The sequence below is a fragment of the Chlorocebus sabaeus genome, chromosome 15 (assembly GCF_047675955.1).
Source record: "Chlorocebus sabaeus isolate Y175 chromosome 15, mChlSab1.0.hap1, whole genome shotgun sequence".
In the NCBI taxonomy this organism is placed as follows: domain Eukaryota; kingdom Metazoa; phylum Chordata; class Mammalia; order Primates; family Cercopithecidae; genus Chlorocebus; species Chlorocebus sabaeus.
Window position 1 is genome coordinate 87969522 of NC_132918.1, and position 72089 is coordinate 88041610.

Genomic DNA, 72089 nt, shown 5'->3' on the forward strand with positions numbered 1-72089 from the left:
TCGTGTCCTACATTCTATCATTTCTCACCTAACCAGGGACATCTCTTTAGTATTTCTCTCCCCTCCCCCATACCATCAGTTTTTCCCTCTTTACTGGATCATTCACATAAGCATACCGAGATGCTTCAACACTCTCATCTTAAAAATGAAAAAACATTTCCTCACCTCTACCTACTATCCCATTTCTCTGTTTACTTTTATAGCAAAATTTTCTGAAGAGCTTTCTGTACTAGCTGTTTCTGATTTCTCTCTCCTCAAGTTCTCCTTTGTACTCACTGTGCTTGACTTTCGTTCCCACCATCTCACTGAAAACAAAACAAAATAAAACAAACCCCAACGACTTTGAAAGGGATCAGTGACCTCTATCTTTCCAGTCGCTCAGGTCAAAATTCATCATTGGTTCTCCTCTTTCTCTTATTTCTCACATCCAATCGGTTGCACTACTCCAGTCAGTTCCACCTTCAAATAAATCCAAATTTTCACTATCACTTTGTTTTAAACCACCGTCATCTCTTGGTTAAATGGTCATAATAGTCTCTCAACAGATCTCCCTACTTGCACCCTTACATACTTGCAACCTGCTCTCAAGATGATACACATGTGTGAAATGTTCTTTTTCTTAAAGTCTTTGAATGACTTCCTATTTCACTTGGAGTAAAAGCCAAAGTCCTCACGGTGGTTTATACAGCCCAAAACCCTATATGACCTGGCTCCTCTCCTCCCTCTCAGACATCATCTCCTGACATTCTTCCTTTCATTCTCTGTTAGGTGCATTTCAACTTCTTTGCTATTTCTTGAACACAGAAGCACTTTCCAGCCTCAAGGTCTTTGCACTTCCTGTTTTGCTTCTTGGAATGCTTTTACCTCATAGCCTCATGGCTAATTCCCTCACTTCTTTTAGATTTCAACTAAAACATCCTCTTCTCAATGAGGCCTTCTTTGTCTTCTCTACATAGAGTGGTGCATGAGTGCACATATACCCACTCCCCACCCTCACTCATAACCCTGCTTTATTTTTTCCATAGCACTTACTGTTTGGGTGAGGGAGAAGGGACAAGATGGAGGAAGTTGAACGAGAAGACACAGTCCCTGTTGTTTCCGGGTTCTTCATCACCGACTTACCCGGGCGCGGGAAAATGCAGCCCGCACGGGGAAAATGCAGGTCAGCTGCGCATGCGCAAGATGGCGTCAATCCGGAGAAATCCAAACTCACCCGGACACACCTATGGAGACGCCCCTATCCCGCCCACTGCCCTTCCCATTCCAGTGCCAATACATAAAAGGCCGCTGCCGGCAGAGACCGGCGGGACGTCCCTGGCTGGCCCCTTTTCCTGCGGACCAGTGAGCCTCGCCGGAGAGTGCGTGCATATTTGCAAATAAAAAGGCTGCCACTTCCTTCGCTTGTTTTGGCCTTTATTGATATTTAGTCTTTGCATTATTAATAATAGTAATAAAGAAACAAAACACCATTATCAGACACAAAACATATTTGCTTATCTTTTTTCTATCTTCTGCGTTTATTGTGTTCACTGCTGTATTTCTATTATCTAAAACAGGGCCTTAAATGCAGTAGCATTAAATAAGTATTTGATGAATAAATCAGGCTGATGTATTACATTAATTCATATCTGTGTAATGGAATCGATGTTTCCTCTGAGCATTTCCAAGCTTTTCTTGAACTACCCTCTGCCTCCTGTAGTTGCTCTGGGAGGTACTGTGGAAGCAGCCATGCACTGTGTGATTCTGACCCTCTAGCTACAGTTGCTGGACCAGGGATAAAGACTCTGAGACAATTGCTTCTTCCTTGAGATTTTGGTACTGGGACTAAAAGAGCTGAGCCATCTGTTGAAATTCTAACACATCTTCCCACAGCTGTTGCGACGGTTCCACAGTTGTCTTCCTTTCAGCCAGGAGGACCAGATGCAGAGGTATCTATCAAAAAGGGAGAATAAAACAATGATCAGAAAAAAAGCAGAAATAATAGATGGTGAGAGAAGCTCCACAGTGCTCTAGTCCCCATTACCCGTTGTTCCTCAGATGCAAACAGATCCCTGCACCTCCTGCTGTATTAAGGAGAACACTAGTGCAATGTCTGCCATTACAGCAGGTGGTTAATACATACTAATTGAGTCAGAATCTGGAGGGGAGCGGATCTAATGTGTTTAATACCAAAACCTTCACAATAAATCAAAACAAGCTAAATTGCAAAAACAAATATGTTTTATGAACATTTGGCATCTTACTTCATTTGACAAAGAAGGGATTCTGTTCTTTGTTTTAGAAGGCATGATGTAGTGGGATAATTGGCCCAAAGGCAGGAAACTTAAGTTCTGGTCCAGCCGACAAGCTGGTTATCATCCCTTTTTAAATTCTATTTCCCATCTGTAAAATGAAAGGGCTAGATTAGGTGGGCTGCAGTCTATTTTCCTGTCCAGATTTTAGAACCTAGAGTCCTTTATGATATAGGGCAACACATGAAAGCATGTTCTTTTCCTACTGATGTTAGTCAGATGTTTAAAACATTTATCTTATCTTGTGGCTGCGGCATAACTGAAACCCTTCATCTGTGGAAGAATTTTTCACTATATAAGTTTTAGTGGAAGATAGAACTTGTCTTCTCTATAGATGCTGAAAACCTCAAATATTCACTCTCCTATTTCTCTGGTGCCTGGAACTAGGTTGACAGGAGCTAGGCCCATCAGACCCAGCTGCCAAGACTGAATTGGAAGCTTGTGACTCAAAAAGCAGGGGCAGCCAAGAGCCCATTCCAGAGGCAGGTGTTGGCAGCAGCTGCTACAGCACACAGTGCTGCCAGTTGTGATCTCCTGTGTCTGTCAAGGCTGAAGGGGACAGGATACCAGCATGGCATCCTGTGTTCCTGGAGGGAATGTGGGGTCTTCCAGGCACCAGATTGAGAACATGATGACTGTGATCCTGGCTGGCCCTAGGCCCCACTTTCTCTCCTGCCTCTCCAGTGTTCTTGTGATTCTATGAGCTGCCTACAATCCCTTCAGTAAGCTCCCTTTTTAAACTTAAATCTGTTGCAGGTTTCCCCCATTCCCCTTCTGCAAATAAGCACCTTGATTGAAAAACTAGATTAAAGGAGGGCAAGAGAGTCCTAAAACCAGTTCCTCACAAAAGTCAAGATGGAGATTAAGCAATCTGGTCAAAGATTCCCTAACACTGACCTTGTCACTTTCACAGGAAGGATGTAGGAGTGTCACAGGAATAACAGAACCAGAGAGCTCCTGAGAGATCATTTAATCTATTTCTCATTTTTTTTTCGTAGAGGCACATTTGGTTAGAAAGGAGAAATAATGTGTAGAGCGTCAAACGGTCAGGTCCAGAGGTGGAGCTAGCATTCATGTCCCCCTGATGCCATTTTCAGAATTTGTCTGTCCAAAACTGCTCCCAGTTGGTTTGCACACTTTTTGGTTTACATTTTATTTTTCAGTTTGCGTCTCTTTTTTTGTACTTAGTGAATCCAGGCTTCTTACCTCTTACCCCAACTTCAGTATTCTTATCCCTGTGAGTGAATCCAGGCTTCTTACCTCTTACCCCAACTTCAGTATTCTTATCCCTGTGAGTGGCATTGGCCCAGGTGAGGCATTTCACCTTCAGATTTTAAGAGAAAGCCAGATTTCTCTGGCAAGAGTCAAAGATTCAAGGAGGGTTAGTAAAGTCCCATATTCACAGCAACACCGAGGATTTTTCCTTCCCCAGGGTTCTGCTAGCTTTGTCTCAGTACTATATATAGGGTATATATATACCCTATATATAGTATATATACCTTTTTTTTTTTTTTTTTTTTTTGAGATGGAGTCTCACTCTGTCATCCAGGCTGGAGTGCAGTGGTGCAAGATCTTGGCTCACTGCAACCTCTGCCTCCCAGGTTCAAAATTCTCCTGCTTTAGCCTCCAGAGTAGCTGGGACTATAGACACCTGCCACCACGCCCAGTTAATTTTTGTATTTTTAGTAGAGATGGGGTTTCACCATGTTGGCCAGGCTGGTCTCGAACTCCTGACCTCAGGATCCACCTGCGTTGGCCTCCCACAGTGCTGGGATTACAGGCGTGAGCTACCACACCCGGCCTCGGTACTATAAGTTTTTAGATGGCAGAAAAGATCTGCAAACTGGAAAAACACAAAGCTGTCAGAAAATGCAAAATCATCAGAGTTCTTTAAACGTGCCTGAAGTTATGCTTGTGGGCTTCTCCCTCAGAAATGCCAACCCTGACTACTCATTGACTCCTGGGAAAGAATATCCTTAACAAAAGACAGCAGGTGAGTGATTGCCTGTGAAGCCGAGGGGAAAGACATCAATGTGAGATCTAGGCATGTTCAGGCAGGCAAGGTATGGTTTCCTGCAGCTATTGAGGATCTACCCTTAATCCAGGAGCTCTTTGTGATGCTTCTAGCCCCTTCAAGCTACAAATGTAACCATCAACCTTTTAAAAGAGCCAGCTTTTGACTTCCTTTAATTTCTTTATTGTGTTTCTGTTTTCTTTTCTATTGATTTCTGCTCTAATCTTTGTTTTCTTTATTCTGCTTTCTTTGGGTTTTATTTGCTTTTGTTTTTCTAGTTTCTTAAGATGGAAGCTGAGGTCACTAATTTGAGACTCTTCTTTTTTTTCTGTCATTTATGTTCACTGCTATAAATTTTCCTCTTACTATTGCTTTACCTGCATCTCACCCATTTTGATAGTTGAGTTTTCCTTTTCTTAGTTCAAATCATTTTCTAACTTCTAGTATGATTTCTTCTTGACTCAGGGGCTATTTGGAAATGAGTTATTTATTTTCAAATATTTGAAGATTTTCCAGTTTTCTGTTATTAATTTCTAATTTAATTGCAAGGCAGGCAGAAAACACACTTTCCATGACTTGAGTCCTTTAAAATTTATTGACCCTCTCTTTATGACCAAGACTATGGTCTGTTTTGGTAAATGTTCCTTTTGTACTTGAGAAGAATGTATATTCTGCTGTTGTTGGGTGTAGTATCCTAAAAATGTAAATTAAGTCTAGGTAGTCAATGTTTTTTTAAAGTCTTCCATATCCTTGCTGATTTTCTGTTTACTTGTTCCAGTAATTTTTGAGAGACGGTTGTTGAAATCTTAATCTATAAGTGCAGAGAAAGGATAAATGCATGAGGTAAATGATACCCCATGTTCCATGATGTGATTATTATGCATCGTATGCATGTATCAGAACATCTCATGTACCCCATGAATATAGACACCTACTATATACCTACAAAAATAAAACATGAAAAATTATTTTTAAAAATTATAAGTGTGGCTTTGTCGATTTCCTTTTGTGGTTCTATCAGGCTTTCATCTCTACTCTTAAGTGCATCAGCATTTAGGATTGTTAATCCTGCTTGATGAATCACTGTGAAATGATCCTCTTTATCTTTGGTAATATTCTGTTCTTTCTCTAAAATTTTCCTGGACTGCTATTAATCAAGATATTTTAGCTTTTGTTTTTTAAATTTAATGTTAGCATGATATATCTTTTTCACATTTTGACTTTTAACCCATTTATGTTTTTATATTTAACTGATTTCTTTTAAGCAGCATATGGTTGAGACTTGCTGTTTAATACAATCCGAACATGTCTGTCTTTTAATTGGAGTATTTAGATTATTTACATTAAATGTGATTGTTGGTATGATTGGGTTTAAATGTACTATTTTGCTATTTCATTTCTATTTGTCCCATCTGTCCTTTGTTCCATCCCCATTTTTTTCCTGCCTTTTTTGGATTATATTATTTTTTAAAAGAATTTATTTTATTTTATTTTTTGTTGGCAAATTAGCTGTTACTCTTTTTTGTTTTATTTTAAGGGCTGCTTTAGGGCTGTTGTATTAACCTTAACTATTCCAATTTTTCTTCACATGATATCCCATGTCACATCAAGTATTTAAACCTAACAAGAGTATGCCTACATTTCTCCCCTCTTGGCCTTTGTGCTGTTATTGCACATTTAACTTCTACATATGTTATTTATCCCACAGTACATTGTTAGTATTTTTGTTTTAAAAAAGTCAATTATCTTTACAGAGACTTAAACAATGACAAAAATGTTTTTATATTTTCTTCTGTTGTTGCCATTTTCCCCGTTCAGGACCCTTCCTGCTCACTACCTCCTTCAAAGCAGTCTTAGGAGTACTATTTATTTATGTATTTACTGTTTTTTGAGACGGAGTCTTGCTCTGTCACCCAAGCTGGAGTGCAGTGGCATGATCTCGGCTCACTGCAATCTTTGCCTCCCCAGTTCAAGCGATCCTCATGCCTCAGCCTCCAGAGTAGCTGGGATTACAGGGGCACACCACCACACCTGGCTGAATTTTTGTATTTTTAGTAGAGATGGGGTTTCACCATGTTGGTCAGGCTGGTCTTGAACTCCTGACCTCAGGTGTCCACCCACCTCAACCTCCGAAAGTGCTGGGATTACAGGCGTGAGCCACCACACCGGCAGGAGTACAATTTAAAAACAAGGGTTACAAATTTCTCTTCTTGCTGTAGCCAGAGTTGGTTTATCTTGCTTTGCTGTCAATGAAACTGGGGATCAGCTGGCTATTAAAAGCACATTGAAGATTGTTTATTAGTCAATATTGTAGGAGCAATAAAAGAACATCATTTTTCCTGAAAATCACCAAGCTCCTCACAATTTTCTGAACATTTTGCATCTCCTCTCTTCGCTGAAATAGATGATGTTTCTAAAATACAATGCACCTGGAATAACTTTCATATATCCTTCAGCACTGGGTGTTGGAACTTCCAAGAGGAGGTAATGAGACAATTTGAACACTTGTCGCCCCCTCAGTTCTTGGCATTGCCATTATACCCTGAGAGTGCCAAGGTCTTGGCATCTTCCAGACTTACTTGTTTGAGCTGCAGGTGCTATGGACAGACAGCCCAGCAGATGACCATTATGAGCTTGGCACCTACAGACCAGCTTTTGGAGACGAGAGAAGGTGCAGTCATTCCCTACTCTCACCATAGGCCTTGATGCAAAATGCGAAGCTGGCACAAAAAGCTCATCTAAGTGGGCCAGGTGCCTGGTAACATCCTTTTCACATTAGCCAGCTGTTTTTTCTTGGCTGACATCACCAGGAAAGCTTGTCCTGATCCCATCAGACACATGGTGGTGTGCAGACACGGTGAAGCTCTGGCATAAGTAACTCACCTAAGTTAGCAGAGGAGCACAGGAACAGGTCAGGGTGCCCTTTCCCCCTGCTGCCTGCACAGTGAAAGCTGGATGTCTCCCAGAGGGGGCTGCCAGGCTTCTGGTTGACAATTCTAATCCCATAGTTTCCGAAAAGAGCACATATAACCATATAGACACTAAGGAGTGTAATAAGGAGTATAGTTTAGGCTAGAGCTCAGGAAAAAGCTACACTAAACCCAACTAACATTTACTGATTGGCACAAAGACATTGTGCCAAGGACTAAGTGTAGTTCAAAGAAGTGTGATCCATGTCCTGGTCTTTCATGTATTCAAGCTGGCTGGAGAGATAGGACATAACGGTCAAGAGATAACTGATAATAATAAAAGGAATGACTTAATGAAGCAGCACGTGCATTGGCAAATGAGGACAGGAGATGGTGGGTTTTAGAAGGTGGACATTTGCTGGTTTTTCAAAGGAATCAGACCTTCAGAGTGATCAGTTAGTACAGAAATAGTGAACCAATTTGAAGGAGATAATACTATGTACTTAAGACCAGAACCCAAGTGTTTGGGGCAGAGAGAGGCCAAGGAGGAAGCTTAGCATCACTATATTGGTTTTGGTAACTGAGATGTTATTGGACTACTACTGCAGAGGTGAAAAACATGGGTTGTGAAGCTCTATAATTTACTGGCTGTTATAACCTTGAGCAAGTTATTTCACTCTCTAAATCTCAAAGTTTCTTCATCTGCAAAATGGGAAAAAGTAATATTACTAGGTTCCTTCAAAGGGTTGTTATAAGGGTTAAATAAATGAATACCTAGTAACTAAGCACAAAACAGTGTCTGACGCAGAATAAATATTTGATAAATATTAGCTAATAGTGGTGGTTGTATCAGTGGCAGTAAAGTTTATTGGGACCATACCTTAAAATAAAATCTGTGCGCTGCAAGATCTTAATAGTATCCTCTTTCCGCATGAGGCACCTGAGGCTGAAAGATTATACAACTAGTTAGTGGCAGGGCCTGTGAGTAGACTCAGCTGTTCTGACTTCCCGTCTCATGCCCTTCCCACCACACTGCGTCATAGCCTAGACTTGAAAAGCCTGGAATGGGTAAGTGAGACCAAGTCGGGGCAGAATGGGGGCAAATTTGACTTTGTTTTCACCTTAATTTGTTATTATCCTTTTGATTCTGGGTAAACTGTGATATTTTGTTCTGGGTTCTTTATGCAGTTGCCTGCCAGCTCCGATAACTGGCTGGAAGGCAGCAGCAGAATCTGGTATTTGACAGTGAAACTGCCTAGTACATCTCACAAGGGCCTGGCAGTCAGCCCACAGTTGGCCTGGGCAGGCACTCCCGGGCCAGGTTTCAGGTCGGCATAAAGTGATTCATTTTTGTTGCGCATTTGAAGGAAGCAGGAGAATCACAGGGCTTTAATGAGCATATTTAATTGGAGCTTTTTCTCAGGAGAAGAGAATATGTTCTCTCGATGTCTGTCATATGAAGAGGAAAGACAAGAATCCTAATGACCTGAGCACAGCAGGGCTCTATTTGAAACACTGAAGACTTAGCTGTGGGGAAGCTCCAGGATGTCAGGAAGAGACACTTCCAGTAGAGAGGCTGCCTGAGAAAGAGGAACTCTCTCTACAGGAAACTGGGGAGGGAAGCATGGTTAGGTGTTTTTCACTGGAGTGAGGATGTATTGGCTTGGGTTTGAGGTTTTCCAAATAACCAAAAGCAATGCAAACTCCTATTTCTTATTAGTTGTATATTGTAGCTTTCTTGGCCTAGTTCAGTAGGCCTGGATAAAAAGAAATAGTAGATCTAATACAATTCAAATCCACAAATGTGCATTAGGTGTTTATTACACAGAAGGCAAGGAAAATGTTTGAAAATACTGTATAAAGATGAAGGTGACATGGTCCTTGCCTTCTGGAAACTCCCAGTCTACTTGGGGAGATATGTAGTGAAATGTAATACATATCTTTTGGGGCTGCTGCTCTGTTCACAGTGATTCCTTTTTCTTTAGGGACAGCCCCTGATGCTCAGATAAAGGAGGACTCTAGTGGAGCTGTGCTGTGTGGGTAACCTTCCAATTCTCACAATAGCAAATTGGACACTGGACATTAGCTGAGCTGATCTATTCTCTCTCTCATTTAAAACCAAAAACAAAAGAGACAGAGACTGGGTGTCATTGATAATGGCAGTACAGAGAAGATTCATGACTCCTAAACGGTTCTTTTCTTTAGAAAGTCCTTCACAATTTCACTTCTTTACCGCTAGAAGACGTGTCGCAGTCTTTCCCAATAATTGTTCTTTGCATAAATTAGTTTGAGTTGGCTTTCTGTCACCTACATCCAAATAAGCCTGATTCATATAAATGATATGATTTTAAAAAGTGATCAGTTGAAAATCTGTGGAAATAGCCAGAGAGAGGGAGGTGAAGGAGAAGGAATACTCAGTATCTCTAAATGCCTCTAACAAATATAATGGGAAGCTATATATCTAATTACCCTTACAGAACAGAGCTCAGAATGCCAAGGATGTCACATACTGATGAGTCTCTTGGTATTTACTAACAGTATGGTAGAGCAAAGGGAATTCTAACTTGGGAGTCAGAAGTAGTTTTCTGGTGCTAGTTTTTTTTTAAAAAAATTTATTATTATATTTTTTGAGACGGAGTTTCACTCTGTCACCAGGCTGGAGTGCAGTGACATTATCTCAGCTTACTGCAACCTCTGCCTCCTGGGTTCAAGCGATTATCCTGCCTCAGCCTCCCAAGTAGCTGGGATTACAGGCATGTACCACCATGCCCAGCTAATTTTTATATTTTTAATAGAGATGGGGTTTCACCATGTTGGCCAGGATGGTCTCGATCGCTTGACCTCTTGATCCACCCACCTCCACCTCCCAAAGTGCTGGGATTACAGGTGTGAGCCACTATGCCCGGCCTTCTGGTGCTAGTTCTACTATTAAAAACCTGGGTGACTTTGGACATGTTGTTCCTTCTTAGTTTCAATATATGTAAAATATACGGATGAACTTAACAATCTTCGAGGCCTCTTCCAAGTCTATGATTATTGGCTGATAAAAATAATAGATTGTGATATCCATCTTCATAAGCAATAGCAAAAGTAGATCCAATAATCCAAATGATGTAGAAAAGATAAAGGAAGGTGTGATGCTTAAAACTGAGTGTCAACTTGATTGAATTGAAGGATGCGAAATACTATTCCTGGGTGTGTCAGTGAGAGTGCTGCCAAAGGACATGAACATTTGAGTCAGTGGACTGGGGGAGGCAGACCCACCCTCAATCTGGGTGGGAACCATCTAATCAGCTGCCAGCATGGCTAGGATAAAAGCAGGCAGAGGAACGTGGAAGGACTAGACTTGCTGAGTCTTCCTAGTCTTCATCTTTCTCCCATGCTGGGTCCTTCCTGCCCTTGAACATTGAACTCCAGGTTCTTCAGCTTTTAGACTGGTGGACTTACAGCAGTGGTTTGCCAGGGCTCTCAGGTCTTCAGCCACAGACTGAAGGCTGCACTGTTGGCTTCCCTACTTTTGAGATTTTGGGATTTGGACGGGTTTCCTTGCTCCTCATCTTGCAGATGGCCTGTTGTGGGACTTCACTTTGTGATTGTGTGAGTCAGTACTCCTTAATAAACTTCCTTTTATATATACATCTCTCCTATTAGTCCTGTCCCTCTAGAGAATCCTGATTAATACAGAAGGATAAAAATACATTTATGCAAAGAGGATTTAACAGTCGATAGATTCATTTGCCATAGATATTTTCTAAATAAAGCTTAATCAGAGAATGTGAATGTCTATGAAACATAGTTTGATGTTACACTTGGTACGTCCTCATTAATGGAAAGTTTAGTTCATTTCAACTCAATAAATATTTATGAAGCCTACACCAAGTACTGTGTTATGCACAAGAGATTGAGAGATGGACTAAGAAAGAGTTTCTGCCATCAGGCAGAGGTTTTCTATTGCTAACTCTTTCAACAAGTTATTTCATCCTTCTCCTTCCCGTGTACGTGCTTGATAATTTTTCAATTGAAGAGAGCATTGCCAGAAATAATTATTGATGGTAATATTAATAATAGCTAAATATTTTCAGTGCTCAATGTGAGTCACTGTACTAAGTATTTGACTTGCATTATCTCATTTAATAGGTAATACATGTAAGTTTGGAGCTATTACTATACATTTTATGAATAAGGAAATTAAGGCCCAAGGAATACTTTGCCCAAAGTTACACTTTACTTTAGGCATGCCTGCTTTCAACATCCATGGTCTTAATATTCTATAGAGAATTGTTTCAGTATAATACCTGTGTTATAATTAATGTTTATCAAGTACTGTGTGTGAGGAGCTGGGCTAAAAGTTTATAAATCAAGGTAACCTAGTTAGGAAGACATTTTGGACTCATGATTCTTTGGAACTTTCTAACCATTGAAGCTGGCCGAACATGGAAACGATGGACTCAAGAATCAGGAGTTTCTTGCCACTTAGATATGTTCCTCTAAGCTGGATGATACTTAGAAAAGTTTTAAGACTATGTGAATCCTTCTACTGGAGAAAGACAGTCAACATAGGAAACTCCTTAGATCTCTTGCATCCCTGGCTCCTATGAAAATGCTGAAGTTGGTTCTTTAAGTTGTGTCCTGGCAGGGGGAAAAATAACTCTTAGACCTATCAGAAAACCTGTCAAGGAGCATAGAGTATTACCAGGGTTAGCCATGCAATCATAGGACTTTTATCTTGCACAGACTGTAGATCAATAAAATTAATGCAATGAATTTGAGCCCAGCTTCTCATGGAGAGAAGGGGTGCAATTTCTCACGTGTGAACTGCACAATGGATAGGCCTCCTGCAGCTCAAGTCAATGAATGATTTTTCTACTTTGCAATGCAAATCTTGTGATATGGCTTTCCCTGAGTGTCAGATAAAACCCAGTGCTTTGGTATATTTCCCCAGTCAAGGCAAAAAGCATAGCTTAAACCAGAAACGGTTCCTGGGCTACTGAATTTTCACCATTGGATTAGTTGTTCTACCAGGAATAGTAAGTATTGCTCCCACTTAGTTCATTGTCAGCCTCTGGCTTTGTTACTGTATAGCACGTGAGCGTGCAACGAGTTATTTTCTCATCTTAAAAAACATATGAACAGGACTTCTGATATGAGCATTTATTGGATTGTGTAATCTTAAATGGACTCAAGCTTTGAATGCATGAATGAACATGGGATTATATAGGAACCGTGTGAATGATCAAATGAAATGTAACCAGGGCCAAAAACTTAATATTTAGTATTTCTATTATATAAACTGTGATTTAGCACATCAAAGGGATTACCAGGTCTAACCACTTTATGTATAAATGGGAAAAACTGAGGAACAAGTGGAGAAAGTGACTTACTTTTCCAAGGTCATGTGGACATCTCACTCCATGGAACTGGAGTGAGAGACCATGGAGTTCACATTCACCCCAGGGCTCTTGTCTCCACCCTCATGCTCACTCATCCAGTTCCATTCCACTGCAGTGGAGTCTGAGCTGTGGACCTGGTTAGTGATGTGCCTATAGGAGCACTGATGATACAGGAAGTGGCAAATGTCTCAGCCCCAGCCTCAGAGCTGGACTAACTGCGTGATTAATTGAGGATCATTTCTCTGAAACTTCAGAGGCTCCACTCTTCTTCTTCTCCCTCCTCCTTCTCCTCCTCTTCTTCCTCCTCCCTCCTCCCCCTCTCCTCTTCTTCTTCTTCTTCTTCTTCTTCTTCTTCTTCTTCTTCTTCTTCTTCTTCTTCTTCTTCTTCCTCCTTCCTCCTCCTCCTCCTCCTCCTCTTCCTCTTCCTCCTCCTCCTCTTCTTCTTCTTCTTCTCCTCCTCCTCCTCCTCCTCTCTCTCCTCCTCCTCCTCCTCCTCTTCCTCCTCCTCCTCCTCTTCTTCTTCTTCTTCTTCTTCTTCTTCTTCTTCTTCTTCTTCTTCTTCTTCTTCTTCTTCTTCCTCTTCCTCTTCTTCTTCTCCTTCTCCTCCTCCCTCCTCCTCCTCCTCCTTCTCCTCCTTCTTCTTCTTCTTTCTTTTTTTTTTTTGAGATGGAGTCTTGCTCTTGTTGTCCAGCCTGGAGCGCAATGGCACGATCTTGGCTCACTTTAACCTCCACCTCCCTGTGTTCAAGCGATTCTCCTGCGTCAGCCTCCCAAGTAGCTAGGATTACAGGCGCCCACCACCACACCCCGGATAATTTTGTATTTTTAGTAGAGACAGGGTTTCTCCATGTTTGGTCAGCATGCTGCTTCTTAAGCCAATGAATGTAGGATAAGTCAGGGCCTGAAGCAATGAATAGCTAATGAATAGCTGGCATGGCAAGAGTTCTTGTTTAAGGGCTTTGGGGGACACAGGTGAGGTGTGAGTGAGATCTTCAAGCATAGATTTTCATAATGTTTTCTTCTGAATGTGGAAGAGGTTTGCAATGTATCTGGTGGAAGAAAGGATAAGGAGAAAGGACAAGACGCCAGACAGAAGGTGAAATAACTGTTTTCTTAAAGTTCTCTAGGAGACAATACACATAAACATATTCTTTCTTTGAAGTCAAGTGATGTGGTGCAGTTTCCTCAGTCTCTGTGAGGATCCAGTGTCCCAAGGCCATCTGGCAGCTTGAGAATGTAGCTTTGGGAGCTTGTGAGAAAGGGATTAGAAGCCTCAGTCAAGGATCAAGACAGCTAGAGTGGCAGAGCCAGGTACCTCAAGGGGCTTTTTGGGTAGGAGACTACATTGATAGGAATCTACAGGGTCACCTAAGACAGCTATTTGTAGATGGTGACAGGATTTCATAGGAGGGTGGGTTCCTGCATTATGCTGGTGGCTTCTGAGAGCCTGAGGAATATAGGTTATCAAGGTTAAGAAATAATGAAAAACATGAGATAACATAGGATAAAAGTCACTGTTCTTCCACATGAGATAACACAGGATGAAAGTCACTGTTCTTCCACGTGAGATAATACAGGATAAAAGTCACTGTTCCTCCCTCTTTCTACCTTTCTCAACTTCCCAAGGATGTTCCTTAGGAACTTCTTCTTTTCAAGGCTGCCCTTGATGTCCATTTATTTTTAAATATGTAATTAACTGGCTATGCAGAGGAAAAGTACCTGATATTATTTGCCATCAACTCTAAGCCCTTTGGTTTATGATCTACTTGCTTTTAAACATTTTAAAACTGCATTTCCTTGCTATCTACAAATTGCATGCCTCTATAATAGATACTGCAAAGCACAAAGCCATGAATAAGATAAGGTTCCTGGGCTGCAGGAGCTAAAAACACTAGAAATGAGAGAGAAGATGTATTCACAGCTGCCATAGACTGCTGTTGTGGTGAGTAGCTTGAGTGATACAAAAGAAGCACTTTAGGAATTCAGGCAGAAGGAAGCATATCTTGCAGGTGCCAGCAAGGCTGACTCGATGGAAAAGCTGACATTTTTCTTAGACTTAAACCCATCCAAGTGGGATAATTTGTTTTCATTGCAATAAAAATATTTAATTATAGTAAGTGCACGCAAGTCTTGAATAATAGCAGTATATTTATTTCTATAACATTTGTTCAAGAAATGTGAAAATAAAATGCTGATTGTCTTCTGACTTGAATAATTCTCGGTAGACTGGCATCAAGCAGTATGCAACCACAAGGTCCCAAGTGATCAAGCCCAAACTCCGTTTGACCAGAGGGCTCTTTCCCTGCCATTCCATGTATAGTTGTTGAGATTGGACAGGGTCCAAAAAATAGCACCCTTCTTGTTCACTTGAGTTCTGAACCAAAGGGAAAATAAGGCCTAAGAGTAAGGTAGGTTGGGAGCCAACATATTATTTTTACCAATGAAGTTGATGTTGGAAAATGTAGTTTCTAATTGTAGGCTGGCAGGCTTACTAATACTGAATCCCAGAAGTAGCAGGACTTAACCATAGCACCCCTGCTCTGTGCCTGCCCTTGTAAGACTCAAGGGATCGAGAAGCAGAGCAGGTGCATGCTTTCTGCAGAAACATCAGAACTCAAAGTGAAAAAGAAAAGATAAAGGGCCAAGATTATGCAGATTCATTTCTTAGTCCCAACCAATCAGACACAGCCCTTTTCCCCAAAGGGAGGAGTAAGTAAAGAGTGAAGAGGGGACAGGGCTTCTATGGTCATGAAGTCTTCTCACGGAAGGGCATGGTAGAGAAAGCCTTTCTCACTCCCAGCCCCCCACAATAATTGCCCTGAGAAACTAGCCGGAATCAATGCAGCAGATACAATATTTATCTTATTTTCACTTCAAAGAACCTGTCACACACTAAATGAAAGGCAATGAAAAAAAAAAAAAAAAACCTCTAAAACAAAATAAAGAACCCCAAACCAAAGAGACACACTCTTTTGTTCTCTCTTCTGCTTTCTTCATTTCCATGTTTGTTAAATCGTGGTCACAGAAAATCCCGACTTAGTTTACTTTTCACTTCATTATGCTTTAAGACTGTCATTTAATGAGTGGTATCATGCAGAGGCATCATCTCTCAGGATGTGATGGTGAGGAAGATGGGTCTTTGAAGTCAGCTGTTTTTAAGGACATGTGTCTGTCTATCCATCCATCATTTTACCCCACATTGTTAGGTCCTCTTGCTACCTGGGTTGCGAGGTTATGTGTGTTAGTGTGTGTGCAGACCTGTGTGAAAGAGAGACTGAGAGAGAGAGAGATCCCAGCTTCCCATCAGTCCTTCCTGTTCTTAGTGAGTTCCTGCTTATTCAAGAACTCTCTGGCCCACTCTAAATTCCCCAGATTCATCCCTTTGTACTCCCACAACTATAGAAAAATATACATTTTTTCTTTATATTGAGAATAGCTCCATACATCTTATCCTTACAATCCACACCTTGCAACCAGATACAGATTTAATACATAAGAATTCACACATGCAGCAAAGGATCCCGGTGTGCTGACCTCTCTAGGAGCCAGTATCCCAGCTCCTCAGGAAACCTGGGTTCATTCTCAACCAGCCACACAATTTTGATAAAATGTCCTTCGACCTCTGTGGCCCTTGCTTCCTTCTTCTGTAATAAGGGAGTAGAATTTCATTTTTTATTGTAGGCTAATGGGTAGGACTTACTGGTTTACATATTATGTAAAACACTACAATTGTGCATTTTGTATTTTGCTTGTAAAAATTCAAACCACACTCAAGTAAAATGAAGGAAAAAGAGGAGGCCACTTTTTTATGCTTACAAATATTTATTCAGTGAGTCTCTCTGCCCATCTACTCTCTATCACATTGCTTATTGATTTTCTTCATCGCTCTTAGAATCCAAAATTGTATCTTGTTTAATTATTTGTTTGCTCTCCCACCTACAGTTAAATTCTATCCAGACAGGGATTCTATCTTTTCCTCTGTCCCTCGCATATAGTAGATGCTGGACAAATAGATGCTGACTGAGTAAAGGATGTCTTTCTAGTGGGCGTAATACCCATTGCAGGGAAGGCCCAGAGACAGAAGAGCGCACTGGGTGAGCTCCAGGGAGAATCAAAGGTAACTGAGTAAGGAGAGCTGGGAAGCAGATGACAGGAGAAAGACTGAAGTCCCCGTCGGGTTTCAGAGTTCTACAATGAGTTTGTCTTCTGGGTCCTCCAAGCTCTCTAGTTTGGTTCCTCATCAAATCACATTATATTGCCACCAGCAAGAAACTCATGCCTGAGGGACAGCTCCACACATCCTAGGATTTGAAACTTGGTCTAGGGTTTTATTTTTTGCAAGTAGCTCTTAGCACATCTATTTTATATTTCACTTTCAAGAAGACCTCAAGAAGGGAGTCTCTTTAAATTCATAATGTATTTTTCTAGATTTGTTGTGATTCAACTTTATTTGGTCACTTGGAGTTGGAAGAACTTAATAGAGTAGCTTTTCAAAAACCCATTATGGTGCATTATCTCCTTTCTGTAAGTTAACAAACGTACAGATTTCTTTAACCGTTAAAAAAGAAAGGCCATGGTGTCTCCAGAACAATTAAGGTCCATGATGATCTCATTAAATTTCTTGGTACAATTAGCTTCTTCATTTTCCTTAAGGGGTATTCATATTCTCTCCAATTAAAGGTATTTTTAGCTTTTCTGAAGTATGTAATTTTCTTTATAAAAGAAAAAGGCTCCATTTATTTTTGTTGCTTGAACAAATTCCATTTATCCCTTTCAATAATTTTAGGTGTATGTTTCTTACTTGGAAATATAAATGGCATTTAAAGATCAAGAATGATTTATTTACAGCACTGGTATCTCATTGAGAAAGTGCTGAGGCCTCTGAATTCTGGCATCTGTCTATTGTCAAGAACATCAGTCATTGAGTGGGAAGAGCAGGGAATCTTTAATCAGGCCCCGAGCTCAGACTGCAGCCAGAGCCTGGCTGCCTATCCTCGGAGAACCATCTAATCAACCCACTTCTCACTGTGGTTTGGAGTTTGCAAGAACTGCTGGAACAAACTTGTTTTTGCTCTTAAAATGGAAATCAAAAGAAAAATGTGATTTCTAAAAATAGATAATTTCTCAAGAGCATTTAGCTACAATAGAAGTGCCTAAATTCATTAGATAGATTAATGAGGTTAATACAGAAATTCTCACCATAAAGGACCATCTTATTATTGTTATAGGAACAAATTTTAAGCAAAACATAATTTAAAATATCAGTCTGTAATCAATGTCTGTAAACATAGAAACTTTCTAAACTCTAAAATCTAAGCTGCATTTTTCGTCTTCACTCCAAAACTTTGTTCTTTGTTGCCAATATATCACCATCAGACTAAAGAAACTCAAAGTGGTTATAATTGAGATGTTATTTGATTCTTATTTTAGCCTTAAGTTAGCATATTAATAAAACAGCATATGAGTATCCTGCTGTGTAAATCGTAAGCTGTGTAAATTTTCAGAATGGGCTTGTAGCCTAGTAACAACAGATTACTTATTGGAACGTCACTAACTTTTCTTCATGACTTAGGCCCTTTATTATTATTTATAAATAAATAATGTATTCTTCAAGCTGTAATTTTGGAGAAGAGATTAATATTGGAGGAGAAAAAAGAAAAAGCAAGAGAGTGGAAGAAAAAGAAAGAAAGAATACAGAGAAGATAAGAGAAGGAGAGAATAAAGCAATTTTAAAAAAAAGAGAAGAAAAACTGAGAAATGTTTTCCCTTTTCTAGGTCCTAAACTGCCTTTTGAGTCATATAGTAATAATGGAATTGTAGGACTTTTTTTGGTAACAATCCATTTTATTTTATTTTATTTTAGTAGGTTTCTTTCAAAGAAAAACTTTATTTTGAAATAATTATAGATTTACACAAAGTTGCAAACATAGTACAGAGAGGTCTAGTGTGTCCTTCCCTCAGTTTTCTCCATTGATGCCATCCTATTTAACTATAAGACGATATTGAAACTAGAAAATTGACATTGGCACAGTGTGAGTGTATAGCTGTATACCCCTTTTCACGTGTAGATTGATATATCTACTGCACTTAAGATACAGAAGTAATCCATCACTACAATTATTCCCCTCCTTGTACTACTTCATACTCAAAACTCTCCACTTTTCCTCTTTCTCTCATCCCTTTTTTTCTTTTTGAGACAGAGTCTCCCTCTGTAGTCTAGGCTGGAGTGCAGTGGCGTGATCTCGGCTCACTGCCACCTCTGCCTCCCGGGGTCAAGCGATTCTCCTGCCTCAACCTCCCACATAGCTGGGATTACAGGTGCCCACCATCATGCTTACCTAATTTTTTGTATTTTGCCATGTTGGCTAGGCTGGTCTCGAACACCTGACCTCAGGTGATCCACCCACCTTGGCCTCCCAAAGTGCTGAGATTACAGGTGAGTCACCGCACCCAGCCTCTTCCCTCATCCTTAAATCCTAGAAACCTTTTATCTATTCTATCACTAGAATTCTGTTTTCCAAGAATGTTACATAAATGATTTCATACAATATATAGTTTTGAGATTGGCCTTTCATGCTGATTGGAAATCAGCATGATTTCCTTGAGATTTATCTTTCTTACTGTGTGCATTGCTAGTTTGGTCCTTTTTATTGTTGAGTAGTATTTCAAGAATTGTGTTTAAATGAGCTGATGAATGCTAAAATGCTCTTTATGCAATAAAGCACTGTTTCAATAACCCTATTCTAACTGAGAAAATCAGTAACCCTATGTGATATAGTCAATTTGTTTCATATAGGCCTCTGTGCTTTGCACACGCTAAGTGCTCTCCTCTCCCGTATGCTTTGTCCAAGGAGTTGTTGCACGCTTGTCCTCTGCGCTCTCACACTGCATCCTGCTCTTACCTTTATCAACTGTGTGTCCCCATGTTTGTACTCCGGTGTTACACTCAGTGCCTTTCGGGGTAGGGAGCACCTTCTTGCAATCCCTGACAATGGCCTGTTCTCAATAAACGTTGGCTGCATTGATTTTGAGTTTAAGTTAATTAGGCTATGGGTTCTGACTTTGCTGGCACATGGAAGTCAGCTGGGCAGGCTTTAAAAAATTCGGATGCTGGGTCTCACCTGCAGAGATTTCAACTCGATCGATCTTAGGTGCAGCTAGGGTACTGGAATTTTAAAAGCTCTGCAGATGGTTCTAATGCTCAGTCAAGATCTGGAACCACTGCCTTGGTCAAGATAAAGAACAAAACCACTGTATTGGATAGGATTTAATCTATATAGGAAACGCTGTATTTGGTTGTTTTTTGCTTGCCCATAGTACTTTTTTGTTGTTGTTAAAAGCAAACATTTACTTGCACTGTGATGTTTAGATGTCTCCTATTGTTAACAGAAAGGTTTTAGGTTTGAACCAGAATACAATCTTGAGAATTTTGCCCATCACTTTGATTCTATGGAATACATTCTGCAGGCAGGAAATGTGTGTGCTATACCCTCCATAAAATTTAAATCAATTCAAAACACATTTCTGAGGCTTCAAAAAGTAGTCATTAACCAGTGGTTCTCAACCTTGGCTGCACATTAGGGTCAGCTGGGGAGTTTTAAACAGCCCAACGCCCAGGCTGTACCCCACATCAATTAAATGACATTCTCTGGAGAGAAGACCCAGGCATCAGCACTTTGCAAAGCTCCCCAGGTGATGACAATGCATCGCCAAGACTGAAAAACCATTGTCCCGAATGAACACAGTTCCTACATGAATCCATTCCTAATTCATCTTTATAAACATGTTCATTAACCCTAGATGAATCCATTCCTAATTCATCTTTATAAACATGTTCATTAACACTTTTTGGATTACATAAATTAACAATGATATTAATTGGGTGAAAAATAGAAAGTGTCCCTTATTCTATCCTCATGCTTTAAAAAAAACCTTAGATGTTATTAATGTATACATGACATTGTGCTATTAAAATGCGTTCGTGTCCACTAGTTCATTTATTTCCTACAAATAAAACAAAAAAGCAAGATAAAAAGGAGCAATGGTTATTAACTTTATACCTTACTTTTATAGATGAGAAAACCAAGCCATAGACAGATAAAGTCGTGCAGGGCATAGGATGAGACATGAAAGGCTCCTAGAGCTTGAAATTTAAGGAGGCACTCACTCTCAGGGTTGTGCAAGTACAGGTTGGCCCCTGAGTGGGGGGTTCTACCTTAAGTTGTGTGCCTTAGTTAACTCATTCACTTTAGTCCCAGCCCTGAAAATGGCTTACCCCAAATCATATGGCTAGGCAGTGGGAGGATAAGTGCTAAGATCAGACTCTGGGGCAAATATACCTTTCTCTCCCTACCATGCCTTATAGATTAGGAAATACACACTTACATTAGAAAATGCAGAATTCCACCTGCTTTAACTTAGTGTGGAGGCTTGAATAATACCCCCCACCAAAGAAGCCCACATTCGAATCCCCAAACCTGTGAACAGGTTATCTCATATGGAAAAATGGACTTGATGAGCATGATCAAATTAAGGATCATGAAATGGTAGGATTATCCTGAATTATCTGGTGGGACTGGTGTAAACATAAGGGTCTTTATAAGAGTGAGGCAGGAGAGTCAGAGTCAGAGAGGGAGATGTGGAGACAGAAGCCGAGGGGTACGTGATGCTATTCTTGAAAGGAGGTCATAAATCAGGGAATGTAGACAATCTTTAGAAGTTGGAAAATGCAACATCCTAAAGCTTTCTGAGGGAACACGACTCAGCTGATACCTTGACTTTAGTCTATAATACCTGTTTTGGACTCCTGACATTCCTGAACTGTGAAATAATATATTTATGTTGTTTTAAGTCAATAAGTTTGGGTAATTTGTTATAGCAGCAATAGAAAACCACATACTTAGTTTAAAGTATTTGGTCAGTCTCATAAAACCATATTCAACTATAGTCACTAGTAAGACCTCTGGATGTAAAAAACTAAGTTAATGATTGTCATTTACTATAGACATATAAGTAGGCACTTAATTTATGTATGACTAACAGGTAAGCCCATAGAAAACACCTGGGTCCCTTCTCCTTTACTAAAGGTCTGTATTTATTTTGGCTATGTAATGAGGCTTTGATTTGCTTCTCTCTTCCCCAAATCTGACTAATTGCCGCCCTCCTTAAGAAACTGGAGGAGCTGGTATTGCTCTTCTTGTGTCAAATAGCCTTTGATCATATGTGCTTTCCTGCAAAGCCATACAAATTATAAAAACCACAAAAGTGTCAGTTTGAAGTGAGGGAGATCTGAGTATTTCCTCTTAAAAAGAGAACTTGAGAGGTTAGCCATAATGTACACCCTGGAGTAACTTCCATGCATGTGGGAAAAGGGTGGATTCTAAATTCAGTGTGGCACAATACACCACTCACATGTAGCCAAAATTTTCTTTGATTATTTTCTAGAAAGAGTCCATGTTGGAGGCTAATATACCACCTCTCAGTAGGTTTAATACAGTGAGTGTTTCTCCAAAGATGGAAATGATTGCTATTTCTTAGTGGATAGCCAAATAAAGTAGTTGGCTCATGTTTAGGTGCCATGTTTTATACAAAAAATCATCTAAAATACTTAAATCACGTTCAGTGTGGTAAGCTGTGTATACTGTGGGAGACACCTGGGAACTGAGCCAACAGAGGGAATAGATTCTCGTCTTCTGCTGGTGTGTACACTCACTGGGGAAAATGGTAGACAGAATCATCAACATTCCTTAGGATGTTATTGCTTTTTCTCTTGCTTGCTGTTCTTGTTTGCTGTTCTCTCTCTCTCTCTGATAAGCACATGCAATCGAATTTGAAAAAAATTAAAAATTAAATGTGACATAATGCTACTCCTTCATAAAATTATTTTTTTTCCACTGCACCCTGCAAAATCTCATTCACCAATATAGCATTAGAGAGATTGTTGGTGGGAGTAGAATTCAGGCAGGTGGAAGGCTGGGAAGATGATGAAATAGACTTGTCTGTGAGCCCCAGAGTTGGAACTCGTATTGGTAGAGAACTGGAGACACAGACTCAATATGAGTAAGAACTTTCTTTTAGTCCAAATCTTTCAGAAGTAAAAATATTTTTTTCTGAAGGTGATGATATTCCTAATACCCCAGATATTCAAGCAGAGATTAGCCAACCACAATGTAAGGAATTGACTAAAGCACTGAATGAAAGATACGAGAGTTTTTTAGATCCCTTTTAAATGAATATTTTTCATTATGATATTTATACTGTTCCATTTCTCCAGAATATTTGGTTCTCTCTTTTTAAGACTGTAAACTGGCCGTAAGTAAAAATACATGTTATTATGTTATATCTTATTCCCTAGGTAAGATTGTTTGCTCACCATAGAAATTCCAAAATTAGGACAGGCGCAGCAGCTCATGCCTGTAATCCCAGCATGTTGGGAGGTCCAGCTGGGTGGATCACTTGAGGTCAGGAGGTTGAGACCAGCCTGGTCAACATGGGGAAACCCCATCTCTACTAAAAATACAAAAAAATTAGCTGAGAACAGTGGTAGGCACCTGTAATCCCAGCTACTTGGGAGGCTGAGGCAGGAGAATCGCTTGAACCTAGGAGGCAGAGGTTGCAGTGAGCCGAGATTGCGCCATTGCACTCCAGCCTGGGCAAAAGAGCGAGATTCTGTCTCAAAAAAAAGAAAACAATTCCAAAATACTACAGCAAGGTACTTCTTCTTGTGCAAGATACAATGCCTGTTAAATGACAGTTTTTCTGTAGAATGGAATTTAATACCAGATATTTTACTGTGGGCACATCCCATGAAGTTGAGTGTGAATTTTACCAGTTTCTTTGTTGTGAGGTCTAAATTCTACTACTGAAGAAGGAAAGGAAGTGTGGCAGGGAGGTGATTGGGGCTGTCCCTATTTCTTTCCCTCAATGCAGGTGCCACAGCATTTTCCAAACAGTGGGTTTTGTGTTTAAGAGACCGTGAAGGAGAAACCTTCTTCAGAACCCTTGTGGGGCTGGCTGCAGTCCCCGCCTGTCAGGGTCCTGCCATGTGTAAATCACACACCCAAATACATCCAGACAGAGCCTATCCATCACATGCTGGCTGTGATGTGGGCTGCACTGTCTGTAAATCTGGTGAAAATAATGTATTTGTGCTGTGAGATGACATCCCGTAATGAGATTGTGATATTCCATAGCATGCGATTTGCTATTTGTGACAAAGATGAATTTCACAGTGAGCACAGCTGCTGAGAAGCTGCTGGGGCTGGCGGACATGTGTAAGGTAAGGCCCCTCTCAGGCCATCCTGTCATAACTCTTCTCTCCTGGAAATAATTTCCCAGGACTGCCAAGAACGAGTTGCCAAATTGAATTTTCTCTAAAGGATAGCTGAGTATTTAGTCAGGGCAAAATCTCTGAAGGGAAAGAAGGGTCTAGAAGACATTCATCAATATTCTTTGATTGCATTTATTGTTTGTGGTAGCAGAATCCAACAGTCTACAACTGACGCTATCTAACAGACTCTTGTGCCCTCTGCACATGCAATCGATGCGAAGTAAAAACTGGCTTTATGTTCAAAATAAAATAAGTAACCTAAGATGTTCAGATTCTAACTCTCAGAGTCATACATGGAGCCATTTTATACAGCCATCATTTGTAAGGGTCCTAAGTTGCACTGAGTCCTTGCTACATAGATTGACGTCTCCAGACTAGCAGTATTGTTATCACCTGGGAGCTTATTACAAATACAGACTCTTCGGTCCCTTGCCAGATCTACTAAATCAGAATCTGTATTTTAACAGAATCCCCAGGTGGTTCTCATGCACATATATTTTAGGAGCACTGTACTAAATAGTGTTTAAGATGTTCTAGTATGCTCATGAGCATGGAAAATAATACTACTAGTAGTAAAATAGGAGTCATTCCAAATATATATATGTGCATTTTTTTGCGTATTACAAAACATTTTCACAATTATTACCAAATTTGAGCTTTCCCATAACCTTGTAAGGTAGGTAGGTGCCATTATCTTCTTTTTACAGTTGAAACAATTAAAGTTCACGGTGATTAATAGTTGTGCCCAAGATATATGCAGGTGACTAAGGAGCCTAAATTCAAACTCCGATCTGTTCTCCCTAAGTGCATATTTCTTTCTCATTATTGTTAGAGCGTGTGCTGTGAGTTTGTCTGCTTTTGTCCCCAGGAGTAACAAGATTCTACAAAGCCACGCATACACTCTCAAGGTATAAAAACAAGAATAAGCATCTAAAACGATCAGCTAGACCTGTGGTTGTCGTGTGTGGCTGAGTTTGTGCAGGACTTTTCTGATTCCAGTGGGATCAAATTTGACCCTCGGTCATGTTAGGTCTAGATTCTGAAAAGTCGGGCACCAGCTACTTCACGATATGGCTTGATTTAGGATTGATCACACAGGTCAACTTGGTGATACCCAGACCTAGTCAGACTATGAACTTACAATTCTTTTAGGGACTCTACTGCTCCAGAAAGATTTCCCAGGCCAGCCACTGAAACACAGACCAATAGAGCAAACGCTCTGTATTATACACCTCCTCTGGCAAGAGATGCTCAAAAATGCTTTTGATGATGACAGCAGGACCTATTAGTCACTAAGTGTCATGTATAATGTAACCGTTGCTCTAGGAGCTTTTATGCTTGGTCCTGCAATGCAGAGGGCCTTGTGACAAGTAAAGCCAGAAGTCAAGGATGCTAAGGAGACACAGGCTAAAAGAGTTCTCCAGCCTCCCTTGGAATCTAGTAACGCTGAGAAACCTGAGACTGTTTTTTGTGAGACAGAGTCTTGCTCTGTTGCCCAGGCTGGAGGGAAGTGACATGATCTTGGTTCACTGCACCCCACTGCCTCCCAGGTTCAAGTGATTCTCCTGCCTTAGCCTCGAGTAGCTGGGACTGCAGGTGTGCACCACTATGCCTGGCTAATTTTTATATTTTGAGTAGAGATGAGGTTTCACCATGTGGCCCAGGCTGGTCTCGAATTCCTGGATCACAAGAATTTAGTGATCCTCCTGCCTCGGCCTCCCAAAGTGCTGGGATCACAGGTGTGAGCCACTGTGCCCAGCTAGATACTTGAGACTCTTGAAGAAACTCATGGGCTTATAAATACAGGGGCAGTAGAACTGGGAAAGAATGTCTCAGGGCAGGGGTGCAAGGACAGGCTAAGTGTAGCAGACATGTCTTTTGTTGCTGTAGTGCGTAAACAAATTTATAATACAATTATTTTTATAAGAGCTTGATATACAATTTTTAGCAAAGTAGTTTTGTGTCCATGTGTTCATATTTGAGAGATTTTAAGCAGAGGAATAAACTTACTGAGCCTCTCATTTAATATTTTTAATTAACATCTTTGAAAATTAATCAATTTATTTGTAATGGGCTACACAGGTCCTTAAAGAGATTTTTAAATAAAAAGGGGTTGTTGATAACACAGAACTTTTGCCTGACCTGAGGAGTGGATGTCGCAGAATATACAAGAACAGTAACAGCAAAAATAAACCGATGCTAACTCAAAACTTAACCCCTAGTCTGATGGATCAGTGAATCTCCCATTTAGATTTTGGAAGATTCAGTTCCTACATGCATAATTCACGTAAGGTACTTCCTTAATTGTATACAATCTATCTGTTTTTTCCTAAACGTAAAGCATTCCCTTGGGATATTGAAGTAGTAATTCTTATGCTCTACTGACTCACCATTTCTTTCCTATAATTCTGAGATGATAAAAATCAAATTCTGACTACATTTCTATCCCTTTCTTTCTTCATTCTCCAAAAGCCTAATCATGCAAAAACTCACAGGCACAACCTTTCTGGTTTATGGAATCTCATTTTGTAATGACGTTACTTATGCCCACATTCTTGTTAAAACATTAAACACCGTGTCTGACTTCAGTCTCATCTGCTGGGATGAGACTGTTCTCATCTACTGGGAGAAAGTCTGTTCTTTCCTCGGCGTGATTTTCTCTTTAGAGGCTGACTTGCCTTACGAATTTTCATCTATCATTTTCCCCATTTCCTTCACTTAGGAGAGGAAAAGAAAAGCACAATCTATGGCAAACCGGAAAGAAAAAGAAAATGCTGTGTGTTAAAAGCTTTTTTATAATAATCTTCCTTGACCAGTCCCCTGTGCATTAGAGAAATGTCCCTGCTTGACGCGATGTATGTGCTTGTCTTGTGCAGACTTCAAGACATACTTGGTTCCTTACCATTTTATCGCATGGCATCTTGGGGAAACAGTATGGCAAAGACATTATTTAGATTAAAATAGTGATGATTTTTATGACAGAATATGGAAAAATTTGGTGTTTTCATGTGGAAAAGAATTATCCAAAATTTCAGAGTAGATTAGTACAGGTAAGAAGGCCCTATGTGGGCACCCATGCTTCAGATTTTTCTCTGCTTTTTGGTTTATAGTTAAGACATTACTATAAATTAGGTTCCAATATATGCTCAACTTTAGAGACGAGAAAATGGAAGTTCAGAGAGTTTGGGTTACTTGTCCAAAGTCACACAGCTAGCTACTAGCAAAGCTAGGATTCAAATCCAGAACGGATGATTTAAACCATTTATACTACATCACTACTTACATGAAATGCTATAGTGCTTTTAAATTATAAAGCACAGGCAAAGTTGTTGTCTCCTTCAGGTTTATGCTGCCAATTTTTTCCTCCTGACTTTTCCTCCATTCTGGAATATATGCCTCTATCTAAACCTGTTGGAAACCTCCTTCTCATCTTGCAAAAGCTCACTCTACAAAATTCCTCTTCTCCCATTCTTCCCTCATTTTCCTCATTGGTGGTAATACCTCTCTAAAAAGATACACTAATATATGTTGCTAAAAGAAATCCTAAGACTACCAAAAAGGCTGAATTCCTCCTTCCTGTGCCCTATCCCAAACCCTTTCCTTGAAATAACCATTTTTGCTAAGCATTTCTTTGAACACACATACATAGAAATACAGTTGACTCTCGAGCAACATGGGTTTAAATTGTTATAGACCACTCGCACACAGAAGGCTTTCAATAAACATATAGTACATTTTTTGGAGACTTTTGACAATTTGAAAAAACTCACAGATGAATCTCTTAGCCTAGAAGTATTGAAACATTAAGAAAAAGGCATGTCGGGAGTTCGAGACCAGCCTGACCAACATGGAGAAACCCCATCTTTACTAAAAATACAAAATTAGCCGGGCGTGGTGGCGCATGCCTGTAATCTCAACTACTTGGGAGGCTGAGGCAGGAGAATTGCTTGAACCCCGAAGGCCGAGGTTGCAGTGAGCCGAGATGGTGCCATTGCACTCCAGCCTGGGCAACAAGAACGAAACTCCATCTCAAAATAAATAAATAAATAAATAAATGAAGATATGTTATGAATGCATAAAATATATGTAGGTATGAGTCTATTTTATCATGTACTACTATGACATAGGTATAAATCTATTATAAAAAGTTAAAATTTGTCAAAACTTATGCACATAAACATTTAGTTACCATGTATGGCACCATCCGCAATCAAGAGAAGTGTAAAGAAAAGTAAAGATGCAGTATTAGATCGTAACTGTGTAAAGTTAACTGTAGTACATACTGCCCTACTGTAATAATTTTGCAGACCCCTCGTGTTATGATGCAGTGAGGAGTATAGCAAACATCTGCTTGAAACACCCAGTGCCATGGGTCTCCGTGTGAGTGGTTCCTCTCTCCAGCAAATTGCATGTCGCAGCAAGAAGTGATCTCTCGGGGTGGTTCTTCTGTATTTCCCCATGCAATATAGTAAACTTTGAATAACACCAAGAGAGCCATATGAAGTGCCACTAGTAATGCCAGTAGTGCTCCCAAGAAGTGGAGAAAAGTCAAGACTTTAGAAGAAAAAGTCGAATTGCTTGGTAAGATTGAGATCTGCAGCTATGGGTGCCCACCATTTTGGACAGATGATTCTGTTTGTAAACAGATGTGTGTATCTATAATACAGTACACTACTGTAAAACTATTTCCCTTTCCTTATAATTTCGTTAATAATATTTTCTTTTCTCTAGCTTACTTTATTGTAAGAATGAAGTACAAAATTCATATAACACACAAGATATGTGTTAATCAACTGTTGATGTTATCAGCAAGGCTTCCGTTACCAGTAGGTTATTCGTCGCTATGTTTACAGGGAGTCACAAATTATACATGGCTTCTCAACTGTGCAGGGGACAGCACCCCTAACTCCTGCGTTATTCAAAAATCAACTGTACATGGTTTTGTTGTGTTTTTTAGAAAAATGAATAATTTCTTTTTATATTATTCTGTTATATTTTTTCCCCACTTAATAGAATGTCCAGAAAATCTTTGCATCTCAGCATGCCTGAAGCTTCCTTGTTCTTATTTACTTATTTTTTATTATTATACTTTAAGTTCTGGGGTACATGAGCAGAACGTGCAGATTTGTTACATAGGTATACAGGTGCCATGGTTTGCTGCACCCATCAACCTGTCATCTACATTAGTTATTTCTCCTAATGCTATCCTTCCCCTAGCCCCTCCTCCCCCGACAGGCCCTGGTGTGTGATGTTCCCCTCCCTGTGTCCATGTGTTCCCATTGTTCATCTCCCACTTATGAGTTAGAACATGCGGTGTTTAGTTTTCTGTTCTTGTGTTAGTTTGCTGAGAATTATGGTTTCCAGCTTCATCCATGTCCCTGCAAAATACATGAATCCATCCGTTTTATGACTGCATAGTATTCCATGGTGTATATGTACCACATTTTCTTTATCCAGTCTATCACTGATGGGCATTTGGTTTGGTTCCAAGTCTTTGCAATTATGAATAGTGCCACGGTAAACATGTGTGTGCATGTGTCTTTATGGTAGAATGATTTATAATCCTTTGTGTACACCCAGTAATGGGATTGCCTCATTCTTTTAATTGTTCACCTGGCACTGCTTATTTACAATGAGTCTTCCCTTCTTGGAATATGGCTTGTCTTTCCATTTTTTCAGGTCTTTCTTTATGCATTTTAGTAAGTCATATAGTTCTTGCATTTCTAGAAATTTTATAGTTTTGGTTGCTGTAGTGATTGTGATTTTTATTTTGTGTTTTCTAATTGGCTTTGCTCATGTGTAGGAAAGCTATTGATCTTGAATCTAGCCACATTGCTGAATTCCTAATGTTTATACTTTTAAAAATTGATTCTTGTAGATTTTCTAGATAGGTGATCCTATTAACTGAAAAAAATCTCACCTTTTCCCCCATAACTAATAGATTTCTTTGTTCCTTTATTTTGTCTTGTTTTTGGGTAAGATCCCTAGGATGATGTCAAATAAAAGTGGTGATTGTAAGGGGCACCTTTAACTCATTTTGTATCTAACGGAGAATGTTCCTAATGTTATTACATTTACTTTAGGTTCTTGGTACATGGCCTCTTTCTAGTATGGGAATTTTCTGATGGCTTTTAATCAATCAGGAATAGCTGTTAAATTTTATCAAATTATTTTTTCTGTCATAATTTTGGTACCTACTGAGATTACCTTACAGTTTAACTTATTTTTTTTTCGGTTAATATAGTGAATTACCCGAATGAAGTTTCTGCTTATGCCATTTTGTACTCCTCTTACTGGCTTCCCAGTTTTAATCTTTTAAATGGTTCTTGTTTGCATGCCTGCCACCCTCCTCATCTGCACAAAAAAACCCTGAAAGTTCCTTGAAAACCATGTAACTTTCATATTGTGGATTCTCAATTAATGGTGATTGATACACCTTTATAAAAATTCACATTTATTATGTCAGCTGAGTAACACTGCAGTCATGCCGTTAGATGATATGCTTAAGTTTTAAATATCATAAACTGAAGTTTGGCTTTGAGGACTCAAACCAAGTTAGAGCCAGAGCTAGGTCCAGAGCTAGGTCTCAAATTTAAGTTCTATTACTTAAGGGCAACTGCTCTTTTTGCTGATTCATGGATAATAATTTTTCTGGATTTGTGGCATTCATCATCAGAGGCGGTGTTCACATTTTCCACATTTGTTGGAGACCCTGGGCAGCTGCGAACCGGTGTTCTCACTACCTGAATGGTAGTGAATGACGCTTCCTAACTGGAGGGGAAAGGACTGATTTGGTGATAGTTTTCTTATTAGGCCCCATTATTGACCAGTACCCAACCAGCCTCATTCAAGTGCTATTATAAATACATACAGCAAAAAGAGTTTCATTAAAAGGACTCTTGACGCTCCTTTCAGGGGCCTGATACTGAGTCCCAGGCAATTACCAACCTGATACTGAGTCCCAGGCAATTGTCAAAACTTGACCTCTTTTAGAATGACAGAAGGTCCAAGTTGGCAGGGTCCTTAGCGCTAATCTGTGCCACCATCCTTGCGCCCTCCCCACCCCCCACTTTTAATAGATCGGAAAAATGAGATTCAGGGGAAAAATGACTTTCACAGGTCATGTTGTGCATTACCAAATATCTCAGGAGGTCTAGAACTACCTTATTTTAATATGGTTTAATTATTTGTTTTCTCTCACAGACAAAAGAAAGGGTTGGCTATATACATCTTTGCCCCTTATTCTGAGATAGCAGGACACTTAAGTGGATGTTGGGCAAAAATGAGATCAATTCTAAAACAAATTTGGAAGCCGGGCGCGGTGGCTTATGCCTGTGATCCCAGCACTTCACGAGGCCGAGGCAGGCGGATCATGAGGTCAAGAGATCGAGACCATCCTGGCCAACATGGTGAAACCTTGTCTCTATCAAAAATACAAAAATTAGCTGGGCATGGTGGCGCATGCCTGTAGTCCCAGCTACTCAGGAGGCTGAGGCAGGAGAATCGCTTGAACCCGGGAGGTGGAGGTTGCAGTGAGCTGCGATCGCACCACTGCACTCCAGCCTGGCAACAGAGCGAGACTCCATCTCAAAAAAAGAAACAAATTTGGAAATGAAAACGGTGGCAGTGGTAATTGACAACTGCATGGGCTTCAGGGGAAATTTTGTAGACCTAGGTACTTTCCCAGCTCCTACCAGGGAGGCAACGATCATAGAGATTGAATCCCAAGTGGAGTCCTGTTCTTTTTCTTAGTGAAAACAAATCTGATATGCTGTTGGTTTTGGCTTCACAGCCTTTTGCCACCATGTAAATAATAATTCCTTAAATTAAAAAATCTTCTTTTATTGTCCCAACATGTGATAAGACAATAAGTATCAATTGGACTGTACTTCACGGCTGACACGTTTCCTCACAGCACCAGCATTATTGTATGATCCTCACTGTTAAGACGGAAAGCAAAACCAAGTCTAGGGAACACTTTGGCTACCCAAGTAGAGTATTGGAAAGCAATTTTTTTTAAAAGGTGGTTAAAATGACTTGCCACAAGCCTATGTAGTTTCACTAGACACACTGCAAAGATATTTAGATAGATGGAGTCTCTGCTCTCTGAAACCTTAGTTTTGCAATATATCCAGAAGACTGTCATATCTCTATAAGAAGTAACAGGAAATAATACATTTTAACAAACTCAAACATTTTAAAATAAATATACATATAAATAAATAAGACCTTTAAAAATGGTGAGGTATAGGGTGTTTTGGGTGTGTGCGTGGTGGAATAGGTTATGAAACATCACAAATTTTGATGTGAAATAACAAGTAGAATATATTCCCTCCAGAAAAGCCTCACCAGCCTCCTCTCACTCTGATCATTGTTTTTGCATTTTCAGGACCCCCAATTCTGTTGACGGTATTGTTGCTTATTCATGTTGATACGTTATTTTGTAACCATTTTCAAGTTCTTTCACACTTGATCTTCTCAACAACACTTACTGTAAGATCCTGAAAAACATGGCCATGTTTGCAATTTTATCCAGAATCTCTGCAGCCAGAAAGTGTTCCGTTAATGCACGTGTTTGAATATGGTAATGTGGATTAACATGTAGGAGACACAGAGACAATCCAATAAAAACATTAATCAGATCCAAAATGTACATCTCTGCTTCAAACACCAGACAACAATAAAAGCATTTTAAAAGGCTCCAGCAAATGGGAGGCTCAGGGAAGAGCTTATGCTGCAGCAGTGGGCCAGGAGAGCAAATGCTTTTCCCATAATTGAGCTTCTAAGAAGATTTTGTTCCCTGTAACTTTTCTATATATTAATCTCCCTGTAGTTTAAAACAAAATAAGACAAACAAGAATAAAAGTCTTCAGCTCATATACCTCCCCATGAGATTTCCTTGGTTGCCTGAAGAAGTCTACAGAAAATACCCACTAGAGTTAACACAGACAGGAAATGCCTAGCAAACAAAATGCTGCCACCTTCTGGTAAAATAGTACAGAAGAGTTTCTCCCCCTGTCATTTGTACACACACACACACACACACACACACACGAATTATCCTAGTAACAATAACATTTATATCATGCTTTATAGCCAGCAAACACTTTCATGTGCATGATCTCATTTAATGCTCACAAAATCCTTATGAGATAGCTTTTATTACCCACATTTGACAGAAAAAGAAACTGAGGTTCTCAGAGGGTATGTCACTTCCAGAAGGTCACACAGTGATTGGCAGACGCATACTTAAACCTTAACACCAGTGAACCTGCATTACGCTTTAACACAGATGAAGAGTGAACCATTATTTCATGCACTGACAAATACTAAACATATCGGCCATGCACTCAGCAGCAATGTGTGGAGTCTTTGGTCTGATCACATCATATCACAGCTTTGTGTTATAGCACGTGGCTAACACATAACTCTCTCCTTCTGGCTCTGCAGAGTGCAACAGTGTCCTCTTGAAATGAATTTAGGAGATGGGGGTAGAGTGGGGGTAGAGTGGGGGTAGAGCAAACCCTTCTCTGTCACCCTTGAACCAGGCAAGATACATATTCTACTCTTTTACCCTTAACATTTTCTCAGTAGTCTTAAAATGAAAATTGTTGTCCTTTTAATAATTCAAAATCCGTAGTACTGGCTCCCATACCCAGCTTCATCTCCCATGACATGCCCCATGCACCCTGTCTCGGGCATGAACCCTGGTCATTCTTTTTCAGATGTGAAGTACTTTCAGCAGCTTTTCCATTTGACTCTGCTTAGCAATATCCTATTCATCCTTCAACTCTACCTCCTCTATTAATGCTTCCCTGATCTCTTTAATGCATATTCAGTGCCTTCCTAGCCATCAGTGAGGCTTAGTTCCTTCAGGTTTTATGATAGCCTATTGTTTTCCTTTCTGTGAGTCTGTCTTACTAGTGTGTCTGCCTAGAAGGTAGAGAACGGTCCTCATTAATTTCTATAACCCCCAACAAAACTCTGCATAAGTGTTCAGTAAATATTTGACTGTTATTGAATTGTCATAGAAAAGCCTGTGAAACACCACCTGATTCTAAGAGCTAGGGTAAATCTTTTACTAAAATGGGAAGCATAAGGGAGCTGTGTCACCATGGTCATTGCTTATAAAATCAAGAAGAGACCAGCAAAGGTAGGAATCCCACCTCCATTTTCACGTTTATTCTTCTCTGTGAAGGACCAATAATTTTTAGAAAGATGTTTCTAGATTTCCTTCCTTCCTCGTCCTTAGCTGTGCACCAAATTGTCAAATTCCTGCCAAGAGAAAGCATTCCTGTTAGGGTCCCCTGTTGGATTGACAGTATTTGCAATCAGAATATTGATCTCCAAGAAGGCTTTTCTGGTCCTGTGCCTACGCAATATTGGCTGCAGGATAATACTCATGTAAATATTCTAGTGGTATTCTAGCCTTGTTATGAGATTTCTCTTTACTTTTTTTTTTTTTTTTTTTTTTGAGATGGAGTTTTGTTCTTATTGCCCAGGCTGGAGTGCAATGGCGTGGTCTCCGTTCACTGGAACCCCCGCCTCCCGGGTTCAAGTGATTCTCCTGCCTCAGCCTCCCAAGTAGCTGGAATTACAGGCTCCCACCACCATGCCCGGCTAATTTTTGTATTTTTAGTAGAGATGGGGTTTTACCATGTTGGTCAGACTGGTCTCGAACTCCTGACATCAGGTGATCCACCCACCTTGGCCTCCCAAAGTGCTGGGATTACAGATGTGAGCCATCTTGCCTGGCCTTCTCTCTCACTTTTATTTTGAAGTAATTTTTAACTCAGAAAAGTTGCAGAAATAGTACGAAGAATTGCCATAATTTATTCCCATTAATTTACACTATGGTCTTTTCGGAGGGCATTTTGCATCTAAAAAATGATTTACCAAAGTACAAGGGTATTAAAAGCATTATTTATGATAGCAAAAATTGAGAATGACCTAAATATTTCAAAAAATAGAATTAGCTACATAATTATATCAAAATGATGAATCTTCAGCCATTAAAGATAAAATTATTTAAAAATATTTACAAGGAAATGCTCAATGTATTATTTTCCTGGTGCTGCCATAACAAAATACCACAGACCTTGTAACATAAACAACAGAAATTGGTTTATCACAGTTCTGGAGAACAGAAGTCCAAGATCAAGGTGCCAGCAGGGCCGCTGTCTCCTGAGGCCTCTCTCCTTGACTTGCAACTGGCCTCCTTCTTGCTGTGTTTTCACATGGTCCTTTTTCTGTGTTTGTACATTCTTGGTGTCTCTCCCTTTTCTTTTTTGCCTTTTTTTTGAGATGGAGTCTCACTCTGTCACCCAGGTTGGAGTACAGCGGCATGATCTCAGCTCATTGCATCCTCTGTCTCCTGGGGTCAAACGATTCTCCTACCTCAGCCTCCTGAATAGCTGGGACTACAGGTGTGCACCACCACGCCCAGCTAATTTTTGTGTTTTAGTAGAGATGTGGTTTCACCATGTTGGTCAGGCTGGTCTCGAACTCCTGACCTCGTGATCTACTCACCTTGGCCTCCCAAAGTGCTGGGATTACAGGCGTGAGCCACCACGCCCTTGCTCTCCCTTTTCTTATAAGGACACCAGTCATACTGGAGCAGGGCTTCACCCTTATGACCTCATTGAACTGCAGTTACCTCTTTAAAGGCCTTTTCTCCAAATGCTGTCATATTGGGAGTTAGGACTTCCACACAGGAATTTGGAGGGAACACAATTCAGTCTATTACACTCAAGATACTTAAGTGAAAAAATGTACATCTTAAGCCGTGTTTATAATGTGACTTCAATTTTTCCAACAAAATGCCCACATATACAGAAGACAAGTAGTGTGGAAGTTTACATGTCAAAATTTTAACAGTTGATATTTCTAAATTGTGAGATTATGAGTCATATTAATTTCCTTTCTACTTTATTGTGTTTTCCAATTTTCCATAATAAACTACCATTACTCCTTTAGTTAGAAAAGAATAGATTATAAGTAACACAAAATACTTTTCAAAAAGCTTAAAGTTTTATTTAAGATTTATATAATATCAAATATATTAACATATTTGATCTCTGTAGCAATGCTATGAGGCAGGAATGGGATTAATGTTTTTGAATTCATACATAACAAAATTGAGGCTTAGAAGAGTTAAGTCATATGGCCAAATAGCTTAATAGTCAGAATAGGGCTTCTGAGTATTAATCTAATCTCTCCATTATACCACAATTCTTTAAAATAGCTTCCTTCGGGCTGGGTGTGGTGGCTCACACCTGTAATCTCAGCACTTTGGGAGGCTAAGGTTGGATGGTCACTTGAGTGCAGAAGTTTGAGACAAACCTGGGTAACATGGCAAAACCCTGTCTCTACCAAAAAATAAAAAAAACCAGCCAGGCATGGTGGTGTAAACCTGTAGTCCCAGATACTCAGGAGGCTAAGGTAGGAGGATCACTTGAGCCTGGGTGGTTGTGGCTACAGTACGCCGTGATCTTACCACTGCACTCCAGCCTGGGCAACAGAGTGAGACCCTGTCTCAAAAACAAATAAAACAATAAATATTAAAACGTCTTCCTTTCATACACAAAGAAAAATCTAATAATTCTCTTTAATTATCCCCAACAATTTATTAATGATACATATGAAAGTAGAAGAAATAATAACAACAGCAGTAATATGTTTCATGGAGATCATTTAAGCTTAGTCTTAAATTGAAAGATTTGGGATAAAAAAATATATAATATATACATAAATATATAGTGACTTGGAGATCATTTAAGCTTAGTCTTAAATTGAAAGATTTGGGATAAAAATATAGCGACTGGGTATATACCCAAAGGAATGTAGGTCATGCTATCACAAAGACACATGCACATGTATGTTCATTGCAGCACTATTCACTACGGCAAAGACACGGAATCAATCTAAATGTCCATCAATGGTAGACTGGATAAAGAAAATGCGGTACATATACACCATGGAATACTATACAGCCATACAAAGGAGGCCATTATCCTTAGCAAACTAATGCGGGAACAGAAAATTAAATATTGCACATTCTCACTCATAAGCGGGAGCTAAATGATGAGAACACATGGACACATAGAGGGGAACAGCAGACACTGGGGCCTACCTGAGGGTGGAGGGTAGGACGAAGGAGAGGATCAGGAAAAATAACTAACGGGTACTAGGCTTAACACCTGGGTGACAAAATAATCTGTACAACAAATCCCTGTGATGTAAGTTTACCTAAATAACAAACCTGCACATGTACATTCTTTTTTAACCTAAAAGTTAAAAAAGAAACCTAAGTTTCATACAAAAATACACAAATAAATGAATAAATAGTAACCTGGGATGAAAACTGTCACGGAGTTTGTTTTTTTTTTTTGAGACAGATTCTTGCTCTGTCACCCAGGCTGGAGTGCAGTGGTGTGATCTCAGCTCACTGCAAGCTCTGCCTCCCGGGTTCACGCCATTCTCCTGCCTCAGCCTCCCGAGTAGCTGGGACTACAGGTGCCCACCACCGTGCCCAACTAATTATTGTATTTTTAGTAGAGACGGGATTTCACCGTGTTAGCCAGGATGATCTCGATCTCCTGACCTCGTGATCCACCCGCCTCGGCCTCCCAAAGTGCTGGGATTACAGGCGTAAGCCACCACGCTCGGCCCCGTCACGGAGTTTTTTACTCCACAGCACATTCTTATGGTTGTCCATTTATGAAGACGAAGCATGGAGACTCCTTTACGAGACTCTACTGGATATTTCAATAATATTCCTACCTGTGAGAATGCATGCGTGGACCACTCATCTAGGCAGAGGCTCCTCATCCGGAAGAATGAAAGGAGAATTAGGGAGACAAGAAATGATTACAAGAGTTCCAGAGATCTTGAAGTATAAATATTTTATCATTCCAGGAATGTAAAAAATATGGCCACAGCTACGTATGCGTGTGTGGTGGGGTGGCGCATGGTTCTGCATATCTGAGGTTTTCTTTCGTTGAAAAAGTTGGGGATTATTGCTATAGGTCAATAATATTAAAAATCCCATTTATAATATATTCTTCTCCATTCCTATGATAAAACCCGCCATCCCAACATGGATGTTTTCTGAGGTGAATTCAGTTTTCTAGTTGTGAGTGAGTTGAACTCAACCAGCTTCTACCTGCAAGACATGCTGCAACTGCTTTGGACCTCACTCTGGGGAAGGGAAGATGGGGTAGAATAAAGAACTCTATAGAAAAGTAGCCGGAGAGACTCTTCCTCAAGGAGCAATGTCTGTTGAGCACCTATCACAGACCCTGGATTATATGCGGTGAAAGTCTTTGTTACCTGTGGCTTGTGGATGGAGCTTTGGGGCCAGTCATCAGTATCCGTTTCAGTGGTCAGAGCTTCTTTGCTTCGTGCTAACTAAACTTCATCCAGGTTTTTGTGGTACCCTTGTGATTTGTGAAATGACAGACAACTGAACTAAAAGGAATAACAAAGTATATTTCAAGACTTTCAAAAGGGTTCCATAGTTTGATGCCAATTGTCTTGAGGTGAGCAGCTGGGCACTCCCTTCCAAGGAGGATCCTGAACAGCTGTCAGGCCTAATCTGGGTGAGAGATGAAAGGGTGACCTACGGGTTAAAGTCTCCACTGCCTGCTGCAAGTGCCCTGAGTTATCTAATCTGTCCAGTCGCACAAGCTTTCTGCAAAGAAAGCATTATTTTACAGCTGACCCTTTAACAAAAGGGAAATAGCAACTGTTAGAAAATCTAGTAAGTAGTTGTCCTGAGATAATGCTGCTTGAATAGATTCTACAGAGTTTTTTAATTAAAAATTCTTCAAAAGGACAGATAAATATCTGGAAAGCCCACACAGATTGTGTACATGAGACATTGCATTGCATTATGGAATATTGTCTAGGTTCTTTTTTTTTTTTTTTTTTTTTTTTTGGTGTGACGGAGTCTCACTTTGTTGCCCAGGCTGGAGCGCAGTGGCGCGATCTTGGCTCACTACAACCTCCACCTCCCAGGTTCAAGTGATTCTCTTGTCTCAGTCTCCCGAGTAGCTGAGTATTCAGGCATCCACCATCATGCCCAGCTAATTTTTGTATTTTTAGTAGAGACAGAGTTTCACCATGTTGGCCAGGCTGGTCTCAAACTCTTGACCTCAAGTGATCCACCTGCGTCAGCCTCCCAAAGTGCTGGGATTCCAGGCATGAGCCACTGCACGCGGCTGTCTAGATTCTTAAAGACACACACACACACACACACACAGAGAGAGAGAGAGAGAGAGAGAGAGAGAGAGAGAGAGAGAGAGAGAATACAATAAGCCTAAAGTCCTGTACATGGGCTAGTTGCCTCTAACCAAAAGTCTGCCTGGGATAATTGCTGTGATGGTTAATATTGAATGTCAACTTAATTGGGCTGAAGGAAGCAAAGTATTGTTCCTGGGTGTCTCCAAAGGAGATGAACATTTGAGTCACTGGACTGGGAGAGGCAGACCCACCCTCAGTCTGGGTGGGCACCACCTAATCAGCTGCCGTCATGGCTAGACTAAAGCAGGCAGAAGAAGTTGGAAGGATTAGACTTGCTGAGTCTTGCAGGCTTCATCTTTCTCTCATGCTGGATGCTTCCTGCCCTTGAACATCAGACTCCAAGTTCTTCAGCTTTTGGACTCTTGGACTTATGCTAGTGATCTTCTAGAGGCTCTCAGGCCTTTGGCCACAGACCAAAGGCTACACTTTTGGCTTCCCGACTTTTGAGGTTTTGGGACTTGGACTGGCTTCCTTGCTCCTCAGCTTGCAGACGGCCTATTATGGGACTGTACATTAGCCCACGTACAGGACTTTAGGCTTATCGTGTTCTCTCTCCCTCCTTAATAATACTCAATACTCCTTAATAAACTCCCCTTTATACATTTATCCTATTAATTCTGTCCCTCTGGAGAGCCCTGACTAATACAATTGGTGTCTCTGCAATATTTGTGCAAATTTGAGTAAGTCTTTCTCTGGGCTGCAGTAGTCTCATTTGTAAAACAAAACAAATAGCCAGAAAGAAAAGACAGGATTTGAATTAGATGGCAAATCCTTGGCATACCATCATTCTTCATTCTTGCGCCCATAACAGTCACAATTAATTGATTATGGCACTTTCCACCAACCTCGCACAGCCTCAGAATTCCCAACAGCAGTTGGTCTGAATTAGCATGTGAGAGGAAATGTATTTGTTCTACTTACAGTTGACAGAGGGATACCTATGGTCCTCTTCATCAGGAGTCTCAGAAGGCTGAGTGGCGTGGCTCATGGTGGTACCCCAGCACAGCACAGTACAACTGGCATGAATAGGACATAGCGGCAACAACTACACCAAGATTTTTTGGGAGAAAGTGTTGAGTTTCAGAGGTGACATATGTGTTACTTATAGGAAGAGGAGTGCACATCAGATTCAGAACCTGAGCAGAAAAGGAAAAATCCAGCCCCTGAGCAGAAAGAGAAAGCTGCTACAATGGAGAGAGGATGTTTAATGGTGTACATCCCCAGTGAACTCCCAACATTTTGGGGAAGTGGAGATTTGAAGAGTCTGCAATAGCAGAAAAGGGTAGAGGCAGAGGATTTTTTTTTTTTGTCAGTTTTTTCCCTCCCCCTTTCTAAATCTAGACTGATATCATCCGATAAAAAGATTACTTTATATGACTACTTGTATAATTACCAACATAAGAATCACAGCAAAAAAGAAATTGTTTTTAAACAAAGTCTTGGTGTGTTGCCCACATTGGAGTGCAGTGAACATTCTCATTTACAGGTGGGTTCATAACCATGAATTTTTGGGTTCAAGTGATTTTCCTGACTCTCGAGTAGTTGGGACTATTGGCACATACCACCATGCCTGACTTGCAGAATACATTTCTTAAACAGAATTTTAAGATCTGGAGAAGACTGTAGAGATCATCTAGTCTATTGGTTCCCAAACATGTTAACTTGGACCAGATCCATGCTGGCTTTAAAAGAGGACTCGAGAGCTTGTTAATAATCTGATTCCTGAATCAAGTTCCCAAAGATTCTGCTTCAGTAGGTTTGGCAGGTTTGTTTTTTTTCTTAAGCAAGTCATTTTATTTCCTTTGGCCTAAGTTTATTAATCTGTTACAATTGTGTAATGGCATGGGACTTTCCTACCTCCGGGTCTTCTCTGAGTATAAAGTCAAATAACTTGTGGAAGGTATTTTGAAAAAAATCTTATCTGTAAATTCTCACAAAAGCACCATACATTATGAACATTTTCAAAAATACCATGAAAGATATTGGAAGACCCTTTTCAAGTCTTACCATTGACTCGTTTTGCTACTACTACTCTTATCATTACTACCCCAATAGTATAGAGGCAGGAAATTTTCTTTATTTTCTTTGATGTTCCAATTTTTTAAAAATTATACTTTAAGTTCTAGGGTGCATGTGCACAATGTGCAGGTTTGTTACATATGTATACATGTGCCATGTTGGTGTGCTGCACCCATTAACTCGTCATTTACATTAGGTATGTCTCCTAATGCTATCCCTCCCCACTCCTGCCACCCCACAACAGACCCTGGTGTGTGATGTTCCCCTTCCTGTGTCCAAGTGATCTCATTGTTCAATTCCCACGTATGAGTGAGAACATGTGGTTTTTGGTTTTCTGTCTTGCTATAGTTTGCTGAGAATGATGGTTTCCAGCTGCATCCATGTCCCTACAAAGGACATGAACTCATCCTTTTTTGTGGCTGCATAGTATTCCATGGTATATATGTGCCACATTTTCTTAATCCAGTCTGTCACTGATGGACATTTGGGTTGGTTCCGAGTCTTTGCTATTGGGAATAGTGCTGCAATAAACATATGTGTGCATGTGTCTTTATAATAGTATGATTTATAATCCTTTGGGTATATACCCAGTAATGGGATGGCTGGGTCAAATGGTATTTCTAGTTCTAGATCCTTGAGGAATTGCCACACTGTCTTCCACAATGGTTGAACTAGTTTACAGTCCCACCAACAGTGTAAAAGTGTTCCCATTTCTCCACATCCTCTCCAGCACCTGTTGTTTCCTGACTTTTTAATGATCGCCATTCTAACTGGTGTGAGATGGTATCTCATTGTGGTTTTGATTTGCATTTCTCTGACGACCAGTGATGATAAGCATTTTTTCATGTTTCTGTTGGCTACATAAATGTCTTCTTTTGAGAAGTGTCTGTTCATTTCCTTTGCCCACTTTTTGATGGGGTTGTTTGTTTTTTTTTTCTTGTAAATTTGAGTTCTTTGTAGGTTCTGGATATTAGCCCTTTGTCAGATAAGTAGATTGCAGAAATTTTCTCCTATTCTGTAGGTTGCCTGTTCACTCTGATGGTAGTTTATTTGGCTGTGCAGAAGCTCTTTAGTTTAATTAGATCCCATTTGTCAATTTTGGCTTTTGTGGTCATTGCTTTTGGTGTTTTAGACACGAAGTCCTTGCCCATTCCTATGTCCTGAATGGTAATGCCTAGGTTTTCTTCTAGGGTTTTTATGACTTTAGGTCTAACATTTAAGTCTCTAATCCATTTTGAATTAATTTTTGTATAAGGTGTAAGGAAGGGATCCAGTTTCAGCTTTCTACTTATGGCTAGTCAGTTTTCCCAGCACCATTTATTAAATAGAGAATCCTTTCCCCATTTCTTGTTTTTGTCAGGTTTGTCAAAGATCAGATGGTTGTAGATGTGTGGTATTATTTCTGAGGGCTCTATTCTGTTCTATTGGTCTATATCTCTGTTTTGGTACCAGTACCATGCTGTTTTGGTTACTGTGGCCTTGTAGTATAGTTTGAAGTCAGGTAGCATGATGTCTCCAGCTTTGTTCTTTTGGCTTAGGATTGTCTTGGCAATATGGGCTCTTTTTTGGTTCCATATGAACTTTAAAGTATTTTTTTCCAATTATGTGAAGAAAGTCATTGGTAGATTTATGGGGATGGCATTGAATCTATAAATTACCTTGGGCAGTATGGCCGTTTTCACAATATTGATTCTTCCTATCCATGAGTATGGAATGTTCCTCCATTTGTTAGTGTCCTCTTTTATTTCATTGAGCAGTGGTTTCTAGTTCTCCTTGAAGAGGTCCTTCACATCCCTTGTAAGTTGGATTCGTAGGTATTTTATTCTATTTGAAGTAATTGTGAATGGGAGTTCACTCATGATTTGGCTCTCTGTTTGTCTGTTATTGGTGTATAAGAATGCTTGTGATTTTTGCACTTTGATTTTGTATCCTGAGACTTTGCTGAAGTTGCTTATCAGCTTAAGGAGATTTTGGGCTGAGATGATGGGGTTTTCTAAATATACAATCATGTCATCTGCAAACAGGGACAATTTGACTTCCTCTTTTCCTAATTGAATACCCTTTATTTCTTTCTCCTGCCTGATTGCCCTGGCCTGAACTTCCAACTATTCAACACTATGTTGAATAGGAGTGGTGAGAGAGGGCATCCCTGTCTTGTGCTGGTTTTCAAAGGGAATGCTTCCTGTTTTTGCCCTTTCAGTATGATATTGGCTGTGGGTTTGTCATAAATAGCTCTTATGATTTTGAAATACGTTCCATCGATACCAAATTTATTAAGAGTTTTTAGCACGAAGGGCTGTTGAATTTTGTCAAAGGTCTTTTCTGCATCTATTGAGATAATCATGCGGTTTTTGACTTTGGTTCTATTTACATGCTGGATTACATTTATTGATTTGCGTATATTGAACCTGCCTTGCATCCCAGGGATGAAGCCCACTTGATCATGGTGGATAAGCTTTTTGCTGTGCTTCTGGATTCGGTTTGCCAGTATTTTATTGAGGATTTTTGCATCGACATTCGTTAGGGATATTGGTCTAAAATTCTCTTTTTTTGTGCGTCACTGCCAGGCTTTGGTATCAGGATGATGTTGGCCTCCTAAAATGAGTTAGGGAGGATTCCCTCTTTTTCTATTGATTGGAATAGTTTCAGAAGGAATGGTACCAGCTCCTCCTTGTACTTCTGGTAGAATTCGACTGTGAATCCGTCTGGTCCTGGACTTTTTTTGGTTGGTAGGCTGTTAATTATTGCCTCAATTTCAGAGCCTGATATTGGTCTATTCAGGGATTCAACTTCTTCCTGGTTTAGTCTTGGGAGAGTGTATGTGTCCAGGAATTTATCCATTTCTTCTAAGTTTTTCAGTTTATTTGCATAGAGGTATTTATAGTATTCTCTGATGGTAGTCTGTATTTCTGTGAGGTTGGTGGTGACATCCCCATTATCATTTTTTTATTGCATCTATTTGATTCTTCTCTCTTTTATTCTTTATTAGTCTTGCTAGCAGTCTATCAATTTTGTTGTTCTTTTCAAAAACCAGCTCCTGGATTCCTTTGTTTTTTGAAGTTTATTTTGTGTCTCTATCTCCTTCAGTTCTGCTCTGATCTTAGTTATGTCTTGCCTTCTGCTAGCTTTTGAATGTGTTTGCTCTTGCTTCTCTAGTTCTTTTAATTGTGATGTTAGGGTGTCAATTTTAGATCTTTCCTGCTTTCTCTTGTGGGCATTTAGTGCTATAAATTTCCCTCTACACACTGCTTTAAATGTGTCCCAGAGATTCTGGTATTTTGTGTCTTTGTCCTTATTGGTTTCAAAGAACATCTTTATTTCTGCCTTCAGATTGTCTGAAGCCTTCTTCTCTCAACTTGTCAAAGCCATTCTCCGTCCAGTTTTGTTCCATTGCTGGCAAGGAGCAGCTGTCCTATGGAAGGGGAGAGATGCTCTGATTTTTAGAATTTTCAGCTTTTCTACTCTGTTTTCTCCCCATCTTTGTGGTTTTATCTACCTTTGGTCTTTGATGATAGTGACGTACAGATGTGGTTTTGGTGTGGATGTCCTTTCTGTTTGTTGGTTTTCTTTCTAACAGTCAGGACCCTCAGCTGCAGGTCTGTTGGAGTTTGCCGGAGGTCCACTCCAGACCCTGTTTGCCTGGGTATCAGCAGTGGAGGCTGCAGAATAGTGAATATTGCTGAACAGCAAATGTTGCTGCCTAATCGGTCCTCTGGATGCTTCATCTCAGAGGGGTACCTGGCCGTGTGAGGGTGTGAGGTGTCAGTCTGGCCCTAGTGGGGGATGTCTCCCAGTTAGGCTACTTGGGGGTCAGTGACTCATTTGAGCAGGCAGTCTGTCCGCTCTCAGATCTCAAACTCCATGCTGGGAGAACCACTACTCTCTTCAAAGCTGTCAGACAGGGAGATTTAAATCTGCAGAGGTTTCTGCTGTCTTTTGTTTGGCTATGCCCTGCCCCCAGAGGTGGAGTCTACAGAGGCAGGCAGGCCTCCTTGAGCTCCGGTGGGCTCCACCCAGTTTGAGCTTCCAGGCTGCTTTGTTTACCTACTGAAGCTGCAGCAGTGGTGGGTGCCCCTTCCCCAAGGCTCGCTGCCACCTTGCAGTTAGATCTCAGACTGCTGTGCCAGTAATGAGGGAGGTTCCGTGGGCATGGGACCCTTCGAGCCAGGCATAGGATATAATCTCCTGGTGTGCCGTTTGCTAAGACCCATGGTAAAGCACAGTATTAGGGTGGGAGTGACCCAATGTGTCACACTTTCCCTTGTCTGGGAAAGGGAATTTCCTGACCCCTTGTGCTTCCCAGGTGAGGCGATGCCTCGCCCTGCTTTGGCTCTGGCTCAGTGGTCTGCACCCACTGTCCTGCACCCACTGTCCGACACATCCCAGTGAGATGAACCCGGTATCTCAGTTGGAAATGCAGAAATCTCCCATCTTCTGTGTGACTCACGCTGGGAGCTATAGGCTGGAGCTGTTCCTATTTGGCCATCTTGGCCTTTTTTTTTTTTTTTTTTTAGATGAAGTCTCATTCTGTCATCAGGCTTGAGTGCAGTGGCACTATCTTGGCTCACTGCAACCTCCCAGGTTCAAGTGATTCTCCCGCCTTAGCCTCCTGAGTAGCTGGGACTACAGGTGCACACTGGGGCAACTGGTGCGTGTCCTCAGGGCAACTGTGACCTCCCCACTTCTGAAATCTTTTCTGTTCTTGATGTTTACATATTTTTGTATATAGATACACACTTACTTGTTATTTAGCTATTTCCTTTGTGTTTACTTTGTATCCCTAGTTAGATTGAAACCTCTTATAGGACAGTATCATATCTTAGCCACGTCCAGCTAATTTTTATATATTTAGTAGAGATGAGATTTCACCATGTTGGCCAGGATGGTCTCAAGCTCCTGACCTTGTGATCCACCTGCCTTGGCCTCCCAAAGTGCTGGGATTACAGGTGTGATCCACTGTGCCCAGCCTGGGATAGTTTTAACAAGTTCACTAGGTAATGGCAATGACCATCAAGATTTGAAAATTAATGATCTAGTCACACTTCATCATTTAAAAAAAAGTATGGTCAGGCAGAATAACACTTCTTCATTTTTAAGATGAGAAAACCAATTTAAAATTAGAAAAAATGACTTGCCCAATATCACACAGCAACTCAGGGACAAATTTGGAAGTGGAATCTAGGTTGTCTGACTGCCAGTCCCATGCCAAGGGGAAGGCTAATTCTTCTGGGGTTTCTTGAAACAAATGGCCAGTTATGTCAGTGTGTCCTGTATTTTAATAAAGCCAGTAATGCTGATATGGAACAGGCTCCCTGAGAAGGTAGTGGAGATGGTCAAGTATAGGACAAATGCTATTTAGAAGGACACCTGTAGATAAATGCATCAGATGGGTAGTTAGAATTTACCTTCCAGTTTTATAGAAATCTATTCTCTGCCAACTCATTTGTTAGAAGGTTGTGAGGAATTGAGGCCATTTTTTTTTTAAACACAAAAGTTTAATCTCTAATTATGAAAGGGAAGCTGGGAGAAGGATAGATAACCTATGGCAGTGATTTGAGCCTCTGGAAAACTGTTGCTCCTTAGTCTAACTCCTCACCACCTCTCACCTCGTGCTTACTGCATCAGCTCTCTAACTGGGATCCATACCACTGACATATCCCCGCAATACATTCCACTCACTGTTGCCAGAAAGATCTTCCAAGTGCACTGATTCCATCACGTTATTCTGCTGCAGAATCTTCAGTGACTCCCAATAGGGCAAAAGTCTAACCATCACATTGGCAGTCAAAACCTTTTTATAATGTGACTCTTATCCCATCTCTTAAAATTTTTCTCCTAGTATGCTGAACATCAACCCTGTTTGACTCTAAATAGCTTTTTACATGGTTTCTACTTTTTTTTTTTTTTTTTTGAGACAGAGTCTCACCCTGTCGCTCAGACTGGAGTGCAGTGGCACAATCTCAGTTCACTGAAACCTCCGCCTCCCAGGTTCAAGCGATTCTCCTGCCTTAGCCTCCTGAGTAGCTGGGACTACAAGTGCCCACCACCACACCCAGCTAATTTTTGTATTTTTAGTAGAGACAAGGTTTAACCATATTGGCCAGTCTGGTCTCTGACCTTGTGATCTGCCAGCCTCGGCCTCCCAAAGTGCTGGGGTTACAGGCATGAGCCACCACGCCTGGCCTGTGTCTACTTTTAATGGCAACATAATTTCAGATTCCTTCACAAATGCTTTTACCTTAAAAGGTCCACTTCATATTACTTATTCATTAAGAAATACTTACTGTTCACTAACTACATGCTATGCACTGGAGATTCTTAGGAGAATAATTCAGACATGATCTGTACCTTACAATCTGGTGGAATAGCGTGGCATTAAATAGCTAACTACCAAAGATGTAAGGAGTGTTTCAAAAAGACAGTAGGTGCCATGACACATGGAACAGGGAGACTTGCCTTAATATGTGAGTTTTTTTCCTCAGAGCAACTGTGACCTCACCACTTCCGAAATCTTTTCTGTTCTTGCTGTCTACATATTTTTGTATGTAGATACACACCTACTTGTTACTTAGCTATTTCCTTTGTGTTGATTTTGTAGCCCCAGTTAAATCGAAACCTCTTATAGGACAGTATCATATCTTAAACACTTTTTATAGCCCAGTTAATTACTAATGTAGTGTAAATAGGCACAAAAAAATGATTATTAAAGACAGCATTTCATTGTGCATGACAACTTTAAGGTGCTTTTACTTCTGTTGTTTTATTTGATCCTCCTGTTAATCTTATGAATTAGGTATTATGATCCCTGACTTACAGATGAGAAAACCGAAGCTCTGAGAATATGAGTGACTTGTCTAAGACCAAACAACTGATAATTTATGGAGTCTGAACAAAACCCCAGAGACTTTCATTTTTATTTAAAACTCTTTCCAGTGTAATGTAAATAAATAACAATAACATGTAACAAATGGATGAATAAAGGAATGATTCTCTTCTCATTTCTCACCATTCTTCTTCCTTTTTCCATTTCTTTCTCCGCCTCCCTTCTATGCTCATCCATCTGCTTTATATTCTTTCTTTGTCATGCCTTCAGCTTGTTAGTGACAATTCATCTCGCTTCTGGGCTATGATCAGTTGCTTTGTAAGAGGTTCAGTAGCAAAGAGGCTGTTGACCCCACCCGGCTGGCATTCTGTAGGCAATTGTCTTAAGAAAGGTTTCCCAGAAAAAGACCCTGAAAGGAGGATATGTGTGTGTGAGTTATTAAGAAAGTGCCTCTGGGAGAATCCAGTAAGGTGGTGAGGGAGACAGGACATGGAATGCAAAGAAGCCCAGCAATTTCTGGCAAGGCTCTGACTTCAATTTGATTCCACAGGGTATGCTGGAACATAAAATACACGTCAGCTTATCCCCACTGAGGCAAGGGAGCTGGGCTTTCATACTTCTTCACTAGTCTGTCATTGGCTAAAGACAACCCCAAGAGGATATAAATTCCAGATATTCAGCTTTCTGCACAAACAAAGCTCTTCTGAAAAGAGTCATGGTTGTGAGCCTTTAAAGCCAAAAGCCCACTGGAATTGGAGGAAGAGTATGCTGAAATAGTAAACAACAACAACAACAACCAAACCAACAAACAAAAAATCCAGGGGGAATCTGGCCAGAGCACCAACAATATCTGCTAGTTCTAGGAACAATAATATAAGAATTTGTCACATTTTAGAGCATCCCAAATGCCTTTAAGGATCTGATGCATGCATCTGATGCTTACCTCAGAAAATTGCAAATGTTTAGAGTTGGCCAGTATTCATAGGTCCGCAAACCCATGGGTCCTGATTAGCACTTCTAGTGTATCGAGAATCTTCAGTGAAGCTGTTCTACCTTAAAACTAACTTCCCGGGCCTCCATTTCTAAGACTCTACTCTCCAAGGAAATGTCATACACTAAGCTGCATAATCTCACATTACTTCATTACTCTAATAGTTACAGAGCAGAAGGAGAAGGCATTTTTTCCAGCCTTCCTGGTTTTAAGGTGGAGTAGTACTGTCATATGACCTCAGGAGAATCTCAGTCCTATTAGCTAGAATGACATGAGGATAATGAGTAATAACCTCCTTTAGCTAAGAAGTATCCCTTGGGAGAGAAGGCACATAGACTGGAGACCCAGAGAATATAGATTGCTATTCTCCGTGGAAAGCAGGGTGTAAACTCAGAAAATCAAAACCAAGCCTGTGGGCTTTACTGGTACATCATATGAGGCAGCTTTTCACCAGCCACCACCTCTCTGGCTCACTCACGAACTCCCTGGGCTCCACATCTATTATAATAAAAGACGCAACGTTTTCTTTTTTCCTCATTGTGGAGAGGTCCATTGGGTTTTGTCTTGACAGGTCAGGCACAACATGACAGATGGGGCTGAAGTCACAACCTCCCTCCCCCAAACCATCAGAATTACTCTATTACCCCCCCTTCCAATCTTGGAGGGCGAGGCCTTGTTACTAGGCTGCTGCATTGAGGAAATGTTGAGCCTGACCTGATTGGAATCTTGATGGCAATTAAGGAAAGACTATACCTTGTCACCTGTATTTGAATCTCTAGAGTTGTCTCTAATTAATGATTTATTCTTTAATTTATAAGCTTATATTTTTTCCACTATCATAACAAACTATATTTAAAATAAAAAAATCTGGTTATAAAACAGAATGCAGAATATGGTCTCATTTATGGAGAAATATGTGTGAGTATGGTTGTATATGCATTAAAAGTCTGGAAGTATTCCAGCAGCTTGTTATAAGTGGTTATCCCTTGGGACTGGGGAAGGAGATGAGATCATATAAAGATTTTTACATTCTCTGCATGGTTTGGATATTTAACAATGAGGAGAAATACAATAATATTTTTCATAGAAAATTATTATTAAATCAGTTTCTCAAAGAAGTATATCTTTATTCTTTTTATTTAAACAACTATTTTCATCATTCCTATATTTTAATTCTTTCCACATATAACCATTGTAATAATTATAGAGTATATATAATAATTTGTATTTGACATTTTCACTTAATGCTATTTCATTTACACTTTCCTAAGAACACAGTCTGCATATTTTTATTAATGGATGCTTAATTGTCTATTGATTCAATGTCTATTTTTATGACATAGTTTCCTTTGGAAATTATATGGTAACTTTTTGCCAATAAAATATAAAAAGGATAGCTAACGGGAAGGAAAGTCTCAAATCTCAAGCAAGGACCCCTGACTTACCATCAGACAAAGAAGGGCTAGGTCATTTGGAAAACTGCCCTTGGCTTGTTTCAAGCACGTACTTCCTGGTTTGTGGTAGACATTTACTGGACACCTATATACCAAGCCAGTGTTAGCCTTTGTATTTTATCTGTGTTTCATGAATTGTACCATTATAAGAATTTCTTTTAGAAATCAAATTGGTGAAGGTCATCTGAGTCCCAGTAGTCTACCAGCCAGCCCAAAGAAGTAGGCTGAATTTGAAGACTAGCCTGTATCCCGTTTTACCATATCAACCGTATAAGTCAAAGAGGAGACAAGAGTACAGTACTCCAAGGGTGGGGACAAGATGAACATCAAGCATTATCCTCTTGTTCCCATAGAAAGGTTCTTTCCAGGACCAGGCCTTTGGGCTTGTAGAAGAGCTTCCTTCTTCTCTTATCTCTGCAAGGCCCACCTTAACCTTCCTCTGCTCAGGAATATATGACAGATCTCTCTTCCTTCCCTTGGATTTTTTTTTTTTTCCTCCCTTTGGCTCAAAATTTAATCAACATATAAACATAGAGCTATAGACTATTGATCCTACAAGCCATTCCTCCAATTTATAGAAATACAAATTGCTTCCACCAGCCCTGTGAATGATGGAGGTTGGGAGAACCTCCTAAAACATGTGGCTGTGTGTGGGTATCCATGTTTGCTTGTTAATATGTATCTCCATTTTTACATTTCCATATTAAGCTATCTCTGGCCTGTGTTCATGAAGATTCTCTGGTATCCTCAGCTGGAAGTTAATTCTCTATCAAGCAAAACCCATCTGTGCTTCTTTCATGATACTTACCATTTTTTGTTGTGTTATGATTATTCTTGCATTTGTATAATCTGTATGCTTAGATCCCAAGTTCTTTGGGGGAAAGAGTTCATATTCTTACATATACATTTCCTAGAAAGCATAATAAAATAACTTGTTTAGTGATGGTTGAAGGAAAGTGCATAGCTTTTCTTCTGGAAGGGTTCACAATAATTTTTGGTAGAACAGAATGATACAAAGGCTTAGGAAATTGGTCTATCATATATCATTAGTTAAGGCTTTGGAGTCTCAAAGACCTGTGCTGAAATGGCAGCTCCACATTTAGTTGCCACAATGCCTCAGGCAAGTTACTGAACTCTATGAGCTTCAATGACCTAATCCGTACACTAGAGGAAGTAATACATATCTCATGGGGTCATAACTGTTTTAAATGAAGTGTAATTAGCACACTTATTTGCATAGAACATGCACTTATTAAATTATACTTATCATTAATTACTGTTAGACACTGGTAGTATTAGTAACACGATTTGCTGGCAAAGAGCGTTAGGCTCAAATGTTTAAACTGATGTGGGGGAAAAGAAAGCAAGTGGCTTGTACTCTAATTTACCTGCCACTGCTCGTCCTAACCAGTTCCTTTGACGCTTACCCTAGTCTTGAAATTAACATCTTAATGCTTATCATAGATACTAAAATAACGGTAGGACCAAGAATTAGACTGGCCATTTGGCAGGAAGAACAAATATCTTTCTTCTTCTAGTATTTGTTTTACCACCTAAAATGCATTCAGGCTACAAAAATTAGCCAGGCGTGGTGGCGCATGCCTGTAATCCCAGCTACTTTGGAAGCTGAGGCAGGAGAATCGCTTGAACCCGGGAGGTGGAGGTTTCAGTGAGTTGTGATTGCGCCGTTGCATGCTGGCCTGGGTGACAGAGTGAGACTCCATCTCAAAAAAAAAAAAAAAAAAAAAAAAAAAGCAAGGAGGTTAGTGTATGCTGCCATGGACAGAGATGACATGGTTTCTCTTGGGTTCATCCAAAACACTTCAAAAACCCTCATAGGAAGTCAGCGATGAAAGACAGTGGAATCTATTTTTTTTCATTTTCTCTTCTTTTAAGTGTTAGGAGACGGACAGCCTGCTTAATGATAAATGAGTATGCCCCTCCTCACTCCAGAGTGAGAGACATACATTTAATCCTAAAAATACAGGCAAAATTACCAAAGTGAAAATGTATTCCCTGGAGAAATAGAGAAAAGAAGGCTGATGCTTACTGAAGTGCTGTTCCTTGTGGATTTGTGAGGCTGATGGAATACTGATGTTTACATTAAGAACATCTTGCCATTGTGTTGGAAACAAATGCTTACCACTGCATTACTGAAATGAAGACATATGCAATAAAAATGTTCTGCATAGGAATGTACAGACGCATAACAATTATCATTGTGAGACTATAGCTGCGTGATTATGAAATTCCAAGTTTCCATAGAAAATGAGAATAGGAAGCATAAACATTGTCATTATTTAAATTGCAATAAGCAATTACATTAGATATTAAAAGATGAGAGCAAAAATATTTCAATGTAGCTAGCATAGATGCTACAAAAATCTTCCATTGTATAACAATTTTTTTCAAAACGCTATTGATAGTTATATACAACATTTTAAATAATCTCAATAAATTTTGAGAACGTGGAGGAAAGTAAAATAGCCAGAAACCCGAGATGCTCAAATCCTGACCTCCTACAAGACCTCTCCCCCACCTTCTCCACCCTCTCTGATGAGATTCCCAGGGATCTGTAGGCAGAAGACAAGGTCACTTGTTTTATTACAAGGAGTGTTTTATTCGAAACCTCAATGTAACCTCTAGTAATTTTGTTTATTCAGACTTGAAATAGAATGAATCTATGGCTTTTTTTTTTTTTTTCTTAGCAGCAGCAAGCTTTTTATGGTTGTCAGTGCATACATAGCACTATATAAACATCTTTTAGGTAAGGTAAACATAATGTACAACATTTAAATGTTAGTAATTATTGTTTCATATAGGTTTAAGAGACAATATCATTTTCTTTCCCCAAAGTATTGATACTTGACTACCAGACTCCATAATGAATATACCTTGAACTGCCAGTCACGTTTCACATCAACTTGGTTTATTTTAATCTTTTACAACATGAAAATAGAAAATCTTAATATGGGCAGGCCTGTTGGCTCATGCCTGTAATCCTAGCACTTTGGGAAGCTGAGGTGGTGGTCACCTGAGCACAAGAGTTCAAGACCAGCCTTGGGCAACATGGCAAAACCCCATCTATACTAAAAAAAAAATAAAATACAAAAATTATCCAAGCACCGTAGGACACACCTGTAGTCCTAGCCACTCGGAAGGCTGAGGCACCAGAATCGGTTGAACCCGGCATGTTGAGACTACAGTGAGCCAAGATTGTGCCACTGCATTCGAGTGTGGGTGAGAGAGTGACACTGTCTCAAAAAAAAAAAAGAAAAAGAAAAAAGAAAGAAAGAAAAGAAAAGAAAATCCTAATGTGCAATTATAAGTTATCAGAAATGGGAGAAAGTGCAGTACCCAAAGTGCTGGTGACTTGTCAGGTAATTATAGACATTGAGATCAGTGAAGAGCCCGGAAAGATGGAGAGAGATTTCGCTGAAGGTTACTTCAACATTCTTTCACATACTAATTTGGATGATCATATCCAAACTGGAAGGTGGATACTTTAACTTGGGAGAAAGCAGGAAATGGATTAATTATCCACTTTTCAGTTGCTTTAATTCTTATTTACATTTTGCTGTGACGTTTGTATGCCTTTTTAAAAAGTGCTCAGTTGGTTATTGATCTTTCTGATGGAAGAAAAAAAATCATCAAGTTCTGAGAAAGAACCAAATTATTGATGAAAAAGCTGGCTTCACCATAATTCAGTCTTTTACATATGTTTTGATGTATTTTCCTAAACATTAAACATTATGTTTTATCTTTAGGATGATAGATTCAAACTATTCAGATATTGACTCTAATGTTGAAACACCTCATTTGAGTAAGCCCCTTAAAATCGTAGAGATGGTCTTTGCTGACTTTAGCAGTGCCATGAAAAAAATGTCTCATTTCATCCTGTATTCAACCACTCAGTGCAAGCACCTTTTCCCTCAGCAGTTAGCCAACTTACATATTGTGACAGTCTTGTACTTGCTACTTATTTCTTTGAACAGCAGGCTGAAAAGGCATACACTCAGGTTCTATGATTGAATTAGAGTCGTAGGTTTTACGATTTCTTTCAACACTAAATTAAGATCAGAAGGTATATTGGTGACTTCCAGTTGGTGACCTGTTCTCTGAGAATAAGCAGTGTGTGGACTGGTAGTCAAGAGCAGCCCCCATTATCCTTGTGGTGAAGCCCTTCCTTACTGCACACATAGCTGGTGCACCTTTGGTTCTGACCCCAATGTGCCATTTCCAGTCTACCTCTTGGCTCACAAAAACAGGTGTTATCTAAATGAGAAATCTCTCTCCCATAGTGTGTGTTTTTAAGGGTAAGCAAAATAAGAAGTCATTGGGCACTTTTTCTTATTCAAAGTACATTTGCCAAAAGCTGATCCACACTCTGCATTAAAAAATGCTTTGATCTCACTGTAAAGGGCAGCATGCCTATGGGATGCTGATTGCTCATGTAACATCAAAAAGGTGCCATTTGGTAAGTTTGCCAATAATTCATTCTTCTTTCTCTCCAAATAAAATATTATCAATGACTTTGCTTCTGGTTATAGACTTCTTGGAAATAGAGTGACTTATGCCTATTTTTTCTCTATGTAATGACAATTACTTATTTTGATGACTGAGTAGTTTAGATGCATGAGTCATATTGTCTCATTTCTCATTTTAATAACAAATTAATCACTTTTCTATTTGAAACATTTATTTTTTTGCTTCTTCCAAAATATTGTGATTGGTTTATCAGGGAGGCCGCTGTCCTTTGTTTTGGAATGATGTGACAATCTCATTGCTCCATGCATTATATGACATGACGTAGACAACCAAACTGGGAAGCAGATGGATCACTTGTCCAGTAATATCTGATTTTCAGATATTCACTCTTTACTTTCTATGTGTAGTTCCCATTTCCAGATGCTTATGTAAAATCATCACACCTTCTATACATTAGAATTGTATTTGTCTTATTATTATTATTATTTTTAGTGACCAGGTCTAGCTCTGTTATACAGGCTGGAGTGCAGTGACATGATCATAGCTCACTGCAGGCTTGAACTCCTGGGCTCAAGGGAGTCTCCCACCTCAGCCTGCTGAGTAGCTGGGGCTATCGGCATGTGCCACCATGCCTGGCTAATTAAAAATATATAATATTTTTTTCGCAGAGACAGAGCGATCCACTGTATTACTTTTTACATTAACTACTTTAGTGCTTTAATGACCCACTTTTGAACCATTTTCGAAGAATATAATGCAACGTGGTAGGAATAATTAAAACTGTTAATTTGATGAAAAAATTAATAACATGCAAATGATGGGGAAATTTGTTTGCTTTTTAAAAAGCAAACTGTTAATTAATATGAACAATCAGGCTGGGCACGGTGGCTCATGCCTGTAACCCCAGAGCTTTGTGAAGCCAAGGCAAGTGCATCACTGGAGGCCAGAAGTTTGAGACCAGCCTGGGCAACATATTGAGACCCCTGTCTGTACAAATAAATACAAAATTAACCAGGTGTGGTGGTGCACACTCGTAGTCCCAGGTACTTGGGAGGCTAAGGCAGGAGGATCCCTTGAGGCCGGAAGGTTGCAGCTGCCATGAGCTATGATTGTATGCCCTGCACTCTAGTCTAGATGACAGAGCAAGACCCTGTCTTAGAAACAACAACAACATAAAAGCAAAAGCAAAAAAAAAACCAAAAAACAATTTAGTCATTACAATATCTTGTATAAAGTTTATGAATATAATTTGGAGAATATAATTTCATTCCTCAAATTATTTTCCTAAACTTTATATAATAAAGTTTCTGAGAAAAATAACTTCAAATTTATGAGAAGTATATTGCTTCGTCTTTCTGTCTTTAAACTAACAGCTTAATAGATCTAAGTAAGAGGCGCTGCTGATAACGGTCTGAGGACCACATTTTGTTCTGACTTCAGTTCACTGTGTTTTACCATCCCTCCATGGGGAGGAGAGTTCAGTCTGAGAAAACCAAACCAAAGAAAGGAATTTCTCTCTATGTTCCACAGTAGGGCTGGCCAGAGGTGCACGGAGGGCAGGGCACAGGGAACAGTCAATCTGCCCCTCCCAGGACAGAAGGAGTGTTTGATCACAGATACCATTTAGAGTTATTGGTGCATGCTGATAATAAACAGAATTTTAGTTGTTTTGTTATTGCTTTTAAGTTATTTACAGATAATTCACACCTTTATTGTTTATACCTAGGGCAGACCGCTGTCACTTCCAGCCCTTAGCAGGCCACACCAGCTGGCCTAATAGGAGCACTCTGCGCTGAGAGGGCGTGGGAGAGACTCACATGGGATGAATCCAAGGCCTGTCTTGCCTTGATAGCTTCATAAATGAAGAGAGAGAGCCTACCAAGAGGGAAAATACACACACACACACACACACACACACACACACACACACAGAGAGAGAGAGAGAGAGAGAGAGAGAGAGAGAGACAGAGAGAGAGAGACAGAGAGAGAGACAGAGGGGCATTGAGGGAGAAAGAGAAAGATGATTTTGGTTAGCACAGGACCTGATACATGATCCTGATCTTGACCCCTTCATGTCTGCACCATTTCTATGCTTTTGAGACAGTGAGGTACAAGTGGGAGTAAGGGGTCCAGGAGAAGGGGAACAGAGAAGACTCTGGAGATTTTCTGAAAGATGGTGGGAAGAAGTCTCTGAGTAGTTTGGGTGCAATATGATTCTCAAACAAAGTGTAGGCATTGGTTTATTTTTCACAGGATTTCCGAGATGAAATGCAAATTCGCTAAAGTTTATGATACTGAGAATGTGCTTAGTCAACAGAGTGTATCAAAATCCTGAGTTGAGGTGAAATGGGGAAGTCAGAACGCCAGTGGGGACCCCAGGGAGGCTGCTAAGACCCTAACCACTTCTCATATTGCATCTCCAGAGTCACAGATTCGCTGATCTGTCTTACCATATTACCCCCACGCTGAGCACGGCACAGACAACCAGTGGCGCTAGTGGGCTACCTGTAATGCGCTAAAAATCCAACTCATGACATTTCCAATTTTAAAAAGCCTTTTTAATATTCAGCTGTTTTCACATTAGGTTTTCCTAAAGTGACATACACTTGCACACTCGGAGCATTCAGTTTCACCAGTAAGTAAGTGGAAGCTGTAGTAACCTGAGCTTTTCTTATTTACTTAAGGAAAACTGATGACCTGGGAAATTGCTTGGTGATGAAGGAAAGGGTATTCTGTCTCCTCCGTGGAAGTGCTCCAACCCTGTGGTGAGCAAACGTTGTATCAGAGCTTTTGAACAGCAAGTATTAGTCCCCCGCCACTATTCTGGTTTTAGTCAAGAAAACTCAACTAATTCAATAAATAACTCACTGAATGGTTATTATGAGCCAGACCTTAGGCCAGGAGCTAGAGTTATGAAAATGTGTCTCACAGATGTACACAGGTAACTATATTAGAAGGCAGAAATTAACCAGTGCAATTAAAAAGGCACCAACAAAAGCTTCTAGATTGAGGGTGTGTGTAGGGGGGACATGCACCATTTTCGAGCTCAAGTAACTTCTTTGATCTCTCTGTCATCACCCTTATAAATATGCAGACAAGCTTAATGACTTTTGTGAGGCTTAAAAGAGATAACATTACAGGTTCTTAACAAAGTACTGTCCCCTCTTCCTCCTATCTCCTCTACTCCCACACTATAGACGTATTGTGGGTAGGGACTGAGTCGTGCTTGTCACCGTGTCCTGTATGGTATCTATTCTAGTGCTTTGCTTTAATTATGCTCAATAAATGTTGACTTGGATGAATAGTTCACTGATTGTGTTTAGGAAAGGGCCAAAAATGAAAAACAGGAAAAAGGAGGAAAAAGAAAAAGAAAGAATTGCTCCAAGCACTGTTGATAAAACACAAATAATCAGGTAGGTAGGGCAAATGGAGGCATTTATGCAGATGGAAAAGATGGGTTCAACAAATTATTAATACCAAATGAGTATAAGTTATCAATATGAGATAATATTATCCACTTTTCTGTCTGTGTTTGGCCAGCTGGTATTACTGAGAGCACATTAATAATGTATAATTAGAAATGACATTTTATAGCAGCACAGCAATTTGAAGCATACATTCTACCACATTTATCAGTGGCACTCCACACCTCTCTTAATTCCTACCTGCTTCTCTTGAAGTACTGAATGAGTATCAGTCACTTGGAGAGATCTCCTAATGTCACCAGATGATCTAAAAAGAATTGGCAAAAGAATTTGGAAAGGGAAAGCTTCAGCCCCAACAGTTATTGTCATTTAAAAAAATCTATGATATCAAACAGTGAATCGGTCTGATTTTACCTGTAGAATAAACTCATTATAGAACAGTCACTTAATAGACCAAGTATTTCAGTGTGTACAGACCTATGTGAGAGGACATTAACTGTCTTCTTTGCAAATATTATGACCACCATCAAATCCACACCAGCCTGGATTATGTACACCAACCTATGAAAAATAAGTCAAAACAACTCCAAACAGAGAGGCAGGATGTAGTTAATCTCTCTTTCTCTACACTAGTATTCTAACTTTTTTGAGGTCAACCTTTAACTCTCTCAAGTGGCATTTCTAGGAAGCTATATAAGCTGATGAAGAAATTGTCTTACTGACAAGACTGGTCTTAAAATTTACTTCTTTTTATTGGGCAGCATTCAGCATCCATTTGGTCTACAATTCTGGATGGACTCTCTTAATACCATCCAGGTCACTAACGAGAATGTTAAAATAACCCTCCAGTCCTCACACACAGCCCTTTACCCCAGTTCCAACCGCGAGACTGTTCACTTCCACCCACCATCTATTTAGCACTCCCCTGCTCTGCTCCCTTGAATTATTTATGTATTTGTATCCCTGACTAGAATGTAAATTATTTGGAGGGCACAGACCATGTTTCATTCACCTTTATATTTCCTAATTGCCCTTTGTACAAAGATTTTGAGATATGACAAGCATTTGCTAAATAAATATTCGGTAAAGTAGGCCAAATTATATTGTCAGTGAACACTGGAGTCCCAATTATACAAAAGAATGTTCACCGCCATTCTAAACTTAATCCTAATTCAAGTTGTGTATTATAGTTTGAAAAACATTCAGACCAAAAATTAATCTGAAATTATAAACATATTGGATATGTCTATATATATCCCATATTGTTGGATGAGGCTTTGCCTGGTCTAATGCCCATATGTTTGAGTTGACTTCAAAGGAATTCTTAAAAAAAGAATTAGGCATTTGCAATCTGTACTAACAAGATAATGTTAAACTGCTATAAGCATATTTCATTAGATAGAAGTAAAGCCCTAATTAGCTTAAGACTGTAACATGTTAAACAAATTATAATATTTATATTGTCAGATAATGCCATACTGAAGAAAAATTATCCATGTCAGCCAGATAAAAGTACAGCATATATTACTCAACTTCAGAGATTTAAGACATGAGAGCTAAAATATCCCTTAGTATTACATAAATGCAGAAGCCAGAAATTCAAATGCATGCAGAGGTCAGGCCAGAAACCTAAATTTTTACAGTGGGTGGGTAGAACACCATGCAGAGAGGTAGGGCCTATCTCTCTAAAGGGCAAGCGTTGCCAGCTCCAGGTTATGGTTACCTCATGGAGATAAAGCCTGGATATTGTCACAGAAGAAGAAAAGTTGCAAGTCTAGACACTTGTGAGAAACGTCTTGAGTTTTAAATGGCTGCAAATTCAATTTTTTGGAGTCAAAATCAAGTGTAGGCCAAAGAAAACCCATCTGTAGGTCAGATTTAGGTCCATAGGTCATCAGTTCCTAGATGAGCCATACACTGTACATGGTCTTTGAGGTACTATTTGGCCTCAGATTGTGCTAGTACATATTTAGTTAGCAGTTTAATATAGTTAGCAAGAGTTCTTCCATATTTTCTGCCAGATGTTGCTTATTTTACTAAAATTATCAAGTCATATTTAAACAATACATTGCAAACTATTTTTGGGAAAAGAAACATAACTACAGAGAACAACTGATAGGTATAACCACGTAAAAACTTGGCCAAATCTCAAGCACCTACATGGAATCTCTCACAGATTTTTATCATCACATTTTGTGTGTTTTCTAGGCTAGATCTCTGCATTGAAACTGCTAAATGAGATTTTGAAAAGAAAAAATAAACGGAAATGGAATCACTTATTTTATTCCGACCTCATGCTTCCTTTGGGTGTTTGAGAGGAATGTCACAATGGTAACTATGCATCTGGAAATGTCTGGTGGCTTTAACACAAGAATTATTAATTTGTTGGACTTACACATATTCTCTTCTCCACACTTATATTGAGTACACTATATCCAAAAGCGGATGTCAATGAACAATTAATGTTTCTAAATGCAATGATATTCTAAAACCACACTAACATCTTCACATTTTGATAACTGTTCATTATTGCACACACACACACGCACACACACACACACAAAGATAACAGCAAGTGCTTATGCCAATGTCTTGGAAAATTCATACACCAGAGTCTAGAAAAGACACTCTGAGGCTAGGTCTAATAGCATAAATTAGTTTCAGTGTTACGTGTTACAAGTGATTTGATTAGTTAAGTTAGTTTGAAAAACAGAGAGATGTCAAAAAGCTCCTCAATCTTCCTTCAGATTATTCAGATCACACTTCCTTGACATTTCTTTTACAAGGCAGCAGCCTCTCCTAGCATGCCTACTCTTCCCATAACTTTCCAGTAAATCCAAGTAATTCGGTAATTAAATAACTTCATATTCTTTCCGTAAACAGTCTCTGTGTACTTACTGCACGGAAAGCTCTTCAAGAGGCAGTGAGAAGAAGGGTTAGATGTGACACTTGTCCTCAGGCAGCTTAGAGAGTGAAAGATTCCTAGAATCCTAGAATAATGTGAAAGGCCCTTAGCAATCTCCACCCTTCTTCATCCAAAAAGCCTACCTTATGCCAAGTAGAGCGGAGAAGAAGATGGGCATGTTCTTGCCTTTATAGGACATAAAAGGTCTCATAAAATTAAACAAATAATAAACTCTAGTCTACATAAAATTAAACAAATAACACAACAGTTTTCAAGTCCATAAAGGGTTACAAAGAAATCTAGAAATGTATAGGAGCTTCTTTGTCATCCCTTTAGCCTCTTCTCTTGTTATGACCTCCTTAAATTTTTATTCTGCCAAAATAGAGCCGCCTATGGATCCCTGTACACAACACGTTCCATGCGTTGGTATCTTTCCATATGTCAGTCTCTCTACTTGGAGTCCCCCAGCTTTCTATGATTTGTCTACCTGTCAACTCTTATTCATCTTTTCAAAGCCATCTGTTTCAGACATCTCTCGTGCAGCACTTCAAACTCTCTCAGCCTCATTTGTCTCTTATTCCCAATTACTGCAGCTACTCTGTGAGGACTTTGACCAGCTTCACGCATGTGCGTTTTGACAGTGACTTGGCTCACACCCCTACCCTGTGCCTCTCACTTTCCACATTCAATGCCCACATATGCAAATGCAGAAGTGCCAGGAGTTAATGCTCTAAAGGACAAATTCTGGGCAGTCTTAAGAAAGTTTGTATGGCTTCTCAGAGGATCCTCTAAGGAAAAGAGAAGGAAATAAAAGGAAAAAGAAAAGTGACAGGAGGAAATAGGGGAGGGAGGGAGGGAGGAAGAAAGACTCAGCAAAGGAAGGAAGGAGGAAGAAAAAGGATGTAGACATAAATAATGCAGTCAGGCTAAGTCATGGTAGATGCCATCTGAAAGGTACTAACACAGAATGTGTACTGAGAATTTAGAAAAAATATACAAGAGTGATAATGTGAATCTAGTGTGATAACAGGTGTGAGTCAAACATCACAGTAAAATAAGAATGGTAATTAGTAATTAATAAGTGTTATTGGGCTGAGTGCAGTGGCTCATGCCTGTAACTTTGGGGGGCCAAGACAGGATTGCTTGAGCCCAGGAGTTTAAGACCAGCCTTGGCAACATAATGAGACCCCGTCTCTACAAAAAATAAAAATGAAAATAAAATTGGTTGGGCATAGTGGCATGGGCCTGTAGTTCCGGCTATTCGGGAGATTGAGGTGGGAGGATTGCTTGAGCCTAGGAGTTCAAAGGCTACAGTAAGCCATGTTCACACCACTGTACTGCAGCCTGGGTGACGGAGTGAGTAAGACCCTGTCTCAAAAAATATATGTAATAAATGTTCATGACTGGCTGGAAATTCTAGCTCTAAGAGAAAAACTATCATCCCGTGGTGTGAGTACATCTGATGTGGCCAGTGGATCAGAGAAGCAGAAAGGATAAAGAAGCATCAGTTCTTAGGATTTGCACAATAATTTCACCTCTTTGGAAGCTGTTTCAAAGATGGCACAGTGGCAGAAGATCTGAGCCAGTGATAGGAGCGTGGGAATTGGCAGAAGCTACTTAAGTCTTTATCTCAAGTGGTATTACAATGCTATAAAAATGGGGCTAAAACTTCACAATAACCAGCATTTCAATAGGAATTCAAGTAGTTTTACTGCACTGGTAAAAAATCTGATTCTGCTTGCATTTTATCAGGTTTTGATTTTGTATTTACATTTAAAAAAATCCTCCAGTGTTTCAGTTTTGAGCGTCTACAGTGAGTGAAGAAGCTCACTTTTTAAGGGAATTTTAAAAGTGATAAATGTACAACATATGGAGAAGCCTCTGGCAGTGATTCTCAAACATTATTGATATAATAAACACAAAGGAGATATTGAATTGCAAATTTCTGAGCCCTAGACTAGCCCTTCTAAATCAGAATTTGGGGGACATGACTCAGGAATCTGTATTCTTAATGTGTACCTTGTGTTATTTTGATACAATCCTAAATTCTTGGCATTTTGAAAAACACTGGCTTAAATAAGCATGCAAAATTAGTGTAAATCAGTCAAAAGTATACGCATGTGTTAGTCTGTTAAAGTCAAGTAGTGCAAAGACTAACAGCTAATAACTTTTGCTATTCATCATAATTAGTCGAGTAAGTGAAATACTTAAAATTTCAAAGAGAGGAAGCATCTTTGGCTATAGCATTAGCCTAATCAGAATGTAAATCTGAAAAACACTCTTAATTTAAAATGAAAATTGATCAGTGTTGCAAAAAAGAATCTGCAGCGATAAAAACTCACAAAAGTCTCACAAACAAATAAAAAGCATGGAGTTTTAATTTTCACTCTGTAGTGGGCTATTTAACCATGAAAACTTTTCTGTTGTGTTCTTCCGATGTCTGAGGATTCCCCAGTCTGTGAGGTCCCTCTGTACTTTCATACCAAAGTCACTGTCAAGGTCTCCACGACACCTCTGTGCCGGAAGAGCTGAGGTTAACAAGCCTACCCTTGTCAAGAACTTCTGGAACCTCCTTGGGGGTGGTAAGCTGTTGCCACTCCATCCAGGTTGTTGTCTGTCCCTCTAGCCAGCACATTGCTTCTTGCTAACCTGAAAACTTTGCTTAGGCTGTTGCTGCTCTCTTAACACCATTTCAGACAGACCATGAATGGAAACCCTTTTATTAAGAGGTGAATTAGAGGATTTTTGATGATAATTGGAGGAAATTACAATACAGAGAACTTAAACATAGATATGCTGCTGTTAGAAAGAGACCATGGTCCTAAGATCCTCATCATTGATCCTCTAGTAGGCAACTTCTTGTCTAGCTGCCTGTGATCTCACTGTTTCGTAGATTTGCCAGGCTATTTAATCTCTGGACTGTGACTGTGATGGGGTTCAGACTGCTTTGCCCAGTGGAAGACCCAATAATTATACTCCCTTCTCCAGAATCCTAGCTCCAGTTCCTTGAATTCCAGAAATAAAATCGTTTTCCCCCTCCTCCAGTCAAAGCCCCACCTCCTACAGTCATTTTTATTCAGGATTGAGTATTTTCTGGGATAATTTTTCTTGGGAATGCCATTTCCCTTGAGAAGCAGTTCCAACTTTACACACAGTGATATGCTCTTTGCCCTTTCATATCCAAAATATACTGGACCATAAGATATTTTTATAATTATCATCAGTATATATCTCAAATATGTTTATTCGGCACCATTATAATTTTCAGAGTCCAGGTCATTCAATCTTGAATAACACCATCTGGAAGACTTTAGTCCTTCCGTCAAACTGAACAAAATATATTTCTATATCAAAGGTTGTTCTCCAGCATGAGATTATGACCAGGCCTATGCAACCATCTAATTCTTTCTGAGATCTTTTCCTTACTTCCTATGTGCAACAGTTTAGGTAGTAGCATGCATATCTACCAAAATCCAGCAATATCATATAAGCATAAATCATACTAACATAATCTAGAATGAGAAAGATCTATTAAAAATTAATTCTATTTATATTACTAACCAGAATTTTAATTTCTCAACCCAAAGCATCAGTATTTGGGTTATTATACTGCAGATAAAAAGCCTTCCCCCCAAACAGTAAATAGATACTCGATCTTTCTAGTAGCTTCTTCACATATTCCTTTCCCCAAGTAAGGTAATTATCTCCAGAAAGTTCCAGTTTCCATGCCTTAGAAAGCAGAAGTAGTCTGTATCTTTAAATAACATTTTTTTCCAGTTTCTCCCTGTCAAGAGTTAAAAAAAAGTATAACCTTTTAAACTTGAGTTATTTAATTTATTTACCTGGTTAGTTGCTTTGCTTTGATGGTTTGGTTTAGTTTGGGCTTAGGAAGTACATCCTATAAGTGGGATGATTACCCACGCACATTTCTTCTTTAAACGACTGCTGTTCTTTCTCCTCTACAGAGTTAATCTTTGTCCTCGTTTCCCAGTTGTTAAATAGAGAACAAGATAATACTTGCAGGGAATGGATTAATCTATGTAAGCCACAAGCTACATGCTAAGTAGCTTTCCTCTTGCTACTTATCTTCAATGAGAAATTATCTTAATGCTATGTAGGTGACAGTAGTTTGTTGAAGCCTGGTGAGAAATAGCACAGTAAACACATGAAAGTGACATGAAACAGTAATAAGCATCATGGCCCATTCCTTGTAGATTGAATATTTGAATTGGACATATATGTTCAAACTCTCTGCGAATATATTGAGTGATTTGACATAAAATTAATATGCTTATTAATTGGCAAATAAAGACATTATCTTTAAAATTTTGTAAACTTCCATTCTTGATGGAATAATGAGTAGAAATTTGAATATTATTCCTTTTATGCTTCCATTTTATATTTCTCTTTAAATTCTATCACCTAATATCTATCTATCTATCTATCTATCTATCTATCTATCTATCTATCTATCATCTATCTTAGTACAGAACCTTGAATGTTGTAGAAACAGGAAAATACTAAGTAATATAAGACTTGTGCTTCCAAGAACTCATAGCTGACTTACTTTCAAATTACTTCTTGTTTCATAATAGCTACATAAGGTGAATGTACCAAAGACATCCTTTGCCATTTTAGTACAAACTTATTTTTGACCCCCCTTTTTTATTTACATGACATTAACCAAAATAGATTCAAAGAGTAAATGTACAGTTTTGACAAGTAGAATTTTGCTGGTCAAATAGTACCCTAATAAAATTAATTTGCAAACCAGAAGTAAAAGAAGAGTAAATGAGAGAGACATCAATGCTATCAGAATTATAAATTCCTACAGAACACAAAAGAAGTTCTCCTAATTATATAATCTTATTACTAGAAACAATTTCTGTCTTGCATTTATGTACTCCTTCTCACCTATGCAATTCAGAAAACAAAGAGTGTACTACTGCTTCTGGATTAAAAGAATTAGTTTATATCAGACTAAACTCCTGCTGAAAATAACTATAAAAGCTGAATAAAACAGACAACACAGATGTTGAAATCACCAGGCAGCAACTAAAGCAGCTATAATGTGAAGGATCATGACAATGAATAAAAAACCTTTAGAGAAGTAAACCCAACATCTACACATGATTTCCACTGATGTATTTGATAAACTTAACTTTCGTGTGTATAGGGAAAAAGGCCAAGCACAATGTAGTTACTGAAAGACTAAAATGCTAAGCAGACATTCTGGCAGTCTCACTGGGTTGGGCATGTTATCAACTGAATGTTTATACCTCCTTCAAATTTATATGTTAAAGTGCCAACCTTCAATAAGATGGTATTTGGAGATTGGGCCTTTGAGAGGTAGTTAGAATGAGATTCGATGATGAGGTTGAGCCCTCATGATGAGATTAGTAACCTTATAAGAAAAGAAAGAGAGCAATCGCTGTCCACATGCAAGCACTAAGGAACTGCCATTTAAGACATAGCAAGAAGATGACCATCTGTAAGCCAGAAAGAGAGCCCTCACCAGAACCTGACTATGCTGGCACTCTGGTCTCAGATTCCAGGCCCCAGAACATTGATAAAATAAGTGTTGTTTAAGCCATCCAGTGTATGGTGTTTTGTTACAGCAGGTTGAGCTGTCTAAGACAGGGAGAGAAAAATAGGAATTAAGAGTCAGCCAGAGAAAAAGCCACTTGGAATATATTCAAGGCTTCTAGTTGGGATGGTTGAAGGATTATGTTCGAGACATAAAGGCAAACTGAGAATAGACAAACTATCAAAAAACTTGAAAGACAACCCTGAAGCTGTGAAATTCCAATTGGATCATAGTGATCTGCTTGTACTGTATCTGCCAACTAGAAGAAAATCAAAACTTCTCTGAAGGAAGGTGACATTATGCAGAGATTCTGCCTTTTCTTCATATATAATATGCAGCATTATCTTAAATAAAAGTAAAAAGTAAAAAACAGGCATGCCAAGACACAGACCATAAAACAAAAAACTCAAGAGGGAGGAAACAGCAGATCTATAGGTTATGCAGATGTTGGAGTTAAGAGATAAAGACCTTAAAATACTCAGCATTATGTAAAATAAAATAGAAGAAAATATGAATAAGGTAAAGATATAGATACTTTTTGTTTCAAACACAAAGAAAAAAATGAAGAGGTAATGAATAGTGCCAAGAATTTTCCCAAACTGGAGTAAGACATTAATCCAAAGGTTGAAGAAGATTTACAGACTACAAACAAAACTTAAAAATACAAAAATACAAATAAATAATAAAAAACAAAAAAATACAAAGAAAAAAATCCTGTAACCACGCAACTAGGCATATTATGTTAAAATTGTTAAAAAACAAATCTCAAAAAATGATTTTTAAATGAGACAGAAAAAAAAGTAATGTCATCTTAAAGAAGCAACAAAAGATTCATGACTGACCTCTGAATGGAAAGAATGAAATGTAGAAGGCAATGATATGACAACTTTAAAGTGCCTCAGGAAAATCAGTGGAACCTATACTCTATACCCAGCAGAATTTTTCTTCAAAATGAAAGAGAAATAAATATATTGTAAGAGGAAAAAAAGAGAAAGAATTTGTCACCGGCAGTATCCACTACAAGAAATAATACAAGGATATAGAAATACAGAAAGGAAAAAAGAATAATAATAAGAAAAAATACATGGTTAAATTTCAATAACTATTCATGTTACAAAAAAACCAGTAATTTTGCATGGAATTTAAAAATACCTAGACTTGGCTAGGTGCGGTGGCTCATGCCTGTAATCCCAGCACTTTGGGAGGCCGAGGTGGGCGGATCACGAAGTCAGGAGATCGAGACCATCCTGGCTAACATGGTGAAACCCCGTCTCTACTAAAAATACAAAAAATTAGCCAGGCGTGGTGGCAGGTGCCTGCAGTCCCAGCTACTCAGGAGGCTGAGACAGGAGAATGGCATGAACCCGGAAGGCGGAGCTTGCAGTGAGCCAAGATCGTGCCACTGTACTCCAGCCTGGGTGACAGAGAGAGAGTCCTTCTCAAAAAAAAAAAAAAAAAGAAAAGAAAAAAACCTAGAGTTAAAATTCATAAAAAATGTAATGCAAAAGGCAAGAGAAGGATGAATGAAGTTATCATGTTCTAGGATTCTAGCAGTACTGGAGAAGTAGTAAAAAGTAATGCACTGTATTAACCTATAATGAGTTAAGTATGTACACAGTGATCTCTAGTGTAACTACTAAAAGGATGAGAAAAATATATAACTAACTGTATTAATCCATTTTCACACTGCTATAAAGATGCTAACTAAAGCTGGGTAAGTTATAAAGAGAAGAGATTTAATCAACTTACTGTTCCACATGGCTGGAGAAACCTCAGGAAACTTACAATCATGGTGGAAGGTGAAGGGGAAGTAAGCCATGTTTTACATGGCAGCAGGAGAGAGAGAGAGTGTATGCAAGGGCAACTGCCAATTTTAAACCATCAGATCTCATGAGAATTCCCTCACTGTCACAAGAACAACATGGAGGAAACTGCCTCCATGATCGAATCACCTCCTACCAGGACCCTCCCTCAGCATGTGGGGATTACAATTCAAGATGAGACTTGGATGGGGACACAGAGCCAAACCATATCACTAACCACTTATTGGGAGGAAAGTAATAGAATAATAATTTTTTTTGATTAATCAAAAAATAAGACAAGAAAGAAAAAAGGAGCATAAATGTGTTAAATGGAACAAAAAGTAATTGTGTAAATAAATGTGAACATCAATAATTACATTAAATGTAAATAGGCTAGATACTTCTATTAAAAGACAATATTTTTAGAGTAGATTGAAAAACCCCAATAGCTATATGCTGTTTACGAAATGAACACTTTAAATACAAGGACTTAGTTTCCAAAAAGAAAAAAGACATACCATGTACAGACTAACCAAAAAAAGTTGTGACAGTACTAATGCAATACAAAGTACATTTTAAAAGACAAAAACATTACTAGAGATAATGACCAACATTTCATAAGGCCAATGGGTACATTAATCAATAAGTTACAACAATTTAAATGTTAATGTACCCAATAGTAGAGTTTCAAAATATATAAGCAAAACTTAATAAGATTAAAATAAAAAGTAGATAAATATACAGTCATAAAGATTTAACACATTTCTATATACAAAGATATAGATACAATAAACAAATTCCTTGATAAATACAACTTGCCAAATTTGACCACAAAAAATAATATATCTGAATACTTCTATATCTATAAAAGATATGTAATTTATTGTTGAAACTCTATCCTCAAACAAAACAAAGCAAAAACAATAACAAAAAAAATTCCCAGTCCCAGATAGCTTCATTGGAGAATTTTCCCAAATATTTAAAAAAGAAAGAAAACCAATCTCACAAAATTCTTCCAAGAATTTAAAAACTGGGGAATTCCTCTCTGTTATTTATGGGCCAGCACATCCTTGATTTGAGAACTGGCAATAATATTACCAGAAAGGAAAAATGCAGACTATAGACCAAGATCCTGAAAAGAAAAATATAGATTATAGATAAAGTATCAAAAGAAATTATAAGCAATGAAATTAAACAGCATGTGAAAAGGCATACATCATGATAAAGTAGAATATATTCTAGGTATCAAGAATAGCATGATATTTAAAAAAAAACATGTATTTTACCACATTAATAGAGAAGTACAAAAAATATATAATCTTGATAGATGCAGAAATTATATGATACAATTTACCATACATTCATGATTTAAAAAAAACTCTTAGCAAACTATGAATAGAAAAATTGTCAATTATTAATTTGACAAAAAATATTTTATAGAATGCCTACAGCAAACATCAGATTTAATAGCAAAATATTTAAAATGTTGCCCTTGAGATAAGAAAGAATGTAAGGAGGAAGCTATCATCACTTCTATTTAACATTATATCAGAAATCCTACCCAGGGAAAAGTCAATAAAAAAGTAAAAGTTTGTACATACCTAAAAACATAAATTCTAAATATATAAAGGAAAATTTGACACTATGGACAGATACACACTTATAGTCAGTGCTTTAAACACATTTTTCAGAGTAACTAATAGAACAAGCAAATAAAATAAAAACAACTGAAAGAATAGAAAAGACTTGAACAACATGGTGATTTAATTTGACCAAATTGGCATTTGTAGAAACTGAAGAAATTTTCCAGATGCCATGAAATTTTTACCAAAAAGGGAGTATATGCTGTGCCATAAAGTGAGTCTAAAAAACTCTCAAAACATTAAAATTGTGTAGAATATATTCTCAGACAACGGTAGAATTAAACTATAAATCAATAAGAAAAGATTTCCCAATTAATTTGAAATTAGGTTACATACTTTAAAATAACTTGTGCTTTAACATAAAAATCTCGTTACTGAATAAAAATGAGAACATGGCTATAAATCCTAAAGACATTGAAATGATAGTAAAAACTGCATTCATAAGTTGAAGAAAATACACAAAGAAAACTACAGGCTCTGATAAAAAAAGTGATAACAATCCTACATGACGTATTTCAAAGAAAAAAATATGCAATGATATTAGAAAAATGGAAATTTACAGTTTAATCTCTCTCATGAACATGGGAACAAATATCCTAAACAAATCATTAGCAAACTGAATAAAATGAATAAAGAAGATAATCATTACCTAGTAGGATTTATTTCAGGAATGAAAGGAATGTTTAATAATAGGAAATCAACCAATATTGTTTTCCACATTAATACACTCACAAAGGACGATTTTAACAGAATGCTTTCAGAAATGGATAACTCTTGCAGAAAAAAAATAGTAGGACTGTAGTAATATAAATAATGCATTTCATTAGTTTGAGCTAGCACTTATATAGTATTTAACATCAAACAATAATGGGCCTAAGTTATTTTCAAGCATACACGAATAAAACATTCCCTTGAGTTCACATTCTTTAAGAGCACAATGGGAATTCCAATAGATTCCCAAGAGTTGATTTCACACAAAACATAGTCAATTATTAAAATCAAGTAAATAAATAAGAAATTAATTAACATTTAAAAACAAATTTATTTAAAAGCAAAGCAACATTTAACAACTTATAAAGAGATAATCATAATATAAAATATAAAATAGTTTTAAACAAAGGAAGTATGTATAAAAACTGTGATGCATTTAAGAAAAATACTATAAACAAATAGGATAAGGTTTCAAGTCAAAAAGCTAAAAAATAAAAAAGCACAAACAGAAAGAATGTAAAAATGGTAAAATCAGAAATTAATGAAATGAAAAATAAAGGAGAAGAAATTATAAGATATAAAAAGCTGATTATTCGAATAACTAATAAAACAGACATATGTGAAAAAATACTTGAGAAAAGGAGAGCAATCCCAAATAAATACTGAAAGGAATATGAGAAGAAAAATATTATAAATACAATTATTTAAAGTATATATGAAAGACACCATGAACAATTTTTGCTAATAAATTTAAAAATTTGGATAAGGTACAAAATATAAAATATATAAATGATAAAATTGGCAAAACAAGATTTTTTTATACTGACAGAATGAAAACTTTAAAAAATTGTATTCATAGTAAAAAAATTTCTCTAGCAGTTTTGTAGGTGAATTCCTTCAAATCTAAATGGAAAAGATAATTCCTTTTATATGCAAACTGTTTCAGAAAATAGAAAGAAGAGGTAAATTAGGTAACTCATTTTTTTTTCCTGGACATATACAATT